Source organism: Atractosteus spatula, chromosome 3 (genome assembly GCF_055471065.1).
Source record: "Atractosteus spatula isolate fAtrSpa1 chromosome 3, fAtrSpa1.hap1, whole genome shotgun sequence".
NCBI lineage: Eukaryota > Metazoa > Chordata > Actinopteri > Semionotiformes > Lepisosteidae > Atractosteus > Atractosteus spatula.
In genome coordinates, this window is record NC_142708.1 from 44,149,643 (window position 1) to 44,221,731 (window position 72,089).

Sequence of the window (72,089 nt, forward strand, 5' to 3'; positions counted from 1 at the left end):
AAATTATTAGTTGTTTTTCAGGAAGTTAAAAAAAACACTTATTACTTATCCAGTCTCTCGAATTAAAGTTATTTTTCAAGCAATGCAATAAACGTCGGGCAATGTGTTTTTTTTTAATCCAACATTGACAGCCACATCTTAAATCTTGTCAGTCAGCTCTTTTTTTACTATTTGAATTGTGGTCTCAAAGTCACCGAGCTCACAGAGCTTCAACAACAGATGACAATTCCCTTAGTCCTTCCTTAGTCTTCCTGAAATTGTCGGATTATGAGTGAATAAAAGCATCTTATTAAAAACACGTTTGCATTTGTTTGGGAGCTATATTATGTATTTGTCATATGTAAGATATAATGATGTGTTCCCGCTTACACATCGCACGACTTTAAAAGCTAGAAAAACAGGTTTCGATTCACATTATCTGGCGAGCCTTGTTTTGTCAAAGGACAGCACAAAAAAAACAGACAATACACGGGGGGGGGGAGGGCAAGCGAGAGAGAGAGTTTTTTACCCTCTGTCAAAAAACCCAAATCACCCGGGGCAGAGACTCTGGGGGGATCATTGTGTGGTACAGAGCGGAGCTCAGTCAATCCAAACAAGTACTGTAGTAAAGAGAGAAAAGTCAACAATTAATTTCCCCCCCCTCTACATTCTCAGAGTAGAACAGACTAACCTTCTAATGAAAGACGGTCCACCCCCCACGGACAGGAAAAGTGCCCACAGGCACTTAAACTTAATATGGTCAGTAACAGTAAACAGTAACATGGTCAGAAGGAGCACGTACAAACGTTTCCGAAATAACCACATGTAAGACTCTGATACTTAAAATGTTTAGGAAGAAAGTGGAATACTGGTGTGTATTTTTTCTTTGAACTACCAATACCAGCCATATACAGTCTGTAACGTAGGGATTTCTATATGTGTTTATTTAGTGGTTACATTAGTGACAAAGGCTAAACTTTTAGCTTCAGTAACGCGTACATATCTCCCCTTTTTATAAAACGACATGGTTGAAAACTGTTCCAGAGCCACTGTTGTTTCATCAGTGAAAAGTACATCATGAAATGCCTCTCCCTGTTCAATCCACTGGAAAAAAGAAAAGGAGCATAAAGCGTCTGATGGTCATAAACAATATTCATTTAGGAACAGCATCAGAGATATGTTTTTAACTGCACTGCATCAGAGAGAATACCATAGTGTGTTTTTTTTTTACTCCCTGGCGGAAACTGTCTTCCATAAGAATCAGTATGGCTCAGAGATTAAATAAAACTTCACTCGCACCAAACAAATGTATATTTCTAAATATCACAACATGATCAAATTTAAGTCATTATAATAACAATGAATAGTCACCTAGGTGTTACAATATAAACATGTATATTGATTTAAATCGTGTTTTGATTTAAATCGCAAAAGCGGGTTTAAATGTATGTGTTTTTTGATTCACAATCAGACAAATGCAACATAAATTGATATCTTTGTCTTCTAAGTATCTTAATACACTTTCAGCATAGCTTTCTCCCCGTTTAGATTTATTTTTCTTGGGATCTTGGGATCAAATGTGGAAAGATTAGATTGTAGTCGTTTTTATTTTTTAAATACATTTTAGAAAAGTGTAATCTATACTAAAAAGCTGTACACCACCTGCTATAAAGATACATATTGTAATACTTTTGGGTTCGGATAGGACAGACACAAGAACTCAGACTTGCGTAGTTAAAGCAAGTTAAAGCCTTGATTTTATATATCACCTTTAAAAGTGGCATCTCAAAGCAAAGTAAATACCCAACACTGATTGTACCCATCTGTCATGCTAATAAAGCACCTTGAATTGAATTGAGAGAGAGAGAGAGAGATTTAAACTGCGACACTTATCATTCAACCAGAGCTCGAAATATCACAAGGATCTCAAGAGCACAGCAAAGACTGTATTAAAAGTATACTAGTGACAAACTAGTATACTTTAGATCTTTTTTTCTGAACCAGGGAAAATCTGATCATGTTTCTCTATAACAATAATAAAAAACATTATTTTACATATCACCTTTATGTGATATCACCTTAAGGACAGCACATACAAGGGTTAATTGCACAATGGACCGCGCAAAGAAATTTAAAATAGTCTTCTTTAGGTGTGAGGGCAGGAGTGGATCGCAGAAGGCATAATCAGCAAATTAGGAAAACAAAGAACAGGACAGGCGAGACGTTTATCCAGAGAGCGAGTGATCAGAAAAAGGAACAGCTGTTACGCCCAGGTTTTACGCTCTCTCTCTGCTGAATGAATAAAAGCATTTTATTAAAAACGCGTTTGCGTTTGTCTGGGTATTTACTTTGTAATCTGTGGTTTACATCTACTGTATTGCTTTGAGATGCCACTTTTAAAGGTGATATGTAAAATAAAGTTTTTTATTATTGTTATAGAGAAACATGATCAGATTTTCCCTGGTTCAGAAAAAAGACTATTAAAATCTGTAATCTTTCCACTTGTATGTCATCGGAAAATACAAGAAGTTTCTGCTTTGTGTAAGGATGGTATCAAAAAGTAATCTAAGTGGTGAGAAAGCTGTGCTCCTCAAAGCGCTTTACAGGATAAAAACAATAACAACAATAGTGTTAGGCTGGGCAAACGATTTTTTTATAGAAATACAAAATGAGATATAATGATGTGTTTCGGCTTAGACATTAACGAGTACAACCCCCCTCTCTGCGGGAGTGCTGGCTGTGACGAATTAAACCGGTTTCACAGGTATTTTCAAAGTAGAAGGGGGCGAGATTTCCAGCGAAAGACACCTCCCCCCTCCAAAACCAAGGAAGTACAGTACTTACTAGTTAAGAAAGCTAGGCTCCTCAATGAAATCGCTTTAACATGCTAATGCATTGGTGTAACAGTCCGGTAGAAATGTAACAGTCCGGTAGAAATTAAAATTCATTCTATACAGCAATCGCATATTTGGGTACCGTTTCATAAAACTTTCATGCTTAAAATGTTTAGGGAGAAATGAAAGACTGGTGTGTATTTTTTCTTTAAACTACCAAGACCAGCCATACACAGTACAGTTTACGTACATACAGTAATGTTTATGTTCCTAAATTAATATCGTTTATGACCTTCAGATGCGTTATGCTCCTCTTCTTTTTATGCTCAGCTACTAAAATTTCCTTTTAGTGGTAAAATTCCATATAAATATTCAAAACTAAGCGGATTAAAATGTGCACAGTAAAGACATTAAATGATTAAATCTTTTCACTACCAACCAATGCACCACGAGTGCCCCTGTCGGTCATTTTGGCCAGCCAATCACTTACCGCGGTGCCCTGCGGTGCCCCGTGGTGGCTTGTGGGTAGTTTACCGTACCGCGGGTTTGTACCGCGCATTTTGAATGGCTGCATCTGTACAGTATTTACAAACAAGACGTTTCAGAGGCCTAACTGGTAACCCAGAGAACCCCAGACTGCTACTATGCATTAAACACTTCTAACTAAATGCAATACAGCCTGCAGCTAAATCTCTCTCTCTCTGCATCCCAAATGCCACAAAATAAATGGGAGTTTATCTCCCTATTCTAGAAATGCACCTACAGTACAAACAGGAAAGATATTTCTAACTGAGGTATCCTTTACCCTGGGAACCCAAGTTCCCTAAGAACAGCAAGCTCTCTCTAACAAGGTTCAAATACTTAGCTACAGTCAGGTTTTGTTTGGATGATCATGAAGAAGTGGCTCTCGCCTGGAGCAAGATTCAAGTTCCCACTCCTTTCGACTCCTCTCTATTCCTCTCCTCTTCTTGTTGTCTCTCTTTGCTCTTAATGTGACCTTATATTGTGTGTTTCTGTACTGCTCATTGACAATCATTAACCCACAACTTATTTAGGTATACCAAGGTAAAATTTACAATTAGTTTTGCTGAAGGGAACCCCCAGGCCTCAGCAAACATCCCTTCTGCTTTGAAGTTAGAAGTGTTTACCCTTCTGAGTGTCACAAACTGTCTAAAATCTTTGAGACAATTCTCAATCACCTAAAGCTGTAATAGTATATACATATTATTTATAACATTTTATTATTAAAGAAAGAGTCTTTATTTATTAAAAGTATGCATTGGCTGGGAATCGAACCCAGGAACCTCTGAGTGGCAAGCAAAAATTCTACCATTCTATTTAGACAACCTAAATTAAAAACCATTATATTTTCCATGTTCTACAAAAGTTTCAATGTAACATTTTATTTTTCATTATAACAATAACAACAGTAAAATGTAGTTAAAATGAGCATGTTAAGACTTTTCCATCATAGCCAAAAGTGACTTAAAAGTGAATTAAAAAATTCCAAGCTGTTGTGAAGAAAGTGGAATACATTACCACTTCCACCTATATAAATTAATATTGTTAATGACATTGAGGAACATATTGTCAGCTACCCAAATTTCCCTTTTGTTAAATGATTTCATATTAATGTTACATATGAGTAGTAAAACAGATCAAATGAAGCTAATGTTTTAACTAACATCTAACTCACTGTAAGTGCCAGTTATCTTTGGTCAGTGAAGACACTTTCTGCGGTGTAATGAATCACACCATGGCACAGTAAAGTCACTTTACTGCAGCAATGAGTTTTGACATTCAGTCTGAGTAGCTACATCAGTAGATATTTGTCTATTGCGGCTGTGTTTTCACATTTCAGCTCATGGCTACAAAACTTGCATCTTTAGAAGGAGGAGAATTTAAAAAGTAAGCAACTCCAGTCTGCCCTAAAAGTCACTCATTTTTTTATTTTAAACTACAAATTCATTCTTTAACTCTGGGATCAGACTGATGACTCCTACAAAGAGAGAATGAAGAATCCATCATTCATCGTCTCACTTAATATTAACTGCATAGTGCCAGACAGGAGCCTAGCACTTATTAGAAGAGCAGTGTGTCTCTCACTGATGTTACTGCAAGCTTGCAGCCTCCTTTGAAGTCACAGGAGTCACTGTTTTGCCAAGACCATGGCTGACTAACCCCAATCCTACCCTCAGCTAATGTTGCAGCACCACCTGGGGAATCCCAGTCATAGCTGACTCAAGATATGGCTTGAACATATGAATTCAGAACCTGTGTGGTCTATTTTGATTTAACAGATAAAATATGCAGCTGCATGAATCTTTGTATATTAAGAGATACTTATTTGCATTTAGTGTAGAATTTGGACAACATTTTATATCATATATGAAAACAATATTTTTAAATTACATCTTGCAGTAAAGGTACATATCTGAATATAAAGTCAAAAACCCAAAAAGGGTGTGCTTCAGATGGTTTACAGGAGTTTATTGAAGAAAAATGATAATTTGTCAGTGCAGGCAATAAGAGCAAAATGAAAGAGATGGTGTCACGACCACCAGGCAGTCAAGACCAACTCTTAAGCGATCTAATCAGCACCAGCAGCGGGTGATTATTAACAAAAGCCGCCGCACGAGTTAAACCACCTGCACATTCTCCACCGTGCGGTGCGCAGTGCTATTTATACCATCTTTACCTGCTTCCCGCTGCTCGGTATTGAGTCTACTCCTTGAGAGCTCTACCTGGCGTTTTTCCTGTACCTCATTTATTCTGGATATTGGACTCCCCTTCTGCCTTTTCGACTTTGCACCTCGCCTCTCGCCTCGGACTGTTTGCTACCGGTGTTCTCCCTGGATTACGATTTACCTAACGCCTTTTGACCACGACCTTGCCTCTCGTTTTGGATTGTTCGCCTGCCTCATCTACTACCCGTGCCTGTGTCTGCACAGGATCCTTGTATCTTCCCACCAGGGATTCCTAACAGATGGTATTCAATAATGAACTGCTGAAAGAAGCCCTTAATCAGCACATTTCAAAAACTTATTTTTAAGAAAGTAAATGTATCAGAGGAGTCTAAACACATTTTCTGACTCAGGATGGAGGGAAATAGTGTGCAGAAAGGCATCTAGAGTGGCATCTTCTGTCCAGTAACATTGAAATATTGGGGTATTATTTGTATTTTAGTTTGAGGTGTTAAAATAATACTAGAAGATGGAAGATAGGAATTCCAACAAGTTTGTATAACTGAATGTCTGAACAATTTTCCAGCAATAAGGCATCATCCTATTTTAATGGGAAATACTATTTTATGGTCAACACCTGGTCTGATCTTTCGTTTCTCCTTTCTCATTTTTATACCTTTTTCATTGTTGTGGGGTCCTTTCTTTGGCCTGAGAAATGTTTTCTAAACTACATTTCCTTCCCATCTCCTATTCACCTCTTTACACTGTGTTGCAGGTGTAAGAACTTGACTAATTATTTCACGTAAAATTAATTGTTATTAAAGATTTTTGTGCCTTGACGAAGCAGCCTGGTACAGTACATCTCTTTATGTGCATAGGAATGTGGCTAAGAGGTTCTTCTAATAAGAGATGTAAAACTGTATCATGCTGTACTTTGTATGATATTTTGTGCAGATGGAATCCAGCAAGTCTCCAGGCTGGTTCTTTGCCAAAATCCGCTTTTCAAAAGTCACTATCCATCACCCAGTGGAAGATCCACCTATTGGAAATCTGTAGGGTGGGTACCAGAACCAAATCTAATGGCATTTCAACCAGTCACCAACTGGTGATGTCACCCTATATAAACTGGAACACAAGTTCTTTATCTCCAGTTAACCACTGACTCTCTCAATCTCTTTCTAAACTGGCAAACTGACTTTTACAACCACATGACTGCAAGCAGTCCAAGTCAAGATTGAACCTCTTCTCCAAGAAGCCAGGCTGAGAGAGTGAGTCAGTAAAGACCAAAGTCAGCAGGGCACAACTATGGCAGAGTTGTCTGAGGGCAACGCAAGCTGCTTACTAAAGCTATTCAAAAGCTGCTAGGGAAACCCAGTCAGCTTTTACCAATGCAAAGTTTGAACTCATCAAGGAAATTTGGACAATGGATTGTTGAGTATAACTTCATTAAACACATAATTCTCTAGAATTATCATTAAAAATGCATTTTTGATGTTTAGTTTATGAAAATAAATGCTTATTCACTTGTGTCTGAGAATATAAATGTGATTAAGTTATATGAGATAAGAAAACCTATGAGCTGGACTGTGAAACATTATAGTTGATGCATATTTGTATTCCCTGTGTGAATGATCAGCATTCCTGGTCATAGAGGATAATTTCATAGATATATATTCTTTTAAGTTGTTGCTTTTTTATTTGGTTATATATAATATAATATTATTTGGTTAAATATACAAAATATTGTATATTTAGAATCTGTGTGTGAGACTATAATTTATTATGTTTGGTTGGTTCTTGCAATTTACTGTTACAATTTCTGATTGTTATAACAATTTAAAACGTCCAACCTCCTATACAGCTATCTACCAAAACAGTGATGTTTGCTTTGCAACCTTTCCTAACTGTGTATCTCAGTCTGTGTTGGGTTTAGGTTCTTTGTTCACAATGCTCCTCAAGCCCAGTACCCTCACTGCAGTCCTTACTCCTTGCCTCTGACACCCCAGCCATTTCCACCTGCAACCAGAAAATTACAATACCTACCTAGAGAATCACAATATCATCATTTCCAGATCCTTAACTTTAGAAAATGTCTACAATTCCTTATCTGCATTTTTCTATCTGTTTCACTGCTTTTGGGGGGGACTCTATGTGGAGCTAAGTCCAACACTGCCATTTGTTGATTTGGAAATGTTTCTCTAGGCTTCCAAATATGTAGCTTCCACTGGGCTTTTCCTCCCCCTCTTATTTGTACCTACTACCTGTATCCTTATTAGTATATTCTGTTTGAATATGTAACTTGAGAATTCTGCATCAGCATTATGGGATTTCTCTTCAGCATCATCACAAGTTGTCATTCTCCTCATCCCAGTGAATTAAGAGTACAGCATGGTAGAAATCTAATTCTGGCCTGGGGTCAGTACTTCCAACCTAGCTTGAGTGAATTTTAAACAGACATTTGCTGTTGTATTTGACATTTCAGGAATAACTGTGCCATAAGTGGAAATATTTTCTATGATCACAATACTATTGATAATGGTTACTCATAAAAACCCATATACAAACAAGTACAATAAAACTTGCTGTAAGGCTGATGTTATTCAGGACACTGTGGGGGATCCACCTTGTGTGTGTCTTCTCCCAGTGTTCTCCAGAAATGTCAGGAGCTCCTTGTTACTTTTGAGAATCCTTAATGAATATTAGTGGACGTGAAACCTTCCCACAGGTTTTTGCCTGTTAAAAGATTCAGCAGGTTGTTCTCTTTGCTGATGTATTACTTTCACTGTCATAATGTTGAAACTCCACTGCATCACAGTCCTTCCTGGCCTTGAGTCTGTGTCATCCAAAATTTATTTTTTGCTGTGGAGCATAAAATGAAAATGGGACACCAGAAAAATAAAACATTTTAAAGGTGTTTCATACAGATTACAATTATTAGATTGTGTTGATTGGTATAGCAGTTAATGTGCTTTTAAGTATCTATCCTGTAGTTCCATTGAGCCTCTCCAATTCTGGAGTATCATTGTATCTTTTGTCTAACTTTGTGATTATTGTGATGCTACAGGCCATAACCATCATTTTAGAGCATGAAACAGGCGTGTCAGGCACTGTGGACATGTCTGCACTGTTGAGAAACTTTTCACTCTATTTCCACAACTTAAAGCACTCTCCTCTGAGAGTGGTGCTGTTATGCAGCTTCCTCTTCAGGGCAAGTAGGACACAAGGCATATACAGATGTAGCCATTACAACTGCGCAGTAAAACCTCATACAAGGGGTTTTGAGCTACAGACAGCCATGGTATGTGATTTGCTGGCCAAAAATGATCGACAGTAGTGGTAGCTCAAATATAAAGTACACAACAGTATTCCACTTTCTTCATAAACAATTTATGCATCAAAGTCTTTAACTCAGTCGCTTACTGTAGTTATTTTGGAAACGTTTTGACATGCTTGTTCTGACTATATTAAGCTTATATACTTTGTAAAAAGCTATAATATTTTAACCTTTTGCATGAATACTTGTCGTTATTCCAGTAAAAAAGGTGTACTTCTTAGAATCTGTTAAATGGGGAAAATAATATGGAATTGCATATTTAAAGAAATTAGTAACACTATTATTTTTAGGATATAAATAGAATGTATTTATATAGCTGGTAGTATTACCATAGACCACTTTCTTTGTAAACGTTTTATTTTTTCTTTAAATCATTCTCTCATGATTACTTTTCTAAACAAGCTGTTCATTTCAGCTGTGTTTTAATGTGGCCCATTGGTGCGGTGGGTTTGTTAATAGGGCTCTATCTAGAAGAGTTCAATACTCGCTGAGGGCACAAGTTTTTTTTTCTAACAAATACTTATTTGTTAATTGTTATATGTACACTATATTAACAATTATTTGTTGTTTTTTTTATATATATCACAACACATTCAGTGTTAAATTATATTAATAATGAAATAAAAACGTGAAGGAGCAAACATAGAACATAGAAGGCTTCACGGCCAAAACGTTGTGTTTTCTTTCTTCTTTTTTTCAACATGGAATAAACCTATTACTTGTTCCTTTGCAAACATTAATATTGTCAACAGTGGGAGTAAAAACCAGTTCAACCAGTGTAATTCAATTCAATTCAAAATTCTTTAATCAGTGGGCCACTGAAACTATAATAATGTATCTGATCATTATTAACAGTATTAAATTATTAATAATAAATAATCATTTTAAACCACTTGTATCTGTTTCTGAGTTATTTGTTTCTCATATTTTCTTTGCTTTCTTATTAAAATGCCTATTTATTAGACACAATGTTTCAGATGTCAATAATTTCAAACCACAGGCATTTTAAAGATCTCGATTTGTGAAAATTTTCACAGCTTTTATTTAAACAATAACTAGTACCTTGTTGCTTATTTTAAATAAAGTGGATCCCAGGTGTAAGGTAATTCATAACACGAGAATGCATTATGCTACATTTTTGTATGCCTCAGTCGAAGCATTCTGAAGTCTCTCTCTCAAAAACGTAATACAGTAAGTGTAATATAATATTGTATAGCACTATGGGCAACTGATTCTTTTAATTTTTAAATAAAATCAAAAATAAGAATTAATATCACGTCCCTGCCTAAATTAGACATTCCATTACTTTAAAAGCCATAAAAAATGGGTTTAGATAGTTAAAAAATACTTTTTATGCACGAAAAACAAATGTTTTTTCCTTGTGATGAGCTTAGAATCTTTGTTTAAGCTGTAAACCTTTTGTTTTATTTTTTATTAAACATTTAAAACACTAATTTTGTAAAGGCAACATACGTTTTGTCACAAAAAATCACATTCTCCCCTCTTCCTGTGGTGTGAAACAGATCAGCAGGTCTTTTAGTAATAACATGAATGAATGAACCTTCAGAACATCTCCAGGATACTCAGAAAGGAGGGACTGTTTCATGCCAGCCAACTAGCACATTATGACTTCACATCAATACACATTCCCAGTAGTCACAGATGCAGCTTTAGTCAAGTAATTCCTGGTTTAAATTCTTGGTTTAAAAAGAAGAATGTGATTTTTTGTGTATAAGTTTCGTGTTGTGTTGGCAAAATAATTTTAACTTACAGCATTCCCAAAATTCTAAGATGATCACGAGGATGAAAAATCTATTATTTTTGCTCTCTTGAATAGGATCGATCTCGTCTCTGTGGTTCGAGTATTCAGTGATGAGCACTGGGCATTTTCTTCTCACCTCTGGCCAACCTGTTTGGACTAGCTGTTTGAGCATGGTGAGTTGTGGGTCTTGTTCTGGTGCTGCTTTTATCTCAGAGAGTTTTTTGTCACTCACCGGTATGTTGCTCATGATAGTGTGTATCTGAGCCTCCATGCCTTCACTCAGTAATTCATCATTGTAGGCTATGGACTTTCTAGACAGTGTGTCACCTACTGGAATGTCTTTACCTGGGCAGTGCAGAATCACAAAATCGTATTTTTGTAGCTGTAAGGTCATTCTGTGCAAGTGCAGTGGGGCTGCTTCGAGGGGCTTTTTGAGTATAGACTCTAATGGTTTGTGGTCTGACTCTATGATGACTCTTCTGCCGTAATATGTATCTTATATGTATTTACTTTGTAATTTGTGGTCCTTATAACTGTTTTTACACCTACTGTATTGCTTTGAGATGCTACTCTTAAAGGTGTTATATAAAATAAAATTCATTATTATTGTTATAGAGAAACATGATCAGATTTTATCTGGTTTAGAAATAAAGATCTAAACTATACTGCTTTGTCACTCTTCTCACACCATCTTTGCTAAATGGCTTTGCATACTGATTTGATCAATCTAACTATTTTCTCTGCTTTCCCTTTCTTGTTAGATTTATAATTATTCTGAAAATGTCCCTCTTAAAAATGAATACCTGTTCATGGAATCTAAATGGTACCTAAATACCTGTGTTCACTGTTAACATCTTGTACCAACTCTGTGACAACATACACACTGAGCTCAAGCCTGATAGCTGAGTCCTAAATTCATCTTGCTACCAACATTGAATAAAAAATATTTAGATTTCTATAGTTATGTCTTTATTTGCTGGTTCAGTTAGTGACAAAGGCTAAATTACTTTCTTGGAAAAATGTATTTTTTGTGTTGCAAAAAAACCTGACTTGCTTTAACAAAATATGTTTACAAGTCCTTTCCCCTGGCAATCTACAGATACAGCCATTCAAAGTGCGCGGTACAAAGTTTTTGTTTTCGGAAAAGTTTTTACGTGCTCCTTCTGAGCATGTTACTGTTTACTGTTACTGACCATATTAAGTTTAAGTGCCTGCAGGCACTTTTCCTGTCCGTGGGGGAGGGTGGACTGTCTTTCATTAGAAGGTTAGCCTATTCTACTCTGAGAATGTAGAGGGGGTGGAAAGTGCCCACGGTCATTTAATTAGTATTACAATTCGCACTGATTCCCTTGCAAAGATATGGACATAAGAATATTTGTGCGTGGTAAAAAAATGGCATTTAGCACTTAAACTTAATATGGTCAGTAACAGTAAACGGTAACATGCTCAGAAGGAGCACGTAAAAACTTTTCCGAAATAACCACATGTAAGACTTTGATGCTTAAAATGTTAAGGGAGAAAGTGGAATACTGGTGTGTATTTTTTCTTTAAAATACCAATAGCTGCCATATACAGTTTGTAACGTAGGGATTTCTATATTTATGTCTTTATTTAGTGGTTACATTAGTGACAAAGGCTAAACTTTTAGCTTCAGTAACACGTACGCCATATGGCATACATGTTTGTTTTGGGATTTGCTTGTTCTCCCCTTTTTATAAAACTACATGGTTGAAAACTGTTCCAGAGCCACTGTTGTTTCATCAGTGAAAAGTACATCATGAAATGCCTCTCCCTGTTCAATCCATTGGAAAAAAGAAAAGGAGCATAAAGCGTCTGATGGTCATAAACAATATTAATTTAGGAACAGCATCAGAGATATGTTTTTAACTGCACTGCATCAGAGAGAATACCATAGTGTGTTTTTTTTTTTTACTCCCTGGCGGAAACGGGCTTCCATAAGAATCAGTATAGCTTCTGGGAAATAAATTTTTCCTGCATTTAAGTTTAACTTGTTCAGAGCGCCCTTTATTTCTTTTTTAAAAATTAAAAAAATCGTCTAAGCCTAAGCCTAAGAAGGGGGATCTGCTCTCATTGACAGCTGACACTCCTCCATACACTCAAGTGAAAAATTAATTATGCCAATGTAAACGTTGTATTTACAATTTGTTGATAATAAAAATGTTAAGTTCTCTAAAGCTTTCTCAGTTAAGTATGATAATTTACCTAGGGAGCTGTGTAAGCATGCGTAGACAGCAAAAGATCGGCTAAACTGGGAAGAAAACACTTTCAGAGAAAATGTTTCAGGTGTGAAGAACACAGATCCCCAGTGCAATTTCAACCAAACTTGTCCCCACACACCCTGCCCCCACTGCGATTAGAATATACACAAAGCACTGAAATCTATAGAGTAGATGATCAGGTGATGATCAGGTGTTTCGCAGACGTAGGCATAGTACGTAATTCAGGCTCACACCTGGGATTCGATTCATTAGGGTTATTAATTAGAGTTCATAAGGCCTGAATTACGTACTATGCCTACGTCTGTGAAACACCTTTGCTAGTTAATGCTACTTCACATTCTCGGGTATGATTGTTTTAGGCAAAAACCAGGCTAGCAGGCTTGTTTTGTGATCTTCCTAAGATTGTTAAGCGCAGTGTCAAAATGTTTCCATATGAAAGGATTCATATGAAAGGCAGTGACATCACCTTCCTGAGGCGAATGTGTGTGGCAGATCTGTGATGTGGTTGAGTGTGAATTGTGGCGAGCCTCTGATTGGGAAAAAAAAGACCTGCTGATCTGTTCTACATACCAGGAAGACAACAGTACATGATTTTTTCTATTCAAAACGTGTATTTTAAATGTTTAATTAAGAAGTTAAAACCTTACAGCGTACACAGATTTCTAAGCTGATCAGGAGGAAGAAAATCCCCGTGTTTCGCGCATAAAAAGTGGTTATTAACTATCGAAACCTGTTTTTAAAGCTTTTAAAGTCGTGCAATGTCTATGCAGGAACACATCATCATATCTTATATATGAAAAAGTGTGTGTGTCTCTCTGTACTCAACTGTCCTGAAAAATAAAGCAAAATTTTTCATTCAATGAGTGCCTGAGTCACTGTGTCCGTCCTATATAATAATGCCAATAATAATGTTCAAACTGATTTTTTTTTACACAGAAGACTGACACAGCTTTGAATTGTGAATCTGTTTTTCTAAGAAAACATGTCAGGTGGGGAGGTGGACTTGCCCTTATTCTACTTTGAAAATACCTGTGAAACCGATTTGTTTACAAACAATGTAGACAGAGAGAGAGAGAGAGAGATGCGATAACTGCGCAGCGCCAGGCAAATACACAACATTAATGTAGTGCTTTTGGGCTGTGTACATACAGTACGAACATGTTGCCCGCGGTCATTTAATTAGTATTACAATTTGCACTGATTCCCTTGCGAAGATATGGACATAAGAAAATTCGTGTGTGGTAAGAAAAATGGCATTAAGCACTTAAACTTATGTTACAAACTGTATATGGCAGGTAATGGTATTTTAAAGAAAAAATACACACCAGTATTCCACTTTCTCCCTAAACATTTTAAGCATCAAAGTCTTACATGTGGTTATTTCAGAAAAGTTTTTACATGCTCCTTCTGAGCATGTTACTGTCTACTGTTACTGACCATATTAAGTTTAAGTGCTTAATGCCATTTTTTTACCATGCACGAATATTCTTATGTCCATATCTTCGCAAGGGAATCAGTGCGAATTGTAATACTAATTAAATGACCGTGGGCACTTTCCACCCCCTCTGCATTCTCAGAGTAGAATAGGCTAACCTTCTAACGAAAGACAGTCCACCCTCCCCCACGGACAGGAAAAGTGCCCGCAGGCACTTAAACTTAATATGGTCAGTAACAGTAAACAGTAACATGCTCAGAAGGAGCACGTAAAAACTTTTCCGAAACAACCACATGTAAGACTTTGATGCTTAAAATGTTTAGGGAGAAATTGGATACTGGTGTGTATTTTTTCTTTAAACTACCAAGACCAGCAATATACAGTACAGTTTACATTATATGTTTATGTTCCTAAATTAATATAGTTTATGAGCATGTGAAAGGCATGGTGAATCGGAGATTCTCAAGACTTACTTTGTATGATGAAAAAATAAAGTCTTTTCGTTTACCAAGACAATTACAAAGAATGTGGACCAGGGTAATACTTTGAGTTTACAGCTTGTCCAAGGTCATTCATTATTAACACTATTAGTGATATCTTCGGTAAAGACTGACAGCAGGAACATTCCTATTCTTTACTCAGCAGCTTTCTTTATATATGTGATTCCATACTATATTCCCTATTATAAAACGGATAATTCCGGTCCTGAAATCTAATTGGCTGACACACATTCGAAGAAGTGCTATATTCTCTAATATACACACCCCCCTGAATTTTGATTTTACAAAAAACAAGTCATTTATTCCTTTATCATATTGGCTAGCTAATGTCCTCTCTTTGCTAATTACTTGTTGCTGTGTTTCTGCGTTGCGTAGCAACTAGGGACTATATTTTCATGCAGAGGAACGTAAACAGCTTAATTTTCGTGTTAAATACATTTTAAAAATTAAAATTCATTCTATACAGCTGTAGCAGCGAGGCTTATTAAAATACAGGAATTAAGTTTTCTGCTCCCTTGCCAGTGAGGCCACATCTCTCTCTTCATCTCTGTGGTGCAGCCACAGAGAAGCTATTCATGCAGGCTGATTTAAGGTTTTCTTTTGATAAGGGACAGCTCCCAAATGGAGAAGCATTTAGCTAAGCCTGGCTATCATGATCAATGGTCATCCATTGGCGTCTATCTGTCTAGGGAGTGCCAGATGGACATCTGGACTGCATTCCTAAGTCTCAGGGGTAAGTGACTCACACGGATGCAACCATTCAAAATGCATGGTACAAACCCGTACCGCGGGAAACTACCCACAAGCCACCGCAGTCTACCGCGGTAAGTGATTGGCTGGCCAAAATGACCGACAGGGGCACCCGTAGTGCATTGGTTGGTAGTGAAAAGATTTAATCATTTAATCTCTTTACTGTGCACGTTTTAATTGAATATTTATATGGAATTTTACCACTAAAGGGAAATTTTAGTAGCTGAGCATAAAAAGAAGAGGAGCATAACGCATCTGAAGGTCATAAACGATATTAATTTAGGAACATAAACATATTACTGTATGTAAACTGTACTGTATATGGCTGGTCTTGGTAGTTTAAAGAAAAAATACACACCAGTCTTCCATTTCTCCCTAAACATTTTAAGCATCAAAGTTCTATGAAACTGTCCCCAAATATGCTATTGCTGTATAGAATGAATTTTAATTAAAAAAAAATTATTTAACATGAAAATTAAGTTGTTTACGTTCCTCCGCCTGAGAATATAGTCACTCGTTGCTACGTAATGCAGAAACACAGCCACAGGTAACTAGCAAAGAGAGGACATTAGCTAGCCAATATGATAAAGGAATAAATGATTTTTTTTATTTCTTTTGCACATTTATTTGAACATTTCCATCGATTGTAAAAGCACTTGGAAACTGTTCAATCCCTAGTTCGTCTGAATTTCTTTTATGCTCTGGGCATTCTCCCGGTCTGGCGCCGTTCTGTGTCTTCTAGCATATAATGCCGGCGATTTGTGTTAAAATTGGGTTTCCAATAACGCCGCAGCAAACTCTTGTTTTTATGTCAACTATAACGGACAATCTCCCTTGCTTTTAACCGAGCGTTTCATAATTTCCTAAAATGAAAATGCGACAAAATCCTGGGATGTCCCTATACCAGAGATTACGGTAGGCTTCAGAATGGTGATTGGCTGACACCATCTGACAAAAAAACTTGCTGATCTGTTCTACATAGCAGGAAGAGAACAGCATGTGCCGCTTCTATTCGAAACGCGTATTTTAAAAGTTTAATTAGGAAGTAAAAACCTTACAGCGTACACAGATTTCTAAACTGATCAGGAGGAAGAAAAATCACCCGTGTTTCGTGCATAAAAAGTGGTAATTAACTATCGAAATCTGTTTTATTTATTTTATTTTTATTTAGGTTAAGAGTTCCCGTCACACCCATTTCCATTTGAATCGCAAACCAATGTTTAATTAAATATTTTTATTGCTTCACAATCTGGCAATGCAACGTAAATCATTATCTTTATCTTCTGCATAATAATGTTTACCTCTCTGTCAAGCAAATTAATAATAAACTTTATTTTTGTCTTCTCCGCTTTAAAGGTACCCCCGTCGCGGAAGAATTTGACCTCGGAACTTTTACCTAGCGTAATATTGTATTTCATTGCACTTTGACAGATTGTCTTTAAATCAATTGTTGTCAGAATATCCCCACCTCCAAACAAGAACAAAATTGCAACGATTTTATTAACTGGCTGTTTCAGTAACTTAAAGTATATATTTAAAGTAATAATTTAACAATATATGTACATTTTGTAAGATATGTTTATGTTGTGAATGTCTGTAGATTGTATCTTATTTTTAGTTTTTGTTTTGTTTCACATTAATTTTATAAGGGAGAGTATCATAGAGACGACTCCTTTACCCCCCATCTTGATTAAAATACTTTTATTTTTTCACAATCTGGCAATGCCAGACAGAATTCACATTTGCTGCAGCCAAATGGCCTTGCAGATCAGAAAATCAAGGAACAAAACAATTATCGCGCCCGGCTCCTCAATGGAATTGCTTTAACATGCTAATGCATTGGTGTAACACTCTGTGTCTACAGTACATTGTGAACAAACTGGTTTCACAGGTATTTTCAACCCCCAGCCACTGTTGTTTCATCGGTTGTTATGCTGTAAAGCGCTTTGAGGAGCCACCTTTAAAGGCGCTATATAAAATAAAGTTTATTATTATTATTAATATTGCTGATATTCTTCCTCCCAGGACTTGTAAAATTGTTGTTGTTATTGTTGTTATCCTGTAAACCACTTTGAGAAGCATACTGTCCAGCTTGTCAGGTGCATTCTCTTGTAAAATAATAAGTAGAGCTCCGGAAAGCCAGAAGGAGCACTTCACCCCACCTACTGTGGGAAGAGTTGGCCACAGCCGGGGCTTATTCCTTCCCTGCCTCACTGAGGGCAGACCCTGCCAGGCTCCTCAAGAGCCTGACAATTGTGTTAAAAAGTATTTTTAATTCACCAATGCATTTATGTTATGGTTTTTACAAATTCAAGACTGAAGTGAATTTATCCAAATAAACAGGATACAATTTAAAATTAAAAAGCTATTGTGAGCAGTTGTTTAAATGGGCTCTAGTACAGTATTTCTTACAGCCAGTATCTGACGGTCTTGTTCAACTAAATCAGCCAGCTTGTTCAACAGTCGCCCTCTTTCTGAAGCATCCATTCAGCTCCATGGCAACCCCAGCTGAAATGCCTCTTTAGCAGCTTTCACGGCCCTGTCAATGTCTTCCTGGGAACAAAGCAGGATCCACCAGTTTAAACGAGCCAGTGGGACATACAGCAAATGAAATAAGCTGCACCAATCTATCGTTCAAGTATACCCAAATTATTAGTAACTGCACTCAAATGAAGACATTAATATTATGCTTTATTAGATGAGATATTTCCATGTTAATGCGCTAAAGAGAGTATCCCATTTAAATTTAAAGTGTGAAAAGGCAGTTTTTAAAACATAGATTTGTTTAACAGTTTTATCCTTTCCATGTTGTTTTTAGAAACAACCACACATATTTCCTTAAGTATGTATAGTTACATACACAAATATACATACAGTACATACAATAAGCCCTCCTGTTTTACAAACTTTGCTTTAACTGATTTCGGATTTAACAGACAAAATCTGCTACAGGGGAATGTGTAAAATCAGAGATACTGGACTTCCACCATGTTAATGGACACAGTAAAGTGCAAAAATAATAAAACAATAAAAAAATTAAACATTTTTTGTACAAAATACCTTTAATAAGTCTAAAAAGCGTGAATAACAAAGATGCTCTATAGTGAAGGCCAATAGGTAAAGGGTTATGATGGGTGTTGTTTGTGTTTTGTATGCTTTAGAGCTCTTTAAACACAATCATTATAAAAAATACACTAAAATGCTAACAATATGTAAAAACATAACTCTGTAAAATGCATAAATAATAAAACAGGGTAAAAATAAATATTACATAGGATTAAAATTCAACAATATCAATAATGCCAAATAGGGGTAGGTCCTCTGGAGGCGTTTTGGCAAGAGAGGGGAGGCGCCGGGACTGCTGCGGGCAAGGTTGGCCCAACGCTGCTGCGTAGCGGGAGAGCCACTGGGTCCGGTCTACTTAGCCCGCCAGGGTTACCCTCCTGAGGTGCAGTGCCACGTGATGCTGGCCGCGCCGGTCCTCTTGGAGCAGGCCCTGGCTCTGGCTGAGCAGGCTGATGCCGTATTTGAGGAGACCGGTGGGCACTAATGGAAGTGCGCACGGGGAATCAGATGGGGAGGAGGAGACGGCTGGTCATATGCCACCACTGTGGGGAGAGGGGGCACATTGCATGGGAGTGCCGGGTGCTGGAGCCCAGGGGACTCCGGAGGCTGTTAGGAAACGGGAGCGGGGGCGGCCTAAAGGGGGGAAGGTCGCCCTTGAGCGACGCTACCCCAGTTCCGGAAAGCCAGAAAGAGCTCTTCACCCCATCTGCTGTGGGAAGAGTTGGCCACAGCCGGGGCTTATTTCTTCCCTGCCTCATCGAGGGCAGGCCTTGCCAGGCCCTCGTCGACACCGGTTCGACCATCACCCTGCTGCGGCATGGTGTTCTGCCGGGCACCGAGTCAGCCAGACCCCCAGGGCGCTCGCTGTGTACTTTGGGGCTGCGAGGGTGAAACACCCCTTCTACCTTGCCCCAGTCCGTGAGGACTGTATCCTGGGTTGGACTGGTTGCAACAAGTGGGTATTGCCTTGACTTGGTCCGGCGAGAGTTGGTGGGGCAGGGGGAACGAACCGTCTCGTGGTGAGCGGGGCGGGGCGGGGCAGGAGGTGTCCGGGGTGTGTGGGTTGACCGGAGTGGGAAGTGGAGGTGGCAGCGGCGGGTATCGCCTGGGCCTCTCAGAGCCGCGGGTGTTGAAGCGAGCATGCCAGAGCTGACTCCCAGGACGGTGAGATAAGCTTGCCTCTACCCAAAATCTGTAAGGCACTCTGTGCACTGTGGGAGGCCTTGGAGGTGAGGGATGGGGTGCTGCGCCGGGGATGGCAAGTGCCCTCCAGCGGCAAGGTCACTGCTTGGCGGCCTCCAGCTGGCCGTGCACCGCTTGGAGAACTGCCCCACAGAGCGACCGCGACACCACAAACTGCCACCTGACCTCGCCGCTGAAGGGCACCCGCCACCCCTGGCGCAGCACCCCGTCCCTCACGCCCAAGTCAAGGCAACCACCCACTTGCTGCAACCAGTCCAACCCCAGGATACAGTCCTCACGGACTGGGGCAAGGTAGAAGGGGTGTTTCACCCTCGCAGCCCCAAAGTGCACTGTGAGCGCCCTGGGGGTCCGGCTGACTCGGTGCCCGGCAGGACACCAGGCCGCAACAGGGTGATGGTCGAACCGGTGTCGACGAGGGCCTGGCAGGGTCTGCCCTCGGTGAGGCAGGGAAGGAATAAGACCCGACTATGGTCAACTCTTCCCACAGCAGGCGGGGTGAAGCGCTCCTTCTGGCTTTCCGGAGCGGGGGTACCTTTCCGACGGCCTCCGGAGTCCCCGGGGCTGGGGGAACCAGCAGTTCTCTGAGTCCGACATCATTGGCCGTTCACTGTCCATCCTCCCGCTTCTGACACCAATGTAATGAATTTGGGTTCGTTGAGGACGAACACAGAAACTCAAACTTGTGGAGTTAAAAACCGTGCTTTATTTCTTCTCCGTCACCACCCGCCAGCAGCACTCCCGCGCCCAGACGAGAGAAAGACACAAGACAAGCCCGCCAAGAGCGCGGGCCCGAGAGAGAGAGAGAGACAGAGAGAGACATAGAGAGAGAGAGAGACACCAAGGGGTGCGGACCCAGGGAACTATTTACATGGAAAACGGGCGATATCCTCTATATCCTCTTGCGGGGAATATCCTCTTGGGGGATATTCTAACAACAAGTGATTATAAGACGATCTGTCAAAGTGCAATGAAATACAATATGCTGGACAGTATGCTTCTCAAAGTGCGTTACGGGATAACAACAATAACAACAACAATTTTACAAGTCCTGGGAGGAAGAATATCATCAATTTTAATAAACTTCATTTTATATAGCGCCTTTAAAGGTGGCTTTTTTAAAAAAAAAACTTTTTTAAATGCATTTGCACGCAGAGCAGTGTTTTCTTGAACATGGAGATGCCATACTGAATAATTCCTGCACACAACCATTGCAGCGGAATTTGCATCGTTTGGCAGGGCTATGATTCATACAAGTGGTGGTGGCTTTGGAGAAAAAATGTATTTACATTGGGTTGCTGTAAGTGGAGCACTAATAACCCCAAAACTCTACTTATTATTTTACAAGAGAATGCACCTGACAAGCTGGACAGTATGCTTCTCAAAGCGCTTTACAGGATAACAACAACAATAACAACAACAACAATTTACAAGTTCTGGGAGGAAAAATATGATCAATATTAATAATAATAATAATAATAAACTTTATTTTATATAGCGCCTTAAAAGGTGGCTCCTCAAAGCGCTTTACAGGATAACAACCGATGAAACAACAGTGGCTGGGGGTTGAAAATACCTGTGAAACCAGTTTGATCACAAACAATGTACTTTAGACACAGAGACTCAGTAGCAATAGCAATAAGTAATATCAAAACAGCAATATTATGGACACACAATTGAATTAAAAAAAAAACGTTTTTTGACAGCTGGTTTTTGTTTACAGCTTGACACAAGTTTATCAGTGAAAAGACCACGGGCATTCTTCCTTCCCCCTACATTCTCAGAGTAGAATAGAATTTACTATTTATTACAGTGCTAAATTTAATATTATTGATAACTAATAGTTTATGCTAACACCTAGCTTTCTTAACGCGAGAAGTACTACCATAAATAAGTACTGTAAAGTAAGTACTTACTGTACTTACTGTACTGTACTTAAGTACTACTACTGTAAGCAAAATAACGGGGTTTTTGGGGTTGGGGAGGTGTCTTTCGCTGGAAGACTCGCCCCCTTCTACTTTGAAAATACCTGTGAAACCGGTTTAATTCGTCACAGCCAGCACTCCCGCAGAGAGTGATGAAAACCGCACAGCGCCAGGCGAATGCACATTAATATGTTGGGCTTTTGGGCTCAGGTGGATTTGCGCCCTACAGTTCAACCTGCGGTACTGTTGTGTACAATACATACAGTACGAACGTGTTATTTTGAAATATAAAAAATGTCAATATTCTGTAGGAGAAATTCAGTATTGGTGTGCATTTTTTCTTTAAAATACCATTAACAGCAACATACATAATATGTTTATGTTCCTAAATTAATATCGTTTATGACCTTTATGACCTTTGTTATGCTCCTCTGCATTTTATGCTTAGCTACTAAAATTTCCCTTTAGTGGTAAAATTCCATATAAATATTCAATACTAAGCAGATTAAAATGTGAACAGTAAAGAGATTAAATGATTAAATCTTTTCACTAACGACCAATATACCACATTATCTTCGCATTAAGATTGGAGTGTCTCCTCTATAACTCTTCAGTTTACAGAGAAATTCCACCAGAGCCTCACAACAAAAAACAGAATCCACCTGCGATTCGGGTGTTAACAAAACGTGTTTACAAAGAAAGTGAAATACAGCAATACTACCAGCTACCAGATCCTTAAATTAATATCATTATTAATTTCTTTAGGTACGTGATTACATATTCTCGATTATAAAACAGATAATTCTGGTCCTGGAATCCGACTGGCTGACACCCTTCTGAAGCCGTACCATAATCTCTGGTATACGGACGCCCCAGAAATTTGACTTTTTACTGTGTGATAAATTTTAAAGACTACTCTTAGCATAGATAAAAAAGCTTGGATTCTCATGTATCTGATATAAGTCTCTTTTAATACAGTCTTTGTTGTGCTCTTGAGGATCCTTGTGATATTTTGAGCTCTGGTTGAATGATATGTGTCGCAGTTTAAATAATTTTTGTTGTTAAAAAATATGAAACACTCTGTTAAAAGCAAGGGAGTTTTTATGTCTGTTATACTAAAAGAAAATGCCCGACGAACTAGGGATTGGACAGTTTTTCAGTGCTTGTACAATCGATGGAAATGTTCAAATAAATGTGCTTAAGAAATAAACCAAAAAAGTAATTTATTCCTTTATCATATTGGCTAGCTAATGTCCCGTCCTTGTTAGATCAACGAAATGCTGTGGTGTTACTTTTTGTCGATGAAAAAATTAAGTCTTTTCATTTAAAATGATGGCTACAAATAATGTGGACCAGCGTAATACTTTGAGTTTACAGCTTGTGCAAGGTCATTCATTATTAATACTATTAGTAATATCTTCGGTAAAGGCTTTTATGCATAAAATATTTCTGCATAATTAAAATATTTATGATAAAGGTAGGTTGTGTACTTTTGCCCAACTGAGCAATCTTGCTTTCATAAAATATACCAACTTTTTAATGACTGATGATTAACATGCTGTAATACACATTTTAAATTTAAAAGTTCAAATGCTGTACATGAGAGGTTAAGTTTTATTGGCTCCTCCTGGTGGTTTTACAAGGTGATTCTGGATACTTTCCGATATGACGTCATATGATGCGTGATACTGCGTCCAACCGCGTTAGGATGCGATACGCCCACCGCATGGTACCGTGGTGTACCTCACTCGTTTTGAATGGCTGCATCTGTATCTCACCTTGATAAACCAATCAGGGACTGGTAGGCCCAAGTAACCCACGTGAGTCTCTGATGCCCATGAAACTTTCAGCCAATGAACGACCTGAAGTTCCTCCAGGTAAAAACAGGCAAGACTATTCCAAAAAGGAATGATTCCGGGGCAGGATGGCCCACAGGGAAGTGCAGGACATTCTCGCAGCGCGCCTCCTGACCATCCTGAGACTCAGTCCGGACCACCACGTAATGGCCAGTGTGTCCGAGTGCCAGAACTTTCTTTGTTCTAAGAGTCGAGAGCGGAGGTTGCCAATGCGTGACCAAAGGATCCACCCGAGGATAGCACAGCAGCAAGCCTCGTGAACAGGTCAGAACTGTGGACAGCTGAATCACTATTCAGAACTAGCGCTTCATCAGGAACGAACTGGTCCTCTTCCTGACCTGCTGGGACCCACAGTCAGTTTTCTCCTGTGCACAAACTTTGCTAGTAAGCCAGAACTAACTAGCCGGTCTTCAGAGAGCCCACTGTTAGAGCATCTCAGTAGAAATCTCTCTCACCATGTCGCAAGCAGCACCACTGCCTGGCACTGAGCCAGAGAGCGCAGATTGGACAGCAACAAGCCTGCAACTGTTTCTTTGCTTGTGTCTGCAGGAGATCTGAATCCCCTGAGATTGGGTGAGTATTCAACTTCACTGCATTACAGCTCGAGAATTCAATTGTTATCCCAACCAGTTGATATCAATTTAATTCCTAAGAGTTATGTACTTGTTTTGAGTATCTAATGTAGAAGTTTTAACCAAGTTCATTTACGAAACGGTGTAAATGAATGATATATTGAATGTATACCTGTATATACATGTATATATGTATATATTGTATATATATATAATGTATATATTGACACCTGAAGAAGGCTCCATGGCCGAAACGTTGTGTTCTCTTTCTTCTTTTTTTCAGCATGGAATAAACCTATTACTTGTTCGTATTGAATGTATGTCCTCTTGGTATGTGTAACTCTTCGTAACTGAATGAATATATACCTTTTGTATTCTGCTAACCCTCACGATAAGATCTGTTAGGTTTACATGCACATTTTATGTATTAATAAATGTATTCTTGTGTATTAGTACCTATGTGTGTGCGTTGTTTGAGTTATACCGCATGGTTGGACTCTAATGCCATTAAAAGAATCATTTTGTGATTTACTGCCACAATTAATAATTGTCCCAGTAAATGCCCAAACCCCTACATTACTGGTGCCTCATGAGAACACACTACACAGCAATTTTCTTTAAATTACCAAGACCAGCCATATACAGTACAGTTTACATACAGTAATATGTTTATGTTCTTAAATTAATATCTTTTATGAGCATGTGAAAGGCATGGTGAATAGAAGATTCTCAAGACTTACTTTATATGATTGGACATGAATGTGTGATCGGATCAACGAAATGCTGTGGTGTTACTTTTTGTCAATGACAAAATAAAGTATTTTCGTTTACAAAGACGGTTACAAAGAATGTGGACCAGGGTAATACTTTGAGTTTACAGCTTGTCCAAGGTCATTCATTATTAATACTATCAGTAAAATCTTCGGTACAGACTTTGATGCATAAAATATTTCTGCATAATTAAAATATTTATGATAAAGGTGGTAGGTTGTGTACTTTTGTCCAACTGAGCAATCTTGCCTTCATAAAATATACCAACTTTTTAATGTATAATGATTAACATGCTGTAATACACAGTTTAAATTTAAAAGTCTAAAGCGTATACAACTTAAATTCTTAATTGAATAAAGATTGTCCCTCAGCAGTGATCGGGATTCGAAACCAAATGTTTTCTGGTGACAGCTCAAATGCTGTACAGGAGAGGTTAAGCTTTATTAGCTCCACCTGCCGGTTTTACAAAGTGATTCCGGATACTATTAACATAATCTAATTTGCATACAGTATGATGCGGTATACTGCGACAAGCCCACTGTGTTATACCGCAGCATACCCCACTTGTTTTCAATGGCTGCATCTGTACCGGAATGCTCAACTATTTGAAAATTCTTCCATGAAACCATGTTTGCTTTTAAATTCATATAAGGCTTTATGACAGAATTGCTCTGTTTCTCATGTGTGTTAATTTTCTGACTACATACCATCAATCCTTCATACCCTCCCTGCCAGAAATACATCTGTTTATTCAAGCCCCTTAACTCTCTGCCAAATCTGCTTCAGGTTCACATTTGTAACACCCATCTTTCTGTGATTTTTTTGTATATCTAAGTGTTTGCAAGTGTGCCTGCATCTCTTCTGCACTATGTCTGGTCATGGCTTTTTTGTTTGCTCATTTCAAAGTAACACCTGCTCCATTTAAAAAAATACATCTGGCGCATTTTTGTATTTTTATATTTACTGTATTTACGTCTCTAACAGATCAACATCCTTAATTTTCATTTGCCTTAATTTTTTAGACTGAAGTTTGGCTTCAGCATTAAAAAGCTTAGTTTTCTCTATCTTTTGTTACTTGTCTTACAGAGCTCTTAAATTGTGAAGTTTCTAGCATTTTTACATTAATCTATGTACATTTTTAAACTGTTATTACTGATCACTGACCTGGTTTCATTCACCCTTTTCTGAACTTCTTCGGCAAGCACAGCTAGTCCTGTCTCTGGCATGACCTTTTGCAGCTGAAATTTCACTGTTTAAACAAATAAGATATTAAAATTGCTCAAATTTCTGATTACTGATTGTATGTAAACACAAAGTAGTTGCTCTCTGAAAATGTTCTTTTTCTTGTTTGTTCTTGATCAAAACTAATTTGAGATTTTCTTCTTTTTTTCAGCATGGAATAAACCTATTACTTGTTCCTTTGCAGCCTATGCATGCTGACGCAGCCACCCACCTGAACTACTACAGCCTACACCTGCTGTGACCCACTATGCCTTCCTCCAAATCTTTTTCTAGATCTCTTCGTCATACCTTTTCTTCCTCCCTGGGCCACTTGCCCACTTCTCTCACTAAACCAGCATTCCGTCTCTTTACAGCTATCTGTTCCAAGACCAGGCTTTCTAACCACCTTCTATTCCTTTACACATGTCATCGACATAATATCATCCCTAAAGGATTTCGCCAGAAATTTAATACCTTTTCTTTTGACTCTGATACCCAGAGTAACACTCAGAGACTTCTAAAACAATTTTCTAGGAAACTTAAGTTTTCTACCATTTTCTCCCTTAAAAAACAGATTATCCTTTCTGATAACAACATCAAAGAGGCTAAGGAATTTTTACGGCAGACAGCTCCACATCATCTTCCCTTTATAACTAACCTCATTAGATCTCTCAACTCTAAACTCTACCAGTTTCTCACTACAGAGAAGGACAAAAAACTCATTCATCTTATACAGAAGAAAACCATCAACACCCCAAACACCGTCATCAATCCTAACCTTGTTGTCACTATACCTTCTGACCTTTCCCTTTCACAGGATGAGCGATCCCTCCTCAGCAAAGGGCTCAGTTTTGTACCAGTTCCCAGGAAGCTGGACATCCCCCAGACCAATGTCGACCTTTACCGCTTTTACCGCAGGATCTGTCTCAGAGCACATTTTGCTGACGATTCCTCTTCAGAGGCAGCTGACAACAATCCAGTTATTGATGTCATTAACAACATTAATCCCAAACAGAACTGTTGGACTCCCCCCCTCTGGCCGTTTTCCACCAGTCGATTATTTCATTAACCAATCCACCAATTAAGCTCCAAGACACTCTCCATACCCAGTAAACACAGGTCCAAACTCACCAAAGGAAAAATTCAGGCGCTCCAGTCTCTCTACAACAGAGATGATATTGTCATCAAACCAGCGGACACAGGAGGCGCTGTTGTGGTGCGGTGTAAGGACCTATATATCATTGAAGCCTCTAGACAACTAACTGACACTTCTGCCTACCTCCCTCTCCAACAGGACCCTACCACTGACTACCAAAAGGAAGTGGTATCCACCATCTCCCTTCTTATCAGTAGTAAGGAGCTCCCCCAGGAGGCAAACTGGCTCATCATTGAACATCCCCAGGTATCTCAATTTTACCTCCTCCCCAATATCCACAAACCGGACACCCCTGGACGCCCCATTGTATCAGCATGCAACTGTCCAACTACTTACATCTTGGCCTGTCTCGACAGCCTCATGAGACTGCTGGTTGAAGGTCTTCCCTCATACATCAAGGACACCAACCATGCACTCCAACTTTTTAATGATTTCCAATTTCAGGGCCCCAAAAGCTACATTTTTACCATGGACATCACATCTCTTTACACCGTCATTCCCCATAATGACGGCCTTACAGCCCTCAAGCACACGCTGGACAAACGCACAGTGTTTGATCCACCCACCCACACCCTGGTCCGCCTTGCAGAATTGGTCCTCACACTGAATGCATTCTCATTTAATAACATTTTATACCAACAGATGAGTGGAGTTGCCATGGGCACCAGAATGGGACCCAGCTATGCCAATATTTTTGTCAGCTGGGTAGAAGAATGCTTCTTCGCTTCCTACACTGGCTATGTCCCTGACCTCTACAAGCGATATGTTGATGACTGCGTCGGTGCCGCCAAATGCTCCAACGACCAGCTTGAGTGCTTTCTGCATCATTTCACCAACCTCCACCCGTCCCTCAAATATATGGTTAACATATCTTCCAGTACTCTTCCGTTTCTAGACATCAACTTCTCCATCAACTACCCCCAACTCTCCAGTTTGGTTTATTACAAACCCACAGATTCACACAGCTATCTCCTGTATAGCTCATTTCACCCCAAACACACTAAAAACTCTCTCACTAAAAACGTTCCTTCAGCTACGACGTTTATGCAGCAATGACATCGACTTCCAGAACCAAGCCCTCAAAATGTACTCCTTTTTCATCAACAGAGGATACCCCAACAGTGTTATCCAAAAACATCCCTTGGACCATCAACTCAATCAGGAACTCCCACCGTTTTTTTTAGGTCCGCATTCCGTTGGTGCTTCCCTACCACCCCAACACACTTCCTATCTCCAGGACTATTAACGACAACTTTTCCATCGTAAAGGATGATGCCTCCATTGGGTCCTCTTTTCTGACCGCCTCATCGTCTCATATCACCGACCACCTAATCTGTGCAACCTTCTTGTTCACAGCTCCCTTGACCGCCCTAAGCAACCATCCACACCAGGCACTTTCCCTTGTAACAGAGCTTGCTGTATCACCTGCAAGTACACATCTAACACCACACTCATTCAAGGCCCCTCAGGACAATTCCGGATCACCCAGATGGCATCTTGAACCTCCAGCAACTTTATTTACTGTATCTCTTGCAGTAAGTGCCCAGCCATCTACATTGGAGAAATAGGAAGGAGACTCAGAGACCACTTCAGAGAACATGTTAGGGCTGTGAAGATTAAAGATCTCTCCAAGCCCATTGTTTCTCATTTCACCTCTGACATCCATGACCACTCTAATCTCTCCGTCTGTGTTCTCAAAGACAGTTTTCCGAACTCACATATCAGAAAGACTAAATAAACCAAAATTATCCTGCAGCTAGGATCACACATTCCCCTTCTCTTAATGACATACAGATGCAGCCATTCAAAGTGTGCGGTACAGACACGTACCGGAGGTAATTGGCTACGGCGTCGCGCATTGTGACGCACGATGACGCGCGGTACCGCGGTACGTGATTGGTTGACCGACAGGGGCACTCGTGGTCTGTTGGTCTGTCGTAGAAAGATTTACAGTAAACGTCTTTACTGTGCCCGTTATAGTATTGAATATTTATATGAAATTTTACCACTGAAGGGAAATCTTAGTAGCTGAGCATAAAAAGAATAGGAGCATACTGTAACGCGTGTGAAGGCCATAAACAATATTAATTTTGGAACATAAACATACAGTATATGGCTGGTCTTGGTACCTTAAAGAAAAAATACACACCAGTATTCCATTTCTCCCTAAACATTTTAAGCATCGAAGTCTTTAACTAATGTCATACCGGAGTCAACAAGCATACTTTTAGAATTTGATTAAAAGGGAATATAATATGGAATCGCGTATCTAAAGAAATTAATAACGATATAATTATATTCATGTACCGCAACACAAGAATAGTACACGCTGTACATTGTCTGTTGATAATATTTCTGTAGTGCTTTTTCAGCACTCTGCATGTGACCTTGCCGGTGGCGCTGTGGGTTAGGTTCCTGACTCCCACGTCACACGCTCTGTGATTGAATCCCACTGGAACCATGACTTTTTTCTTTAACAAACATTTCTTTGAAAAAATGAAATGTTTCCCTTGGTCAGAGATTAAATAAAACCTCACTCGCACCAAACAAATTTATATTTCTAAATATCACAACATGATCGAATTTAAGTTTTTTTAATAACAATGAATAGTCACCTATGCGTTACAAAATAAACATTTATATTGATTTGAATCGTGTTTTGATTTAAATCGTAAACGCGCGTTTAAATATATGTGTTTAAAGGCGATATACTGTATAAAAGCGCTGATTCTTATGGAATGTGTTCCGCCGGGGATTCAAAACATTTATTTTTTTTAATCGCGTATCTAAGGAAAATTGCAGTATAACTTTGTTCATGCACAAACAGTGGCATGTTACATTATTAATTTGGGTGTCTCCTCTTGCCAGAAAGCTCTAAATTGCATTTTGAGTGCGGTTTTTGACTTTTTCTAAATTGCAACCCATAAATAAAGCTGATACAGTTTAGACTTACTGTATTCTAAACTGTATTACAGCAGCACATTGGACAATGCAACGTAAATTGCAAAAATGCACTTGGAATCTGTCCAAGCCCTACTACGAAAATTATTTAAACTGCGACACTTATCATTCATCTTTAAATAAACTTTATTTTATATAGTGTTTTTAGCGAATAGATAATTAGATTGCTCATAAACCTAATCGCTTTTTCTACATAAACACAGCGTGATTGCTCTCTGAAAATGCCTTTTCTTTATATTTAGGCTCAGATTTCAACTATAGATCGTATTATTATAAACTTTCTTGGAATAATGTCTTTTATGTAAACCACGTTTGCTATTAATTCATTTAGGGCTAGAATACGTTCATTGTCTTCCAATCGAGTTGAGTTGACATTGGAAGCTTGCCATGCCCGGACTGTTACACCAATGCATTAGCATGTTAAAGCGATTTCATTGAGGAGCCTAGCTTTCTTAACTAGTAAGTACTGTACTTCCTACTTTGAAAATACCTGTGAAACCGGTTTAATTCGTCACAGCCAGCACTCCGGCAGAGAGGGGGTTGTACTCGTTAATGTCCGATGACATACAAGTGGAAAGATTACAGATTTTAATCATCTTTTTTCTGAACCAGGGAAAATCTGATCAGGTTCAGAAAAGGTTGTTTTGAGTGTCTGAACATTGTCTCTTTGCACCTGTAGTTATTTGCAGCTGGGAAAGCTAATGATTATGATCTGGGAATGTAACTGAGATTTTTTTCTCCATAATAAGCAGCTTTGCAGCAGGTTATTTGTTTTCACTGCTTGAGAGGTATTGGAATGCTGCAAGCAAACATGCAGCTGTAAAGTTGAGCAGTTTTTAATGTCATGCTCTTAAGAAATAAAGCCTTTAGACAATTAGGAGGTACTGGTATTCACAAGGTAGAAGGTGGTGTTTTCAGAGGCCTAAAGGGAAACTGTTATACCTAATGATTAAATACTTGATGAGACATTTTTTTACTGCGTTGTTTATGTATGATCTGTGTATCTCAGCTGAAAAGCTGAGATAAAATAAGATGTATGCATCTAAATAACTGGACCTCAAATAGCAGACCTTATGAGCAATACTGTGTGTATTTTATTTAAATAAATACTGTGTATTTATTTAAAATATTTATAGCTCCTCTGGAAAGTTGTTGCGGGAAAAAAACTGATGTGCTGAAACAGTACAATTAAACATGCTCTGCAGAAAAGGGGATGGTTGTTAGGACAGCTTCAGTTTTACACGTACAGTACACATTTGATTTCATTAAAATTATGAGGTACCCTGTATCTGCAGGACTCAAGAGGCTCTCAGTCATGTCACTTTGCAGTTGATGTCTCCTAAAGGTTCCTAGATTCTTATTGTAAATAAAAGGAACAGCATACAGTGGGACTTTTTCAAAAACGTGGAACAAATTTCAACATCTGACTGCACCGAGCACACAAATATTGGTTCTAGGCTCCTGAATCACCTTTGGTCCCTGGATCATTGCTTTTAACCATTTACACAAGGTTTTTACTGTAAAGCACTTTCACAGCTCAACATAAATGGACCTTCTGGGGCACAGGCTTTAAAGGAGCTTTTTAAAAAAAACAGACTTTGCATTTCCTGTTATAAGCTATCCTTTTAGCATATGACAAGCATGCCCTTATTATGGCGATATCCTCCTAAACATTGGAGAAATAACTCTAGAAGTTCAATTAAAACAGAAATGCTTCAAATCACTTGGGATACAACAAAAAAGTGGCGTATTATAAAGTGTGTTAAAAATGTAGCTAGTTTGTTTTCATACCTTAGATTATAATAAAACCTCACCATTTAACACCAACAGGTGTTTTCTTGAAGTCTGCTAGCTTCATAGTTTATGGTTTGGCTTTTGTGTATAATGATAGTGAACTGCATTGGAAATGTAGGAAAGTAAGCATTAATAAGCAGGAAAATTAAACCAAGAAACACCTAAAGTACTGGACTATATTGCAGATAAACTACCGATCTACCTTTTAAGCCTGTACAACCTGCAGAACTCCAGCTTTAATTGATTGGACTCAACAGCCTAAGTTTTAAGGTTATCCTTACAAGTGTGGAAAAGCATGGGCGTAATGTTGCAGCCTTCACTGTTGTTTTAGAAGTTGTTTTTTCCAGCTGTACATAAACATTTCTGTCTTGAGTCTTTCTTAACAATATGGTGTAAACAGTGTCTGGTTTCTACTGTGATTATTATTTCATTACTGAAGTAGCCTTTTGATATTTGCACAGTAATTTTTGTTGTTATGGCTGTTTTCATATTCGTAGTTTTGTTCTGTTAAAACTTAAAATCTCTCGCATTAAATTGGCTACAAATGCAAGAATTCAACCAGATATTCTTACTTGTACAATGTATACTGTTGCATTGCAGTTAGTTAATGTAGTTAGTCCATAGTCAGCAATCTAAACTTTATTGTTAAGCTTTAATGATTGATGTTGTACCAGTAACCTTTAGAAATACTATAGTACTTCACAAATGCTTTGTGTGTTTGGAAATCTTTTGAGTAAAAGCCTTATAAAAATAGGTTTAGTTTTTACAGGACATCACAAAGAAATAAGATGGTATAATTCTTATAATTGCTTAGTGATTGTATTTGGAAGATTATGGACTAAACAGACTTCAGGGATGCCAGTGGATCATTGTGCTATTTGGAATTATTCCAAAAATCAAGTGACCTCTTTGCTGTAGTATTTTTAGTATTATTTATTTAGTATTAATAAAGAATAGATTTATTAAAGTCGTGCGATGTGTAAGCGGGATATGTAAAATAATGTAAAATATTTTTTTTTATTATTGTTATAGAGAAATATGATCAGATTTTCCCTGGTTCAGAAAAAAGACGATTAAAATCTGTAATCTTTCCACTTGTATGTCATCAGACATTAACGAGTACAACCCCCCTCTCTGCGGGAGTGCTGGCTGTGACGAATTAAACCGGTTTCACAGGTATTTTCAAAGTAGGAAGTACAGTACTTACTAGTTAAAAAGCTAGGCTCCTCAATGAAATCGCTTTAACATGCTAATGCGTTGGTGTAACAGTCCGGGCGTGGAAAGCTTCCAATGTCAACTCGACTCGATTGGAAGACAATGAACGTATTCTAGCCCTAAATGAATTAATAGCAAACATGGTTTACATAAAAGACATTATTCCAAGAAAGTTTGTAATAATATGATCTATAGTTGAAATCTGAGCCTAAATATAAAGAAAAAGCATTTTCAGAGAGCAATCACGCTGTGTTTATGTAGAAAAAGCGATTAGGTTTATGAGCAATCTAATTACCTATTCGCTTAAAACGCTATATAAAATAAAGTTTATTTAAAGATGAATGATAAGTGTCGCAGTTTAAATAATTTTCGTAGTAGGGCTTGGACAGATTCCAAGTGCATTTTTGCAATTTACGTTGCATTGTCCAATGTGCTGCTGTAATACAGTTTAGTAAGTCTAAACTGTATCAGCTTTATTTATGGGTTGCAATTTAGAAAAAGTCAAAAACCGCACTCAAAATGCAATTTAGAGCTTTCTGGCAAGAGGAGACACCCAAATTAATAATGTAACATGCCACTGTTTGTGCATGAACAAAGTTATACTGCAATTTTCCTTAGATACGCGATAAAAAAAAATAAATGTTTTGAATCCCCGGCGGAACACATTCCATAAGAATCAGCGCTTTTATACAGTATATCGCCTTTAAACACATATATTTAAACGCGCGTTTACAATTTAAATCAAAACGAGATTCAAATCAATATAAATGTTTATTTTGTAACGCATAGGTGACTATTCATTGTTATTAAAAAGACTTAAATTCGATCATGTTGTGATATTTAGAAATATAAATTTGTTTGGTGCGAGTGAGGTTTTATTTAATCTCTGACCAAGGGAAACATTTCATTTTTTCAAAGAAATGTTTGTTAAAAAATAAAGTCATATTTCCATGGGATTCGATCACAGACCATGTGACATGGGAGTCAGGAACCTAACCCACAGCGCCACCGGTGCGGTCACATGCTGAGTGCTGAAAAAGCACTACAGAAACATTATCGACAGACAATGTACAGATTTGATAAAGCTATAAAATAATGTAATTAGGCACAGAACAAGTTTACAGCACAGTACAATAATAAATACTGACCATGACTTTAGAAGCATAAATTACCTTACACTCAATTTAAACACAAGCTGTCTTTAGCCCTCTAAGCTGGTTCATACAGAAATGTAGAGAACCAGGCTCAGAACACACAGCTTCATTAGCGAATACATATGCAGGACAACTGGAGAAGACGTTTTACAGTGGATGGATTTTTAGAAACATCCCATCAGTGACATCACTGAAGTCAACTCCTAGGTAACCGTTGTGTGGATAGTTTCACAAGAATCAGACAAAGGTTTAAGCATCGCTTGTTCTAGATAAAACTGCAAAAAAAAACAACAACCCATAATGTACTTCTTTGCAGCTCTGTTTGCCAAAATCATATATTCACAACGTGAAATTAGAAAATAATATTACGTAACCAAAATCCGCAATATGGAAACAGAACCTGTGTAATTGTTGACAGATGGTGTACTCGTAACATTTTTACAAGACGAACTACAACATTTAAAAAATGACTTGTATGTACTTGATATCTCTAATCAATCCGATATAGCGATATAGTTAAAGCAGAGTCCCCGCACAAAACGAAACTAAAACGCCCTGGGCATACCGTTTCGCGCTTCTTATCAGTTGCTCAAAAGTAATTTGACCGTATGAAATGCATAATATAAACCTAGAAACATATACGTGAGCAGTATTTACGTAGTATCGGTGTCAAGACATACCTCTCAAATACTGTAAATCAAGTTAAAAATATCTCAAGACCGATTCTGGTCATAATGAAACCATGTTTCGTGTATGTTTTCTTTAAAGTACCGAGACCAGCCATATACTGTATGTTTATGTTCCAAAATTAATATCGTTTATGGCCTTCACACACTTTGCAGTATGCTCCTATTCTTTTTATGCTCAGCTACTAAGATTTCCCTTCAGTGGTAAAATTCCATATGAATATTCAATACTACAACGGGCACAGTAAAGACGTTTACAGTAAATCTTTCCAAGACAGACCAACGGACCACGAGTGCCCCTGTCGGTCAACCAATCACGTACCGCAGTACCCCGCGTCATCTTACGTCAAAATGCGCGACGCCGTAGCCAATTACCTCCGGTACGTGTCTGTACCGCGCACTTTGAATGGTTGCATCTGTAAGTATCTTAATAAACTTTCAGCATAACTTTCTCCCCGTTTAGATTTATTTTTCTTGGGATCTTGGGATCAAACGTGGAAAGATTAGATTGTAATCGTTTTTATTTTTTAAATACATTTTATAAAAGTGTAATCTATGCTAAAAAGTTGTACACCACCTGCTATAAAGATACATATTGTAATACTTTCAGGTTCGGATAGGACAGACACGAGAACTCAGACTTGCGGAGTTAAAGCAAGTTAAAGCCTTGAATTTATATATCACCTTTAAAAGTGGAATCTCAAAACAAAGTAAATACCCAGCACTGATTGTACCCATCTGTCATGCTAATAAAGCACCTTGAATTGAATTGAATTGAGGGAGAGAGGGGGGGAGGGCGAGCGAGAGAGCCAGGACAGACAGGCAAATAAGATACACTCCACAGACATTCACAACAGCGACATATCATAAAACGTTTGCACATATAGCTGAGTTATTACTTGGTTTTCAAAGTGCAATGAAATACAATATTGTTGTTGTTGCTGTTATTGTTGTTTCTATCCTGTAAAACGTTTTGAGAAGCCACCTTTAAAGGCGATATATAAAAGCGCTGATTCTTATGGAATGTGTTCCGCTGGGGATTCAACATTTTTTTTATTTTTTTTTAATTGCGTATCCAATTAAATAGCAGTATAACCTTTATGTGATATCACCAGAAGGACAGCACATACAAGGGTTAATTGCACAATGAACCGCGCCAAGAAATTTAAAATAGTCTTCTTTAGGTGTGAGGGTAGGAGTGGATCACAGCAGGCATAATCAGCAAAAAAGGAAAACAAAGAACAGGACAGGTGAGACGTGTATCCAGAGAGCGAGTGATCAGAAAAAGGGACAGCTGTTACGCCCAGGTTTTCGACGCAATTGTTTTAACTTGCTAATGCATCAGACACATTTCCTGGTGTCCTGGTATTAGCTCATCGGTATGGTGTAAGTTTTATCTGTACCATACCATACAGTATATAGGTACAGAATTCAAGCTGCACCACTGTATCGCTTTGGTAAGGAGACGGACAATGGCCAAAATCACGAAGACTCTCTCACACCAAATAATGAAGATGAAAAGAAACGGGAAGTCAACACGGGACATTGTACAGCATTTGGCTTCGATGGACATCTTCGTTTCTGAAAGCACAGTGAGACGACATTATAAAGGGGAGAGGAGGCAAAGAAAATCTAAACCGAGGATGATTCAAAGGTAAATAACTTTCTAAAAATACTTTTCTTGCATGTAAATACAACTACGCACATTATTTTTAAAACTAACTGTTGATCTCTTTTTTTTCAAGTCCTATTGTGCGAGCTATCGACAAACTGACTGATGAAAATGATGAGCTACCGGCGATGCAAGTCCAAAGATGGCTATGGGCTGACCTCGGTGCGACCGTTAGTCCGACATTGATAAGAAGAGTGCGCAGGAGGCTTGGATGGAGATACAAAAAAACCAACACATACCCCATGATAAGGCTAAAAAACAAAGAGGAAAGACTCAAACAAGCGCTCCAATGGATTGAACAGGGGGAGGCATTTCAGGATGTACTTTTCACTGACGAAACAACAGTGGCTCTGGAACAGTTTTCAACAATTTAATTTTGCAAAAAGGGGAGATATGTGGACAAGCCAAAGCCCAAACATCCACTGAAGGTTCACGTCTGGGGGGGTATATCTAGAAGAGGCCCGGGACCACTTCTTATTTTCGAAGGAATTATGGAACGTGAATTCTTCGAGGAAGTCGTGGTCACACAGCATGCCGCCCCATATATCAGGGAGCACTTTGGATCAAGGCACCGTCTCTTTCAAGACAACGATCTGAAACACACAGCAGCAAGGGCGAGGCTTGTAGCAGAAGGAGTGAAATGGGTGAAAACTCCAGCCGAATCCCCAGATCTAAATCCGATAGAGATGGTTTGGCATTCACTGAAAGACTACTTTCGGAAAACTGTTAAGCCCGTCACAAAGCAGGAACTGATCGATGCGATCTATAAATTCTGGGAGGAAGAACTGACCGAACAAAATTGTAACAATTTTATTAACAGGCTGTTTCGTGTTCTTCCTAGGATTGTTGACCGGGGTGGGGGACATTCGGGAATGTGAGTCTGAGAAAGAGAGTCTCACGTTTGTGGACAGTCTGTCCACAAACAAAACATTCCTGTTAGACAAGAGGAATGTAAAAAAACCAATTACTTTTTGTCAATGAAAACCTGTGTGTGTGTCTCTCTCTGCTGGATGTCTCTCTCTCTCTCTGCTGAATGAATAAAAGCATTTTATTAAAATGCGTTTGTGTTTGTCTGGGTATTTACTTTGTAATATGTGGTTTACATCTACTGTATTGCTTTGAGATACCACTTTTAAAGGTGATATGTAAAATAAAGTTTTTTATTATTGTTATAGAGAAACATGATCAGATTTTCCCTGGTTCAGAAAAAAAGATCTAAAGTGCTACACCTTACTTTCTTAATTCGATGTATTTAAAGCAGTGAACTACTGTAGGTGTAACATAACATTCAGAAATACAATCGAGAATAGTTTTGTGGTGTTTGTATAGATGAAACGTTCCTAAAACGTATAACGTAACAAAATTAAAGACGATTAAAATCTGTAATCTTTCCACTTGTACTGTATGTCATCGGAAAATACAAGAAGTTTCTGCTTTGTGTAAGGATGGTATCAAAAAGTAATCTAAGTGGTGAGAAAGCTGTGCTCAATGTATTTAAGGGACTTAAAAGTAAAAGGAGATGCTTCATATTGCTTGACTAATTTTAAAAACTAAGTTATAAATGCAGACGCTCCCTCGGTGCCGCGCTGGGTGTAAATATCTAAATATACATTTGTCCCGGGCAGAGGCCGAAGAGCGCCCGGCTGGGGTGCGCGGGGAAGAGCAGGACGGGAGTGAAAGTGGTCAGGTCGGGGTTTAGGAAGGCCGCTGACCAGTGGGGCTGTCCCACAGTGAAACGGGCGTACAGTCTGGGCAGGTATAGATTACACTTTTCTAAAACGTATTTGAAAAATAAAAACGATTACAATCTAATCCTTCCACGTTTGATCCCAAAATCCCAAGAAAAATAAATCTAAACGGGGAGAAAGCTATGCTGAAAGTTTATTAAGATACTTAGAAGACAAAGATACTGTATCGATTTATGTTGCATTTATCTGATTATGATTTAAAAAAACACATATAATTAAACACGCGTTTGCGATTTAAATCAAAACGCGATTTAAATCAATATAAATGTTTATATTGTAACGCATACTGTCCAGCCTCCATTTCTCTATAAAAATGTACTCTATTACAAATGTACAATTTGTTGATAATAGAAATGTTAGGTTCTCTAAAGCTTTGTGATAGTTGACCCACCCAGGCAGCAAAAGATCAGCTGCACTGGTAAGATGCGACACCGAAGATATGATTAATAACCTTTTAAATCTGAAGGGAGATCTGAAGGGATCCCCCCCCACAAACACACACACAATAGAAGCAGGAAGCAGAAGCAGGGACCGTTGTCAGAAGGGAAGAAGGTGACTATTCATTGTTATCAAAAATGACTTAGATTCGATCATGTTGTGATATTTTGAAATATAAAAGTCAATTGATTGTCCATAATATTGCTATTCTATTTTTTCGAAGAAATGTTTGTTAACAGAAAAGACACAGGGCCAGCTAGATTTGAACACACAACCTGTGAGTTGGTAATCAGGCACGTAGACCAGTGGGCTACAAGGGAAGTCGCATGAAGAGAGAGGCGAAACAGCCCTACACAGCCCTGTCGCAGTACACGAATATAATTATATCTTATTAATTTCTTTAGATACGCGATTCTTTTAATACAGTCTTTGCTGTGCTCTTGGGGATCCTTGTGATATTTCGAGCTCTGGTTGAATGATAAGTGTCACAGTTTAAATAATTTTCGTAGTTAGAAATTATGGAACGCTCTGTTAAAAGCAAGGGAGTTTTTATGTCCGTTGCACTTTTTTTGCAACATGAATATAATTATATCGTTATTAATTTCTTTAGATACGTGATTCCATATTATATTCCCTTTTAATCAAATTCTAAAAGTATGCTTGTTGACTCCGGTATGACATTAGTTAAAGACTTCGATGCTTAAAATGTTTAGGGAGAAATGGAATACTATGTGTATGTTTTCTTTAATGTACCGAGACCAGCCATATACTGTATGATTAAGTTCCAAAATTAATATCATTTATGGCCTTCACACGTGTTACAGTATGCTCCTATTCTTTTTATGCTCAGGTACTAAGATTTCCCTTCAGTGGTAAAATTCCATATAAATATTCAATACTTAAACGGGCACAGTTAAGACATTAAATATACATATACATACTGTATACAGTACAGTTTGCATACGGTGATATGTTTATGTTCCTAAATCAATCTCTTTTATGAGCATGTGAAAGGCATGGTGAATCGATTCTCAAAAATTACTGTACTTTGCATGATTGGAAACAAATGCGTGATTGCGAAATGCTGTGGTGTTACTTTTACAAAGACGGTCAATGAAAAAAAGAATGTGGACCAGGGCAATACTTTGAGTTTACAGCTTGTCCAAGGTCATTCATTAATACTATTAGTTATATCTTCGTTAAAGACTTTGATGGCGACAGCTCAAACATGAGAGGTTGAGCTTTATTAGCTCCACCTTGTGGAAATTCCGGATACTATTATTTTGCTTGCGGTATTATAGGAGAATTTACGGTAACTAGCGGTATTTACCGGTAACTCGCGGTAGACTGCGTAAAGCGCACCGCAAAATAATGCGGTATCGCCCGCGCATTTTGAATGGCTGCATCTGTACTACTTTTCTTCTAAATTTTCTCCATTCATTGAAGGTTTCATTTCACACCTCTCTACACCTATTCTGACTTCACACCTCTTGATTGGCCTCTCTTTCTGTCCCCTGCTCCAGCCTCTCACTCCTCCTCTCTCCCAGCCTTTGTTCTTCCGCTACATTACCTTTGCTTACTGCCTTGTCTTTCTTACACTTGAAGAAGGCTCAAAGGCCGAAGCATTGTGTTTTCTTTCTTCTTTTTTTTAGCGCAGAATGGCTTAAGTTGTCAACAAGTCAGGCACCCAGGAAGGGGGGGGGGGGGTCATCTTTATAATTAAAAAGTTAAACAAAAGTGGCTTGAGTGACATACAGAGTCATGTAACTGACAGTTTGAGATAGCCAACCATGTAAATTTCTCTTGCTGATAGGTTAAGCTTCTGAAAATCAGCCCCAAAGTTATGTGAATGATATTTCGCTCTGTTTCTTTGGTTTATGTCAATGACCACAAGCACCGCCATGTTAAGTGGTATGTGTAGTTTTTAATTCAGTTTGAATTTTAACTGTACGTACTGTCTTTGTATTTGGACAGGACTTTAAAGAGAGAGAGTACCAAATATTTTTGGTGCCGTCGTCTCCGCTTTAAAGGTACCCTTCTCGTGGAAGAATTTTCACTTTGAATGTTTTCCCAGCATAATAAGAATAAACTTTATTTTATATAGCACCTTTAAAGGTGGCTTCTCAAAGCATTTTACAGAACAACAACAATAATAATAAAAAAATACACAAGATATGCACAATGAAAATACACAATGAGAGGAGATAGTAGATGGAGACACTGAATACGGTAAGACAGATGGTTAAATAACAGTTAAGTAAAGGCCCTTCTAAAGAAGAAGGTTTAGATTCTAGATTTGAAGGAGCTTAGGGAAGGTGACTCAAGGATAGGAGTAATGTGATTACTCACACTAGAGTTTAGGTGATTAATTAATTTTGAGTCATCCATGTTTTTATGTCAGAGATTAAATTAGAGAGAATAGAGACAGCCACATCACTGTCAGGTTTGTTATGGATGTAGATTTGCGTATCATTTGAGTATCATCAGCATAGAAGTGATCATTGGTAATTAGACCATTTGCACTTGAAACAATCATACAATCATAAAAAAGAAACAACCATAGCATTCACATGCATACTATATTTATGTACAGTATGATTTCCTAGATCAAGAGAAAAGATTCAGCCATCTTGTGCAAATGTGAGTATTTTTTCTCTTTGCTCTTATGATAAACAATTCACATCAATCTGTATCAGCTGCTAGAAAAACCTGCCTGCATACATAAAAACTGCTGTCTTATGATTTTAAGGTGAAATGCAAAGTTAGAAGCAATAATACTGCTCACCCTTCAAGGCATACAATATAAACCTGCAAAGGTCCTCATAATAGATATTGCACTGAAAGCTATCACAGAGTGGAGATAAAATAAAGATGAAAAAATACTGTGTTGTTCAGATATCACTCTGGTAGAAAGCAAAAGTATGGGTAAGTAAGAAACTTAATACCTCATTCACAAAACTATAATCAAACTACATAACATATGGATCTCAAAATGGCCAAAGAGTTCGAACATCAGCCATTACTTCAGTCTGAAAAAAAATAATTTTAATAGAAGAATCAAGTTCACAAGTTCAAATGGCAAATGATATGAAGAACTGGTATGTCAATTGATTGTAAATGGACAATCAACGACATATCCAAAAACGTTATTAATAAGTAGCCATAACACTTGTCAAAAGGTACAGTTGTGAGAAAACGTTTGTGAACCCTTATGAATACCAAAGCTATTTGGTCCATGTACATCCTTTCCAAAAGTTTCCATTTCTAAGATTGTCTCTAACATGTTCATGAATACACAACTGTTAAATGATTTGTTCAAGATATTATACATTTAAAATAATGTGGTGCAAATGTATTTCACTAATTAAGCAAAAATGTTGAAAAGATAATTGGGTAGGGGTGACCCTTCAAAAAAAGAATTCTTCTTTTCTCGTGTATGACTATGCCACCTTGCCACAGGTTCCTTTCATTTCCCAGAATCACAGTGTATCCACAGACTACACAAGAAAGTTATCATATACTGTACCTAACCATGTTTTGATTAGAGCCCTGAACCTGGCCTCCAATGTCTGTACTGTGGAATGTTTAAGGGGACAGCATTCCAGGTGGAAATTGACACTGGATGTGTGTGACAGATGGGAGTACTAATTAATTTGACTACCAAATACCAAACAAGCTAAATAGGACAAATGGCCTCCTATTCTTAAGAACTTCCTTATATTCTGTATTAGAATGATGTAGTTCAGGTGGGTAGCTGCTTCAGCATGCATAGTCTGCAAAGGAACAAGTAATAGGTTTATTCCATGCTGAAAAGAGAAGAGAGAAAACACAACGTTTCGGACGTGGAGCTTTCTTCAGGTATGAGAAAGACAGGGCAGTAAGCAAAGTTAATGTAGCAGCATGTTGTGTTTTCTCTCTTCTCTTTTCAGCATGGAATAAACCTATTACTTGTTCTGTATTAGAATGATGGTGAGTATATTCAGGGAAACTCTTTCATGTCCCACATAATTCAAAATCTGCCACACTATATTGACCTACTTGATGAGTACAAGCCACACCTACTGTAAGTAAACATATTCTCACCAAACACCCTGCTGATTATACAGTACAGTCCTGTTCTCAATAGGAGTCTATTTGCTTGGGTGTGTTCAGGACTCTTACAACCTCTAAAATGCAGGTTGGTTATTCCTTTCTCCTTTGCCTGTTGATTATCTGGCATCCCATTCACAGGTAGAGCAGTTGAGAACTTGTGCTTGTGCAAGGTTCTGCGATAAGAACCACTCTGGATGGTATTTAATTTTATGATTAACTATCATTACTATAAAAACAATTTATTTAGCAACTTTAACGTGTATTTATCTGAATCAATCCAGTCCTTATACTTTTAATTCTTTTATAGTGTGAATAACCTTTGCAATTATCTCTTGAGGATTTCACTTACAATTGTTTTCCCTGGACTTTCCAAATAAGCAATTTTCCTAAAATGTACTCTTAAAACTACATATTATTTCCTGAAAGAATATGTAAGATAACAGTTCTTCTTAGCTTAGTATACCCTTGGCTTATGGTAGAATGTGGCTCTATTATATTAAGCTTCACCCTCACTAATTTTAAACTTCACATCTAGTCATTCTAGTTAATCCTTCATTATTGTTTACATCAATATAGAACAAGACAGTTAAAATCAAAATTATTTTGATCAACAAACTTATTTGTGTTTTTAACTTCTCGATATGCATTCAGATTTTTTTTAATTTATGCAACTCATAACACTTACACAATCAGTTACATACTATACTGTACCTTAAAGGCAGGAAACAGAGTCCTTTAATCAATATAGTGTGGCCAGATGGTACCCAGTAAACATGGGGTTCTTCTATACAAAGACAGCATTCAGCTTTAAAAGATTCTGGGTTATAATTGATGGAGTCATCTAGCAGAATCTGCATGTTACTCTGTACCTATATAGTGGTAGGAGATGTGAACTCCTGCTGAATTCACATGCTAAGCTCTAACTTTCACGCTTGCTTTACCACAGATGCTTCTCTCTCTACTAAACTCCCATCTTCTGTAGCAAACTCCCTGATAAGGAAGGAATGTTTTAATTGCTTTCTGAGTCCTTGTTTTTCTTGAGAAAGTATCTCAAAAACAGAAAAGGGGGGTGTAAAGAAAAGTGTATACTGTTTAAGCTGTGGAGAGCCATATCCCCTTTGAACAACTACAACAATAATACTCATTGTATTGTTCCTTGTATGCATACAATAAAGCTTGGCTTGGCGAACGGACACCTCAGGCTCGAATCTCTTGGTTTCTACATAATGTAGATTTGAACCACTCTACCATTCATTATCATTGCAATGTTTTCGTAAATTTGAATCCACATATTTGTTGTAAAGTGCATATAATAATTCATAAAGTAATGCCTTCATTCTGTAATAGAACAGCTTTTTAATTTTTTGTATATTTTTAAAATATATAACAATGTGTAAAAAGACAATATTCAAACTGTTCGTTCAGTCAAGCAAATCATTTATTTATTGGTTTGTTTTGCCATTATTACAATTTGTCCAGACTACTGAATTGAAGACATGTACCAAACAAAATCCAATATCAAAAATGTTGCTTGGAAATTGATAAGCTCAAATAATAGAAAAGGTCTATGCAGACCTTTACCTGACTGAAAGTGATGGTATTGGGTCACTTGATCTTGCTTCCAAGTTGGATTTTCCATGAATTTTTATACATTAAATTTTCAACGTTAAATAGAGCAACATAGTTATGTTCATAATCCTCTCATATCCACAACTGATTCCATTTAAGGAAATAAATGCTTGTACAAATTATGTGATGGGCATGTTGGTTTTCTATACAATACTATAAAAAATGTTTTTGATAAAAAGAATAAAATGCACATGTTTGAACTTCCTGGAACACATTTTTTTCACTAACAAATAGGGAACAAATAAGGTTCAATATTTATTTCGCATTTTATTTTTTTCCTAATCTCTCAGGAAAGTACATGAAGAACCAGTAAAGTCAAAATGTTTCTTAACTTGCTCACACGTCCATATTTAACAAAGCATTCAAGAATTATCAGTGGTGTCTCCAGTAAAAGAATATGTATATATGATGAATTTCATTATAATATACAGTATGATATTTTTATCATATACAGATGCAGCCATTCAAAGTGCGCGGCACAGACACGTACTGGAGATAATTGGCTACGGCCTCGCGCATCGTGAAGCGCGTTGACGCAAAATACCACGGTATGTGATTGGTTGACCGACAGGGGCACTTGTGGTCCGTTGGTCGGTTGTAGAAGGATTTAAATGTCTTTACTGTGCCCGTTTTAGTATTGAATATTTATATGGAATTTTACCACTGAAGGGAAATCTTAGTAGCTGAGCATAAAAAGAATAGGAGCATACTGTAACGCATGTGAAGGCATAAACGATATTAATTTTGGAACATAAACATACAGTATATGGCTGGTCTCGGTACTTTAAAGAAAAAATACACACCAGTATTCCATTTCTCCCTAAACATTTTAAGCATCAAAGTCTTTAACTAATGTGATACCAGAGTCAACAAGCATACTTTTAGAATTTGATTAAAAGGGAATATGGAATCGCGTATCTAAAGAAATTAATAACGATATAATTATATTCATGCACCGCAACACAAAAATAGTACACGCTGTACATTGTCTGTTGATAATGTTTCTGTAGGGCTTTTTCAACATTCCTCACGTGACCTTGCCAGTGGCACTGTGGGTTAGGTTCCTGACTCCCATGTCACACGGTGGGTGTTCGAATCCAGCTGAAGCCATTACTTTTTTTTTTAACAAACATTTCTTTGAAAAAATAAAACTTTTCCCTGGGTCAGAGATTAAATAAAACTTCACTCGCACCAAACAAATTTATATTTCTAAATATCATAACATGATCGAATTTAAGTCATTTTAATAACAATGAATAGTCACCTATGTGTTACGATATAAACATTTATATTGATTTAAATCGCGTTTTGATTTAAATCGCAAACACGTGTTTAAATATATGTGTTTTTTGATTCACAATCAGACAAATGCAACATAAATTGATATCTTTGTCTTCTAAGTATCTTAATAAACTTTCAGGATAGCTTTCTCCCCGTTTAGATTTATTTTTCTTGGGATCTTGGGATCAAACGTGGAAAGATTAGATTGCAATCGTTTTTATTTTTTAAATACATTTTAGAAAAGTGTAATCTATACTAAAAAGCTGTACACCACCTGCTATAAAGATACATATTGTAATACTTTCAGGTTCGGATAGGACAGACACAAGAACTCAGACTTGCGTAGTTAAAGCAAGTTAAAGCCTTGATTTTACAGTATATATCACCTTTAAAAGTGGCATCTCAAAGCAATACAGTAGATGCAAAAACAGTTAAAAGGACCTCAGATTACAAAGTAAATACCCAACACTGATTGTACCCATCTGTCATGCTAATAAAGCACCTTGAATTGAATTGAATTGAGAGAGAGAGGTGGGGGAGGGCAAGCGAGAGAGCACAGCCAGTACAGACAGGGAAATAAGATACACTCCACAGACATTCACAACAGCGACATATCATAAAACATTTGCACATATTGTTAAATTATTACTTGTTTTTCAGGAAGTTAAAAAAACACTTGAATTACTTATCCAGTCTCTCGAAATAAAATTATTTTTCAAGCAATGCAACTAACGTCGGGCAACGTGTTTTTTTTTAATCCAACATTGACAGCCACATCTTAAATCTTGTCAGTCAGCTCTTTTTTCTCTATTTGAATTGTGGCGATTCAAACAACTTAGGATAACAAGTGGTCTCAAAGTCACCGAGCTCACAGAACTTCAACAACAGATGACAATTCCCTTAGTCCTTCCTTAGTCTTCCTGAAATTGTCAGATTATGAGTGAATAAAAGCATTTTATTAAAAACACGTTTGCGTTTGTTTGGGAGCTATATCATGTATTTTTTATATGTAAGATATAATGATGTGTTCCTGCTTACACATCGCACGACTTTAAAAGCTAGAAAAACAGGTTTCAATTCACATTATCTGGCGAGTCTTGTTTTGTCAAAGGACAGCACAAAAAAAAACAGACAATACACAGGGGGGAGGGCAAGCGAGAGAGAGAGAGAGAGAGCCAGCGGGGAGCCAGCCAGCGGGGAGAAATAGAGACAGAGGTGCACTTCCTACTGCACTGTGACAGATACTCTGGGGTTAGAGAAACATTCTTCCCGAAATTCAGAAATCTAATCCCAGAGTTCCCACACCTGCCAGAATCACAACGGGTCCTAATCCTACTGGGAGAGGGAGGAGGGAACTCAGTTGAACTGGCAGCCCAGTATGTGATCTCCTGTCACAGCCTGAGGAACAGTGAGTCTGTCTCCCAATAATGCTCCAGCCGCCTACAGTATATGTCAATATTTTATAATATGTCTTTGTTGTAAATGTCTGTAATATGTCTGTAGATTTTATTTTACTTTTATTTTTTGTTTTGTTTAATGTAAATATCATTACTTTCATTTGCTTTGGCAACACTGATTGTACCCATCGGTCATGCTAATAAAGCACCTTGAATTGAAAAATTGAACTGAGGGGGGGGGGGAGGGGTGGGCTAGCGAGCGAGAGAGAGAGAGTTTTTTGCCCTCTGTCAAAAAAACCCAAATCACTCGGGGCAGAGACTCTGGGGGGATCATTGTGTGGTACAGAGCAGAGCTCAGTCACTCCAAACAAGTAGTGAAGAGAGAAGAGTCAACAATTGATTTAAGGACGATCTGTCAAAGTGCAATGAAATACAGTATTGTTGTTGTTGTTATTGTTGTTTTTATCCTGTAAAGCGTTTTGAGAAGCCACCTTTAAAGGCGCTATATAAAACCGCTGATTCTTATGGAATGTGTTTTCTTTCTTCTTTTTTTCAGCATGAAATAAACCTATTACTTGATTCTTATGGATGCCCGGTTCTGCCGGGAATTCAAAAAAAATTTTTTTTTTTAATCGTGTATCTAAGGAAATAGCAGTATAACCTTGTTCATGCACAAACAGTGGCATGTTACATTATCAATTTGGGTGTCTCCTCTTGCCAGAAAGCTCTAAATTGCATTTTGAGTGCGGTTTTTGACTTTTTTTAAATTGCAACCCATAAATAAAGCTGATACTGTTTAGACTTTTAATTATTTAAAACTGTATTACAGCAGTACAATGCACAATGCAACGTAAATAGCAAAAATGCTCTTGGAATCTGTCCAAGCCCTACTTTGTCAGGCATTTTCTTTTACTGTAACGGACATAAAAACTCCCTTGCTTTTAACAGAGCGTTTCATAATTTCTAACTACGAAAATTATTTAAACTGCGACATTTATCATTCAACCAGAGCTCAAAATATCACAAGGATCCTCAAGAGCACATCAAAGACTGTATTAAAAGATACTTGTATCAGATACATGAGAATCCAGGCTTTTTTATCAACGCTTTCTTTTCCGTATACCAGATATTATGGAACCACTTCAGAAGGGTGTCAGAAAGTCAGATTCCAGGAATCAGTACTTTAAAGAAAAAATACACACCGGTATTCCATTTCTCCCTAAACATTTTAAGCATCGAAGTCTTTAACTAACATGTGAAAAAGCGTGTAAAAAAATTGGTAGTTTGAAGCTTTTCTGCTAATATAATATGGAATCGCGTATCTAAAGAAATTAATAACGATATGATTATATTCGTGTACTGCGACAGGGCTGTGTAGGGCTGTATAGGCCATGTATCTGATACAAGTATCTTTTAATACAGTCTTTGATGTGCTCTTGAGGATCCTTGTGATATTTTGAGCTCTGGTCGCAGTTTAAATAATTTTCGTAGTTAGAAATTATGAAACGCTCTGTTAAAAGCACGGGAGTTTTTATGTCCGTTACAGTAAAAGAAAATGCCTGACAAAGTAGGGCTTGGACAGATTCCAAGTGCTTGTACAAATGTGCTAAAGAAATTAGCAAAAAAAGTAATTCCTTTATCGTATTGGCTAGCTAATGTCCTGTCCTCATTAGTTAGATCTACGACATGCTGTGGTGTTTGTCAAAGAAAAAACTAAAAGTATTTTCATTTAAATTGACGGTTAGAAAGAATGTGGACCAGCGTAATACTTTGAGTTTACAGCTTGTCCAAAGTCATTCATTATTAATACTATTAGTAATATCTTCGGTAAAGGCTTTGATGCATAAAATATATCTGCATAATTTAAATATTTATGATAAAGGTAGGCTGTGTACTTTTGCCCAACTGAGCAATCTTGCTTTCATAAAATATATCAACTTTTTAATGACTGATGATTAACATGCTGTAATACACAGTTTAAATTTAAAAGCTCAAATGCTGTACATGAGAGGTTAAGCTTTATTGGCTCCTGCTGGCGGTTTTACAAGGTGATTCTGGATACTTTCCGGCATGACGTCATATGACGCGATGCACCGCGTGATACTGCGTTTTTATGCGACACGCCCACCGGGGTATACCGCGAAATACCCCACCCATTTTGAATGGCTGCATCTGTATATGTTAATATTATATACTATATATATACTATATTATAAAACAAAACATATCTAAAAACAAATGGTCTTCAGGATGCAATTCACTGAAAATGCTTGGCCCTTAACATGTATAAAAAATTACATATCCAACATTATGGTTTAGTTCACCAGAGATGGGATCCTTTGATGAGGAGAAATTTACATTGATTGTGTCACACAGTTTGAGAGCCATTTTTGTTTTTTTTTCTGAGCTGGATCCGGATTTCTTCTCTTGTCCTTGAAATGTGTTGAATGTCTAATCTTATTTCTGACTTTTACATTTTTCATCATACATTTTTGTATGATTATCTGTAGTCTGTTTGATTGCAGACTAAAAATATCTACAGTTGTTTTTAGAACATTTTTATAAAGTGTTTAAGAATCCCATTTTTCCTGCAAGGAGTAGAAAAAATCAGAATTCACTAAATCTTTTGTTTTTTGGAGAAAGTATGTAGAACATGTCTTTTTCAGAAGCAGTGTATTTTCTGTATGAATTCAGACCATTGTACCTACAGTAATCATCAAACATGCAAACCTGGTATAAAATAATGTATTGGATAGAACCTTTCATGAATAAGCATTATTGCTGAACAGGCATAGCATTATTTATTTGTACTAATTCTATTTTATTAGGACCATAACAATATGGCATTTCTTTTTAATGACTGTAAACAGTTTTTCTTAATGTGGTACTCTATTCATTTTCAGTTATTGATACTTGTAAGTACAACTTGGAAAACAGTTGTAGTGATGTGAGGGTTTTTAAGTTACTAAAACAATTAGAAATTTAAACAGCAAATTGAAAGAATGCTTTGCTGCCTGTTAGGAATCAAACACAGTAATTTATAGACTCACACGTGGATTCTAAAAATACATAATACAATTAAAAAAATACAACATCAAAACATGAACAGCAAACCAACAAGAATAATAGAATATAATTGTGAACTGATGTGCTATGATACTACTGGTTGATTGTTCAGAGTAAATAATATTTAGACTATAATGTGTTATTGTTAATGACATTCATATTCTCAAGGACTATCATGAATTTATTCTTTATTAACTTTATTAAATGTGTTAGAAATAACTATTTAACTCTCGAGAATTATAAGAAGAATATAGAAGTTTTATATCCAAACATTTGTTGCCCAAATGTTTCTTAATGAATTGGCTGGGCTGTCTGTGGTCTAATTTCTTCAGTTGCTTGCTCTGTGCTGGATATGTCCCAGTGCTATGGAGAGAGAGGCCATAGCTTTGCCAATCACTGTTCAGACAATTTCTCCAAGGAGATCTCATTTTCTCATTTTCTAACGTCTTACACCCAATGAGGGTTGTGGTGGTAACAGGTAACAGGGCTGGCCAAACTTCCCTTTTCCCTAGCAACAGGCTCCCAGTCTTCTTTGGGGACTCCCAGGTGCTCCTAGGCCAGCTGAGAGAAATAGTATGTAAGACCTTGATTTAGAAGACAAACAACTCTACTCCAAGATAAGGCTTGTTAGCCCTATGGAAAAACTTCATTTCCTCTGCTTGTACCTTTGTTCTCATTCTTTTGGTCACTACTCAGAGCTTGTGATCATAGGCCAGGCAAAAATATTTTTTTTTCTCACAAAACACAAGACTTTATCTATTGCAGAGAGAATATCTTAAGAATGTCTTTGACAGAATTCTGTTTTTTACTGAGTTACTCTCTTGGTCTGGTGCTTTGAGTTCTGACTCAGAGACAGCTTGCAATCATCTGGTCTGGAAAGTCAGATTTCCAGGGAGGAGATGGAGACAGAAGAGGAGCAAGCCAACAAGCCAGCTATCCAACCTAAGAAATAGGTTCTGCACTACCAATTAATTCAGGAAATCACAGATGTGGATTGGTTAGGATGTCATCAGGTATAATCTGGATGTTCACCCTGCAGGTTTGTCTTTTTTTGGTCATCTTTTGGATGAATGACAGTGACTTCTAACCATTGTCTTGGGTTCCAGACTGAGAAGAACCATGCTGCAACGTATATCATTAGGGAGTTTCAGAATGAGCTTTACATTTGTGTTACAAACTGTTTTTTAGAGCAATCCCTTTTAGTAGCATTCCTAGTGTTTTACACAGAAGCTCAAGATGCTTTGTCAAGGCAGCAGAAAAATCACAGATCATCAGAAAGTGGTTAATATCACTTAATTCTTAGTGTAATAACATACCTTAAAACTCTAAATAAAAAGTAAAATGAAAAAATACAAAAATCAAAATGTAAACGCATATTAAAAAAGTGAAAATAAGATTTTATGAGGTACAGTGTAATGGGGAGATTATAAAATTACTCTCAAGATAGGTAAATTCTCAATTTGTTTTTGGTCTGTTATTTATGCTTTTTAGACAACCATCTTAGCACTCACTATTCCTCCTTGATTAAACTTTATTTTTTCCTGTGGGGAGACCTCAGAGTTTCTTCTCTTTTCCTATTTGTTATGCCCTACAGGTACATTTTGAATTGTTTAATTTATCTTTTTTATTAATTCATTTGACTTGGTGAACTCTGAAAGCTTTGTTGCAACTGCTGGTGAGGTTTACTGAAGCATATGAGTATGGATGATGAAATAAGTGGTCATTGCTCAGTAGTCTTCTATTAAAGGTTAAATGAATTTAAAGCCTTTTTAAACTACTGAGAAAAAGAAGAAATATTCAGAAATATATGATAAAAAAGAATTGATTTAAAAAATGACAGAACAGTCTAGGCAATGTGAGAAAAACACAAAAAGCTAAAGACATAGATGAATACATATAATTATGTACAGTACCTGAACAGAGGAATTGAAATAACAGAATGAATCAATTCTTTGAAAATATTTAATTAGCCTTGTATATTCATTTCATGATTCCTACTAAATGTCTACTCTATTTCTATCTGAAAATTACATTTTGTATAATCTCTGCTTTAGAATTTTTGGGTCTCTGCAGGTATCCCGTCTTGCATTCCAATACATCACAGACTAATAATCTTGATGAATACATAAATGATGACATGATGGATGGCTATGATTTGAGAAGTGTTTTTTGTAGCAGACTGTGTCCATTTTAGACCAAATAAAAAGAAAAGATTCATTGTCTTATTTTGTTTGCTTTTGTTGTAGATCTTTGCTAAATAGTCCAGACACCATCGATTTTTTTCTACAATTTGAAAATAGAAGCTGCAGATTTTAAAAAAACATTGCTTCTCAATGCTACAAGCACAAGATGTATGAAACAATGTATAATTTAAAGAATTACTCTGACAGTTTTGGAAGTCTTCTGGGAAATTTTCTTGTACCCAATCCTAGATGCCGACTATAGAGCCCATTAAAGACATTTTGAATTATTGATACACTTATTGTGCTTTCAGAACTCTAAATGCTATATCACTTACTGGAGCTGAAACTATGCAGGGAAACAGCACATTCTTTTCCATCCACACATTTCTCTGTGTTCTTGTTTATATTATGCAACAGCTACACTTCACAAAGACTTATGTCTCATGGAAATAAATGGTTCGCTGCAATTTAGTCTTTTAAAGAGTTATTTTTCATTCAGGTAAAAGGCAAATCTGGTGATGTCAGAAAGTTAATTTAACAGTTAGCATACACTGTGAAAGAATAGATTTGTTGTGTAATATGTATTCTAATTATACAGTAATGAATTCTTATTAGTGTGTTACTGAAGAATCCCAGAATCATAATTAAAGTAGCATGGGAATAATTTATGTAACCTTTTTTAATTAACCACATTGTATTCGCTTCCAAACTCATTATGCCAGGACATAGGTCCGGAAAGTATTATATTGCACTAAATGGATTTTTTTCTCGTGTTACAAGACTTTTCTATAGTACATACAGTATGATAGTAAAATGGTCCTTTTTAATCTATAAAAATACATTTCATTTTGGGGACCAATAAATATCCAATTTGGAAATGTATTTAAATGAATATTGTAACGCATACGGCCACCACTGAGTGTGTAAGAGCCGGCTTACCAGAGCGGTGATGTCACCGCCCTTCCCTGTGATAGCAGGGGCTGCAGCCGGTGTACTGCAGGGAGATCTCTCTTTAGCTCAACAGGCTGGGTCCCTGTTGAGTGACGCTGGAGGCCCGGGTTCGAGTCCCTGACGGCAGGGGGGGGCGACCTGATGCGGCAGCGGCAAGGGTGTCCACGGAACCCTGGAGTGTTACATTGGTGTCAGGCGGGGTAGGATAGCCCTTTGCTGAGGACGGTGACTTAAGCGGGGGAGAGTGTAACGCATATGGCCACCAGGGAGTGTGTAAGAGCCGGCTTACCAGAGTGGTGACGTTACCGCCCTTCCCTGTGATAGCTGGGCTGCAGGGAGGTCTCTCTTTAGCTCAACAGGCTGGGTCCCTGTTAAGTGACGCAGGAAGCCTGGGTTCGAGTCCCCGATGGTGCGGTGCCGACCTGATGCGGCAGCATGCGAGGGCGCCCACATGAACCCCAAAGCATTACAATATTAAATATTATACCCAATAGCTATTTAATAGATATTGCTAGCCTCCAAAACTATAACATTGATTGTTGAAGTAGAAGCAGGTACTGTATTCTCATTCATCTTGTTATAAAGGATTTGAACAAATGCAAAACATACACAAGGGTACTTTTACTTGACGTTTTTGTTAGCTTTTGAACAAACCAATTGGGTATATTATTATAAAACACAATCTATTTCTGATATTTTGTTATAATTTATTCCTTACAAGAAACCTAGAATCAAAAACCTTGATTTTAAGTATTACAAAAGGTAAGAAATTGTCTTTGGTATTCATCTTTCCCCAGTTATTATTCATAAGTTCATTTAGCAAGTTACATCCTATGAATATCTAGGAATATACATGGATACAATAAAGTGCAACACTTAATTTAATTTCTTAACTTTAAGTTTAATTTGGATTGTTTTTTGTTACTGGCTTATTGTGCTAGTAATCTGATTTTTTCCAGTACAGTATAGTATAACTGTCTAGTTACTAGTATGATGTAACAGATTTTTGTGGAAAGATGTCCTATCTCTTGAGGACACTTTCTAAGATAGTGGGACAGCCACTTGAATAGACTGCTCAAATTGTTTATGTTAAGGATATGTTGAAATTAGCTGTTAGTATCTCCTCTGATGCCACTTATGTTCTGCATGATAAATATCAGCTCATGCCTTCAAATACACATTTTAGAGTCCCTGAATGACTTAATAGGAATTCAGAGGAATTCTTTTATCCTCTTCTCAATTAATAAATTAGTTCATAATAAAGGTGTAATAGTTATTGGAAAGTGCACTCAATGATTATGTGCAAAAGTGAAGGGGTAATGTGTAATTGCGTATCATGTAGATATCTTATGTAATGTTTAATTGTACTTGTTTGTATGTTTTGTAAGTTGCTGTCATTGTAAAACGTAAAAAAGCTGCTTTGATGTAAGACATTTTTTTGAGAAATCAGACAATAATGGGGTAATAAAATATTATCTTATCATATCAAAGGATAAATTAGTAAAATGTTTATTTACTGTATTCACATTGAGCTCAATTCAGGCATCACTTAATAAGATTTCTGATACTATACAAGTTAGCTGATCAACAATTAGTTGTACAATTGATTTGAAATTGTCATGATCAGTACTCAACACCACTGATAATAGATCATCTAACTTTCTTTTAGAAAGAGTGTTTATCTTTAATTGTCTTCAAAAACTAACATATGATACATTGTTTATTTAGTAAATTTCCTTTCAATCCAAAATAAAACCATTAATACAAATAATACTGAAAATTTTAAAATATTAAGCCTTGACAATCTGTATTGTATTTTCTCATTGTAAAGCATAAAACACAAACCTTATGTGCAGAGTACAGTGATGCCTGGGGCTTAGTAAAAAAGCAAACAGATTTGTGATGATAGGACCCCTGATAAATCATATCAGTTGCTAGAAAATGCCCCTGTACTCTGTAAAAGTTTAGGAATTAGAATAGCTACAGTGTCAACAAGAAACAACGAAGCATTGCATTGCTTGAGGGGCACAAAATAGGCTAGATGGACACCAAAAAAACTCCTGTAGAGAGTGACCAGATGGTTTTAGGAAGTTGGAGATTGGAGACATTGCCATTAGAACATAACACTAGGGAAAATACTATGGTTTATAATATTTCTAATAAGACCTGGTGTTGGCATTTTATTTGTCTTAAGGGTAATTTTAAATTAAATGTTGTTAGGACATGATTGAATAAGGCTTGGATTTACAATTACTTGGCTAAGAAATTGTAGAGGAGTGATTTTATTTTTTTTTATTTATGTCATGTCATTTGCCAAACCACTTTATACCATACATTGTCATAGGATGCCAGAGCCTACCCAGCAAGCATCAAGTGCAAGGCAGGGTACACCCTGGTTGGGGTGCCAGTCCATTGCAGGGCAAGTGCAAGCCAGTCATACATGGGGACAATTTGGAGGCCAGGTAAAGGCCAAGGGGGGAAATCTGGCCTGGACACTGGGATAACTCCCTACTCTTATCAAGAAATGCCCAGGGATCTTTAATGACCACCGAGAGTCAGGACCTTGGTGTAAAGTCTCCTCCGAAAGACGGCGCCCACTACAGTATAGTGTCCCCACCACTATACCAGGGCGTTAGGACCCACACAGACTGCAGGGTGGGCACTACTACCCTCTAACACTACTTCCAGAAGCAACCATAGTTTCTCAGGAGGTCTCCCATCCAGGTACTGACCAGGCTCAACCCTGCTTAACTTAAGTGGGTAGCCAGTTGAGAGCTGCAAGGTGAAATGGCTGCTGGCTTTTGTGATTTATGCAAAATAAAAATTTGTTTTAAGGTTAAATGATAAGGGATAAGAATAAAAGGAAAATACTTGGTTTAGGTTTTCTGTCTCTTTGATCAGTCAGTAAGATTGTAGAAAGGCGATAAAGTGGTCCATTTTAAACCTACTGTAACTTGTATCAACCTAGTATCTCATAGGAAAATAGATGTTTATAATATACAGTAGGAAATATAGACAACTTGTTGGATTCTGGACCTTGGAGACTGGATTTGTGAAACTCTATGTTAGCATATTACTATCATTAGGATTACCAAGGACTAAATTATTATTTACAAGACTAGTGATTATTTGGATTTGAAGTTAGGTTTGGAGATGAAGATGAAGTTTCCTTAACTTCAAATTGTATCAGATTTCCTCAGATTGTATCAACACAAATTAAAGCATTAATATGTACATTTAAATCTTAGTTGGATATCATCTTATTTGAACAAATACAAACAAATATAGACCGGCTATGCAAGACTTGACTTACATACATTTAACTTTACATATAAATCCCTCGCGTTCTATAATAAAATTCAGGAAAAAAATAATTTGTCATGTTTCAAAACACAAATCGAAAATATATATTTTTTTCCAGCTCACAATTCCTGGTTCCACAGTTTTCTCCTGGCCTTCAGTGCTTTCAGTTCACTCATAATCCACACTTCCTCAGATGGGCATTTATTTTCCATCCTCAAGTTCGGGTGTGCTTTGTCTGTCCAAGTCTGTTTTGCTTTCCTTTTCTTTTCTCATTCCACCAGATATCTTCCAAACAGCTCAATAACTTCTCCCAGTATATGCTTCAGTCTATGTGTTTTTTTTTTACATATCTTCCTCAAGCATTATACTTTTAAACAAAAGTTATGTCACTTATAAAATAGTGCATCAATCACTGTTTGGCAGCTTCCACATCAATTTACAGTGCTTCCAATTTAGGGTGGATCTTGGTAACTGACTTATATTGTCTGGAACAGGGTGCCCTCCTGTGCCCTATGCTGGGTATTACTGTATGTCACACCACCATTTTGCCAGTTTCTTTCCGTGGCCATGTTGGTACAGTCAAAAGCATTTAAAAAATCCATGATGTGCATAGGAAAATACCACCCATCTGCTACACAATCCATAGTGTCATTTCTAAACAAACTTTTTAAAACATTTTTCAAAATTTATCATGATTACCACATTAATTGTAACAAATTTTTACATTCTTATGTACAGAATGTAAATTCTTATTACATTTTTACTGCTTAATTACAAAGTAGCTACAGATGCAGCCATTCAAAATGCGTGGGGTATTCTGCAGCATTGGGCACTTAGGGTGCAGCGGTGGGCGTGTCGCATCAAAATGCAGTATCACGCAGTATCACGCAGTGTAACACGTCATTTGACGTCATACCGAAAAGTATCCAGAATCCCCTTGTAAAACCGCCAGGAGGAGCCAATAAAGCTTAACCTCTCATGTACAGCATTTGAGCTTTTAAATTTAAACTGTGTATTACAGCATATTAATCATCAGTCATTAAAAACTTGATATATTTTATGAAAGCAAGATTGCTCAGTTGGGCAAAAGTACACAACCTACCTTTATCATAAATATTTTAATTATGCAGATATATTTTATGCATCAAAGCCTTTACCGAAGATATTACTAATAGTATTAATAATGAATGACTTTGGACAAGCTGTAAACTCAAAGTATTACGCTGGTCCACGTTCTTTCTAACCGTCATTTTAAACGAAAATACTTTTTTTTTTTTACATTTTTTTCATTGACAAACACCACAGCATTTCGTTGATCTAATAACGAGGACAGGACATTAGTAAGCCAATATGATAAAGGAATAAATGACTTTTTTTGTTAATTTCTTTAGCACATTTGTACAAGCATTTGGAAACTGTCCAAACCCTACTTTGTCAGGCATTTTTTTTTACTATAACGGACATAAAAATTCCCTTGCTTTTAACAGCGTTTCATAATTTCTAACAACGCAAATTATTTAAACTGCGACACTTATCATTCAACCAGAGCTCAAAATATCACAAGGATCCTCAAGAGCACAACAAAGACTGTATTAAAAGATACTTGTATCAGATACATGATAATCCAAGCTTTTTTATCTACGCTTTCTTATCTATGCTAAGAAGTAGTCTTTAAAATTCATCACACAGTAAAAAGTCAAATTTCTGGGGTTATGAGATTATGGTACCGCTTCAGAAGGTTGTCAGCCAGTCAGATTCCAGGACCGGAATTATCTGTTTTATAATCGAGAATATAATATGTAATCACGTATCTAAAGAAATTAATAATGATATTAATTTAAGGATCTAAATATCTAAATCTATGTATCTATATAGCTGGTAGTATTACTGTACTTCACTTTCTTTGTAAACATGTTTTGTTAACACCCGAATCGCAGGTGGATTCTGTTTTTAGGTCTGTTATGGTCTGTAGCTCAAATTCTGCTTAACTAAAAATTAGACACAAGAAGAGTATTATTGGACAATGTTGTGAGGCTCTGGCGGAATTTCTCTGTAAACTGAAGAGTTATAGAGGAGACAGGTTGTGTATCGCTTCTTGTAAAAAAAACATTCCAATGTTAATGCGACACGGAAGATAATGTGGTGTAGTGGTCGTTAGTGAAAAGATTTAATCATTTAATCTCTTTACTGTGCACATTTTAATCCGCTTAGTATTGAATATTTATATGGAATTTTACCACTAAATGGAAATTTTAGTAGCTAAGCATAAAACACAGAGGAGCATAACGAAGGTCATAAAGGTCATAAATGATATTAATTTAGGAACATAAACATATTATGTAAACTGTATGTTGCTGTTATTGGTATTTTAAAGAAAAAATACACACCGATGCTCAATTTCTCCCTAAACATTTTAAGCACCAAAGTCTTACATGTGGTTGATCTTCCGACCATATTACTGTAATATCTGTATTGCTGTTACAGTGTGTGTCACATGACTTGTCTCGGTGGTGTCACGGCTTAAGCGTCCTGTTGAGAGTACTGTATAAGCGTGAGGTCGGGTGTTCAAATCCAGCAATCGCTATGAGTTTTCTTTTAACAGAAATACTTCTTTGAAAAAATAAAATAGCAAATATTATGGACACTACAATATATTGACATTTGTTATATTTCAAAATAACATGTTTGTACTGTATGTACAGTACACAGCAGTACCGCAGGTTGAACTGTAGGGCGCAAATCCACCCGAGCCCAAAAGCCCAACATATTAATGTGCATTCGCCTGGCGCTGCGCGGTTTTCATCACTCTCTGTGGGAGTGCTGGCTGTGACGAATTAAACCGGTTTCACAAGTATTTTCAAAGTAGAAGGGGGCGAGTCTTCCAGCGAAAGACACCTCCCCCCCTCCAAAACCCCCTTTTTTTGCTTACAGTAGTAGTACTTAAGTACAGTACAGTAAGTACAGTACTTACTTACAGTAGTACTTCTCGCGTAAAGAAAGCTAGGTGTTAGCATAAACTATTAGTAATCAATAATATTAAATTTAGCACTGTAATAAATTGTGCTAATAATAAATTCTATTCTACTCTGAGAATGTAGGGGGGAGGAAGAATGCCCGTGGTCTTTTCACTGATAAACTTGTGTCAAGCTGTCAACAAAAACCAGCTGTCAAAAAAAGTTTTTTTTTAAAAATTCAATTGTGTGTCCATAATATTGCTGTTTTGATATTACTTGTTGCTATTGCTACTGAGTCTCTGTGTCTACAGTACATTGTTTGTGAACAAACCGGTTTCACAGGTATTTTCAACCCCCAGCCACTGTTGTTTCATCGGTTGTTATCCTGTAAAGCGCTTTGAGGAGCCACCTTTTAAGGTGCTATATAAAATAACGTTTATTATTATTATTATTATTATTATTAATATTGATCATATTTTTCCTCCCAGAACTTGGAAATTGTTGTTGTTATTGTTGTTGTTATCCTGTAAAGCGCTTTGAGAAGCATACTGTCCAGCTTGTCAGGTGCATTCTCTTGTAAGATAATAAGTAGAGCTTTGGGGTTATTAGTGCTCCACTTACAGCAACCCAATGTAAATACATTTTGTCTCCAAAGCCACCACCACTTGTATGAATCATAGCCCTGCCAAACGATGCAAATTCCGCTGCAATGGTTGTGTGCAGGAATTATTCAGTATGGCATCTCCATGTTCAAGTAAACACTGCTCTGTGTGGAAATACAAATGCATTTAAAAAAAGTTTTTTTTAAATAAAAGCCACCTTTAAAAGCGCTATATAAAATAAACTTTATTATTATTGTTATTAATATTGATGACATTCTTCCTTCCAGGACTTGTAAAATTGTTGTTGTTATTGTTGTTATCCCGTAAAGCACTTTGAGAAGCATACTGTCCAGCATATTGTATTTCATTGCACTTTGACAGATCGTCTTATAATCACTAGTTGTTAAAATATCCCCCAAGAGGATATTCCCCCCCAAGAGGATATAAAGGATATCCCCTAAGAGGTATCCAGGTAACAGTGAAACGGGCGTACAGTCTGGGGAGATCGCCCGTTTTCCATGTAAATAGTTCCCTGGTTCCGCACCCCTTGGTGTCTCTCTCTCTGTCTCTCTCTCTCTCTGTCTCTCTCTCTCTGTGTGTCTGTCTGAGTCTCTGTGTTCGTCCTCAATGAATTACATTACGAATTACATTGGTGTCAGAAGCAGGAGGATGGACAGTGAACGGCCGATGATGTCGGACTCAGAGAAGTGCCGGTTCCCCCAGCAGCAAAGTGACCCTCTAAAGCGCCTTATGGGGGCAAGCAGCAGCTGCCAGGGGCCGGGACGACCCCTCAGCACCTCCAGTGGCCACACCCCTTATCAGGGCTACCCAATGGTGACCTACTCAGCGGAAGGGGAGCCCTTTCCCGGGTCGCCTCAGGCCGTGTGGCAGGAAGGAGACACCAGACCAGTGGGGTCCAGCCCCCCACCCATGCTCCAGCCTGCACCGGTGAGACCGAGCCATTCCAAAGTTCAAAGAGGACATTGAGTGTTTCCTGGATTTCGCTGGTTATTAAAGATTTATTAATTACATCACCACCACTGGTCGTGGGGCCGTGGGGTGAGACAGGGCTGCAGCCTGAGCCCAACACAGTTTAATATCTATATCAACGAATTAGCAGGAATGTTGGAACAGTCTGCGGCTCCTGAACTCACACTACACGACACAGAAATCAAGTTCTCAGCCAGGACAGGAGGCTCTACTGTACACAGAGAGGGGTGGGAGGGGGGAACAAGCTGTCCAGCCGTGTGGAATGCTACAGAACCCTAAACATATAAAACATATAAAACATTTGCACATATTGTTAAATTATTACTTAGTTAAAAAACACTTGAATTACTTATCCAGTCTCTCGAAATAAAATTATTTTTCAAGCAATGCAACTAACGTCGGGCAATGTGTTTTTTTTTAATCTAACATTGACAACCACATCTTAAATCTTGTCAGTCAGCTCTTTTTTCTCTATGTGGTATTTCAAGTAACTTGGGATAACAAGTGGTCTCAAAGTCACCGAGCTCACAGAGCTTCAACAACAGATGACAACTTCCTTAGTCTTCCTTATATTGTTAGATGGGGTGGGGGGCACTCAGGAATGCAAGTTATGCAAGTTAGATTATGAATGAATAATTTTTTTTTATTAAAAACACGTTTGCGTTTGTCTGGGAGCTATATTATGTATTTTTCATATATAAGATATAATGATGTTTTCCTGCTTACACATAGCATGACTTTAAAAGCTATAAAAACAGGTTTCGATTCGTGTCTTTTTGACATTATCTGGCGAGCCTTGTTTTGTCAAAGAACCAGAGATCATCTCGCTTTCAAAGGACAGCACAGACTTTGAAAAGGCCGCAAATGTATTAGCAAGGGTTAATTGCACTATGGACTGCACAAAGAAATGTAAAATAGTCTTCTTTAGGTGTGAGGGCAGGAGTGGTTAGCAGCAGGCATACACAACAAATAACAAGAAAACAAAGAACAGGGCAGGTGAGACGAGTATCCAAAGTGAGTGATCAGAAAAAGGAAACAATTGTTATGCCCGGCTTTTTGATGCAATTTTTTTTAACTTGCTAATGGTAATGTAATGGGAATTAATTTAATCACAGAGTGCTCATGATAGTGTAACAATGATAGTGTAACGATGACGGACACAAAAACTCAGACTTGCGGAGTTAAAAGCTGCCTTTATTTTCATCTCCGTCACCGCCTGCCAGCCGGCTCTCCCGCGCCCCAACTAGAGAGATCTCTGTGATTAAATTAATTCCCTTTACATTACCATTCCCACTGTGCATAACAAGGAAGATTAATAAACATAAGGTTGTTTAATGACAATCTATTGTATATCTCATGGCTAATTAGTCAAGTCTACCCAAAAGAGAAAACATCGACTTTATTTAAACCCAAGTGAAAGTATTAATGGTTTTTAACTACCATACTTTTATGGTACATGACTTTGCTAGACCCTTCTACTTTGAAAATACCTGTGAAACCGGTTTAATTCGTCACAGCTAGCACTCTCGCAGAGAGTGATGAAAACCGCGCTGCACCACTCCTATTTGGCATTTTAGTTATGGAGGCGGAAAGACGCATCCCCCACCTCTGGGTGCCTGTTCGAGTCGCAGTAGGTAGAGACACATACGAAAAACAGCTCATTCCAGCTACAATACACATATATTTCTGTGGTAAGAGGGAGCAAAACATCAGTATTTACTGCGAGTAATTAGTGTACGATTTATAGTTGAAATCCTGAGCCTAGATATTAAGTTAAAATCTCGACAAACGAAGCAATGTAGGAAATGCGCACACAGAAATACACAGAAAATAAATCTGTTCTGACATCTCAAATCAGTTTCGATGAAGGTCTCCAAAACGAACAAGAAAAGAGCATTTTCAGAGAGCAATTACACTGTGTTTATGTAGAATAAGTGATTAGATTTATGAGCAATCTAATTTCTTATTTCTGAACATTATTACGCAGAAGACAAAGGTAGCGATTTACGTTGCATTGTGCATTCTGCTGCTGTAATACAATTTAAAATAATTAAAAGTCTAAACAGTATCAGCTTTATTTATGGGTTGTAATTATAAAAAGTCAAAAACCGCACTCAAAATGCAATTTAGAGCTTTCTGGCAAGAGGAGACACCCAAACTAATAATGTAACATGCTACTGTATGTGGATGAACATAGTTATACAGTTATTTCTTTAGATACACAATTGCATGTTTTTTTTTTTTTATCCCTGGCGGGACCGGGCGTCCATAAGATTCAAATTATAGGTTTCATTGCTCTTTGACAGAAACCAAATTTCCCAAATTTAATATGTGCTTTTCTATATTTATTGTCAATTAACTGTCCATAATATTGCTATTCTATTTTTTCAAAGAAATGTTTGTTAAAATAAAAGTCACGGCACCAGCTGGATTTGAACACCCAACCTGTGGTTTAGTAGTTGGGCACCTAGACCACAGGACTACCCGCAAGGTCGCATGAGGAGTGGTGAAACAGCCCTACACAAACAGTATTAACAGAGATTGTACAGCGTATACTGTTCTTGTGTTGCAGTACATGAATATAATTATATCGTTATTAATTTCTTTAGATACGCGATTCCATATTATATTCCCTATTAATCAAATTCTAAAAGTATGCTTGTTGACTCTGGTATCGAGCATATTCTCAGAAAAGCTTAAAACTACCACTTTTTATACACGTTATTTCACATGTTAGTTAAAGACTTTGATGCTTAAAATGTTTAGGGAGAAATGGAATACTGGTGTGTATTTTTTCTTTAAAGTACCGAGACCAGCCATATACAGTTTACATACTGTAATACTGTATGTTTATGTTCCAAAATTAATATTGTTTATGGCCTTCACAAGCGTTATGCTCCTATTCTTGTTATGGTCAGCTACTAAAATTTCCCTTCAGCGGTAAAATTCCATATAAATATTCAATACTAAAACGGGCACAGTAAAAACATTTAAATCTTTCTACGACCGACCAACGCACCACAAGTGCCCCTGTCGGTCAACCAATTACGTACAGCGGTATGACGAGCGATGACGTAGCCAATTACCCATGGTACGTGTCTGTGCTGTGCACTTTGAATGGCTGCATCTCTATATATGTAGATAGAAATTGACATAAACTGGAACAAACATAGCAATAACAAATGAAATCGGTTTATTCCCTTCCTTGCTTTTGTAGGGGGGTTGAGTAATGTCACACCTCCTAAAAAAGAAGGCTCTTCATCTCAGTAATGAAAGCAGCACAAACGTTACTTTCAACGGCAAAACCAGTACAAACGGAGAATTAATGAATGAGGTGGGTTTCATTATTTGTGCTGTTTGTAGAGAGGCTAACTTCATGGACCACTTCCACAACAAGAAATTCAACCCTTGTGTAACCCAAGATGTTGGTGTACTGAAATATAGTTATTTATGGACAGTTGACAAAGCTCTTTAAAAAGGCACTCAAACTTGCTCCCATTCAAAGTGTGTCGTCAAGGCTTATTAAAAATACAGGAATTAAATTTTCTGCTCCCTTGCCAGTCACTCTCCCTCATCTTAGTGGTGCTGGACACAGAGAGGCCATTCCATTTGGTTCAGATTTAAGGTGTTTTTCTATCTGATAGAGTTTCCTGATAAGGAATGACGCCCAAGACTTGGAGAATCTCAGCCTTCTGAGCCTAATAAATGGTCATCTCTGGCGCCTTACTGTCTGGGAGATTCCAAGGGAGAGTCTCATCCCAAGGTTTACAACCCTGAGGTCAGAGAGCATTGTTACTTATCCTTCACCTCGATCAGCTGATCAGGAACGTAGGGCAGGGTAATTCCACGTGGGTCTCGAATGTCCGTAAAAATTTCAACCAATGAACGACCGTAGTTCCTCCAGATAAAAGAGGCAGCACAGGGCCTAGAAGGTGCCCCTCCAGGACATTCTCAGCCTCATCTCGGACAATCACGTGACGGTCAGTGTGTCCGAGTGCCAGGACTTTACTTTATTCTAAGAGTTGAAACCGGAGGTCACCCGCGTTTAAACAAAGGATCCGCCTGAGGTTACCCCAGCAGCAAGCCTTGTGAACCGCCATTACCCCACCGTGAACGCCCGCCTGATCAACAAGTGAACTACGGTCGTAAACTATCAACAGCTGAATCTCAGTATTCAGGACTAGCGCTTCATCGGGAACAAACCAGTCTTCTTCCTGTTTAAAGAGTATGACTTACATGGACCCGCAGTCACTTTTCCATATGCACAAACTCTGCTAGTTCAGCCAGGACTAACTAGCCGGTCTTCAGAGGGTCACTACCAGCGCACCGCAGCAGGAATCTCTCCCTCCTTCTCCCACACCTCCAGCCGCAGCAGGACAGCCTGTTCCTTTGTGTCTGCGGGATATCTGAATCCACATAGATTGGATGAGTATTCAACATTGTGCATTACAGCTAGAGAATTCAACTGTTACCTCAACCCCAGTTGATATCAATTTAATTCCTATGAGTGACGTACTTGCTTTAGAGTATCTAGTGTAGAAGTTGTAGTCAAAGCTCATTAACAAAACGGTATAAATGAAAGTATTTCTTAAAGTTCGGTTTTCTAATAGCCATCAAAGAATCATTTTGTGACTTACTGATAAAATTAATAATTGTCCCAGTAAATGCACAAAACCCCTACAAAAGAAAAAGGGAATATTACTAAGCCAGTTAATTACATAGCTGTAAGTCAACAAATTTAGTTATTCTCGAGGGTTAGATTGTAAGAGTATTTCAGGTTAAAGGTGTTACAGTGCCAGCATCCTGCCAGAGGGCACCTAAACTGTTGGTGCCTACCTCATCTACTCAGGGGAGGCATAGATCAACCAGACTTCTTAAGTACCCAGCCTACTTAAACCCTGCTCTCTATTCCAACTTTGCTTAGTATTGGGTTTTAACTTATCAGCTATACAGTACCTTTCCCTACACGATATTCTCCCTGGACTCCTTCTTGGTTTTTGGATTGGTTTTAGCTTGACTTTTTGATCTCGATTTCTGGATTTTGTCTTGGGTATCTTATGCTTTGTCTCTCTTTTGGCTTTTTGACCTTTGCTCGTCTTTAGACCTCGGCCTTGGATTGCACTGTTTATACTGTTAAAGGGTCACTCATGATCACCATCTCTTTTCAACTAGCTAGTCACCAGCTTAACAAAAGGTTTTTTAAAAAGCTGAATCTTATTAGATTTAAACAAACAGCTGTAACAGTTACAAATAAAACATACAATGCCATGTAGTTGGATTTTTCTAAAAGCATGCACATTAAAGATTAATCCTTCTGTTGAAGGCAGTATCTATGCAAAGCATTGCATGTATTTGTATTGAACACTGGTTAATGAACAGAAAACAGTAGAGTGGAAAGCTGTTTCAGTATGGGAGATGTAACAGAACTCATATAATTCAATTCCAAGAAAAGGAAAAAGAAAACAAATAAAACAGTCTGAACAGATGACAAGTGATTGCTCATCTGTGCAGTCATGGTGAGTTAATTTGTGAAATACCACAGAGACTGGGTTTAGGGCTATTTTAAAAATTTATTTAACCGTTTTACTTTTATACAGTTATTTTATTATAATATTTTAAAAATCTTAAATTAAATTCAAATAACAACTTGCATTGACAACTTAACTATTCACATGGAGAGAAAGAAAATGCAGAAGGGTTCTTTTGTCCAATCTAACTATTGTGCCATTTATCTTTTTAACATACTAAAAGCTCTGTGGAGATTTACAGCAGAGTCCATGCCGAGTAAAGGACAAACTGATGGTTTCCAGTAATTTGCAGGTATGACTTTTTTTCCCAAGGATGGAGAGAGTCTACTAACCCTACTCCTGGTAGCATTCATAATTGCACACTATTATTTGGTTAATCATAGTCACAGGTAGATAGTGACATAACCCAGGATCCATTTTATGACATCTCAGCAATAGCAAAAGTTTGAATCCTACATGAGGATGAAGTAAGACACAAGATGTAAAAAGGGTTCACTTAAGTCAGTTCTGCCTGAAAATTTGACTTCTAAGCAACAGGGGTTTATGGCAGGAAAGGGGGTTAACTGATAAGGATTCCAGATGCGAGCTAGGAACCCCCTGGGGGCGTAATCTTAAACTGACCATTTGGCCAGGGTCTCTTAACTGGCCAAATACCATGACCCCCCCCTTACCATAACACCGAATGACGCCCGAAGCAGCAAGGAAGGACTATATAACCTAAAAGTTTGTACCGGCACATCGAACAATACTCCAGTTTTGTTGTTTCTTGCGGGAAACAAGACTGAAGCTGAGTGGTGCATTAAATGCACGTATAATCCAGGATTGGTGTGGGCCTTAATTGCGCCCGGGGTCCTGAGATTAGCTACGCCTTGATCGTGCACGGATTGGCGTGGCGTGGTTTTTTGTTTCAAAGGGAACAGGAGAGAAGTAGAAGATATAAATGTATGTTTTTGGTGTTTTCCTTGTTTGTGAATACATAAACACACCTCATAATAAAAGAGCAAAGCACTAAGTAGCAGGATCTAAAGGACGCTGAGATCCGAGAATCGCCCTGATTGAGCTCAGTCTACCCTGGGGCAAAAGCAGTGAGGCTGGCGTTCTGGGGATGGTGAATTACTGATCAAGGAAGGGGGTTCTTGAGATCTCGTTCCTTGCCTGTGAACAGTGCAGTGTAAGTCCTCTCTAAAAGGCTCTGAGAGGCATTTAGATCTGGAGGTAACAGACGCCCTTAGCTGAATGAGTGCAGGAATGCACAGGTTTTTCAAGTGAAAGCATCCCCCTACTGTATGAGCTGTTACCTCACACACGACAAAAGTAAACTCTTAAATAGACCGAACATGTGTGCTAACTGATGGTTTGAGAAAGTGGTGGAAGGGTCCGTTTATATATCAGAAAAGTGTAAGTTGACGGAAAAGAAGGAGAAAAATATGGGAAAAGCTGAGTTTGTCAGAGGGAGTTTGGGGCAAAGACGCCTGTAAAGAAAGCATATGAGTATTGATTGGCAAAAGCACAAGCATGTAGCTCCCACCCTGGTGCACGGCCGGCACCAGTGGTGGCAGATACATGAGAAAAAAAAGAAATTGGGATGTGACTTCTTAAAAGTGTGTTTACGGGAAAAACAAAAACCCGAAAGAAAAGATACTTTACTCGCTACGAAAGAGTATGAACAAAAGCGAAAAGAGGCAGTGCAGGAGAATCAGAAACTAAAGGAAGAATTAGTTCCTGGTCGCACTGCACTAGATAATGTGTTACAACCGTCAACTAAATTATATCCTGCTCTCCCATAGGGGAACAGACAGGCAGGAAATGAAAATAATTGGGATCAATTCCCACAGTGACCATATGGAGACGGGGGGTCTGAGTGGGATGACACCTGGTACGAGTGTGATAGAGATGGAACAGGGACTCCCTTCTTAAAGGGAGGGCGCCCGCAGATCTGTACTCACACCCGAAGTAAGAAAGGACTTGATGTAGCGGGGGCTGGCGCTGTTGATGACAGCGTCACTCTAATTGTCTCGCACCCCGTCGAGGGGGTCCGCACTCGCACCTACCTTCCCTGATTCCCCCATACGATCAAATCCAAAACTGGAAGATATTGACCGGTGGGCTAAAGTACCGCATCAGAAATTAGGAATACAGAGAACCTGGAGTGCGCTTCAGGAATTAAAAGTATTCATGTAGAAGTGAAACAAGAATACAGCACATTGTAGTACGAAGAGAAAAATATATTCTCGATGTGTATGTGTGTTTTATGAATTTGTGTGCCGGCATGTATGTGTGTAACTGTGAGTTTTGGTATACTAAATGACGGTGCGAGTGTGTTTAGCCAGCGGGACTGGCTAGAGACATAACTAAAGAGACTTGACGAAAATCAACTTAAGGAGATTGGAAAATATAAGAGCGTCTGAAACGTATAAGTACAGTACAGGTGGACGTAAAAGGAGTTAGATAAACAGTTTTTGTATGTATATACTATTAGTTGTAAAAGTGGAAACAAGTTGGATTTATGCAAATGTCTCGAAACCAGACATTCTGAAACGCTGTAGGTTTAGAATTGAGACTGAGGAGAATAAACAGTCTTGTGAGAAGATCTGTTTACCTAACGATTAGATCCTGTAAATCCCTTGTAGCCTCCCTAAGTCTGTCCCAGTCCAGTGCATAAAAAGGAGTTAAACCTAAAATGTACTGTTAATGGGGTGTTGGTTTCTCTGTTAGGGGATACTGGAGCACTACTGTCATGCTTGTTTCGCTCCTCTGTTCAACAGTGTGCTATAGAGTAATGTATATGGGGAGATGGCAGGAGGCCACAGGAGTATTGGGGCAGCAAGTTTTACTTGCTGAGTACCAGATTTTAACATTCATGTGCACTTATCACGCGAATGTGGGTGGTTTTATCCCAGATCTATTGGGTTGGAATATTATGCATTACAAAGAATGACTATCCAGAACAGGGTATCACGTGGCTTCAACTGACTGTGATCACTCAGTATGTTGATGGTATTCTGAGTGCTTCCCCTGACGAGGAAACCCACAAGTCTGAGTTGCTTCAGGTTTAGAGTGTCTAATAGTAAGCAGTTATGATAAGGCCCTTTTGTGTCTAGCATTGTGTAATTTTAACAGGGCCTGGGTGCAATGTTTTTACGGGGTGAGCACAACTTTTAACAGATCTGCTTAAGGGGGGAGTGCAGTACAAGGACAAGATTGCCTTGGTTCCAGCAGCAAAAGCCGCCTGTAATAATTCGAAATAAGCTCTCTTACAGGTGCTGAGACTGGGGTTTCCTCAGATGGATCAACCATTCCTTTGTATGTAAGTGTGGAAAAAGGGTTCTGGGCAGCTGTGCTGACGCAGGAGCATGGAGGTAGGCACTATTATACCATTAGATGCTGTAGCTTCGGTGGGGGATCGTGAAAATTTAAGAAAATGTAATACTGTTTACTGATGGGTCCTCTCTGATGCATGAGGGAGAACAGAGAACAGGCTGAGTTGTTACAACAGAATTCAAGGTGCTAACAATCAGAAAAATGCCCCTCCACTGCCTCAGCGCAGCAAGCCAGTTAAGAGCACTGATGGAAGATTGTAAAAAGAAAGATTTTAAAGGGTTACTGTATATGTATATAATGTATGTATTTGTTGCATGTAGGCCACAATTCTGGATGGCTATGGAGAAATAGGATTCTCTCACAACAGCAGGGACTCCAGTTAAGAATACTGGGCTTGTCTCTGAACTGATTTGTAGTTTTACAGCTGCCGACGGAAGCAGCTGGAGTAAGGTATAAATAACACAATAAATAAAGAATTCCAGAAACTCAAGGTAACAACCATGCAGATGCAGATACCAGACGAGCGGCACTGGGAGAGCGGGAGTCTGAGATCCCTATGAATCCTCTATTGGGGAAAAGGGAGAATTCAGGTTGAGGCCTTTAAATAGATGTTTAATAGTGGTTAGAAAAAATGTGTAAAGAATGTGGGGTTGTATGATGATGGGATGTGGGCTGGAGCATACCCAAGTGTATGACAATGATAATCCCGTGGTACGGACTGCTCTGCCCCTTGGATACTGATCTAGGGGCATACTACACTGGGAAGGTGTGCCAGGCTGTAATCGCCTCACTAGGGGTAAGTTGGAAGTCACATTGCCCCCATCACCCACAGTCTGAAAGACCAACCAAGGAAATATCAACTGAAGGAACACCGTGGGTAGATGCTCTACCTGCGGTCCTGTGCAGTTTGCGGGCTGGAGCAAATGGAATTGTGAGACTGAGCCCATTTGAGATCATCACGGGCAGCCAAAGAAACCCCCTGGAGGCCAAGTTTGGCTAACGGACTGTTGAATTTACTAACTCTCTATTACAGTATTGTAGGTTTGTTAACTGAAGCAGTGCACAGGGCTCATGAACAGGTGCTGGACGCTTGGGGACCTCCAGTAGAGGGGAGACACGACTGGATACCTGGCGAGTGGGTGTAGGTGAAGAAGAGATACCCTGCCAGACGTTGCAATCCTGCTGGGAGGGACCATATCAAGTGCCACTAACTACTGACTGTGCCATCTGAGTGACAGGATGAGATCGCTGGATCCGCGCATCGCACTTTCACCGACCCATGGCACCAGAGACTGAGTGAACAGAAAGAAGGATGTTGTTACCACCGGGTGTTGGCATATCAGCCAAAAAATGATAATCGGAGTTGGGTCAATATTGCTATTCCAAGATCCTGATGATAGATCTCCACATGGCTGAGGTCTGCGTTTGGGTCCTGGGGTAGGACTTTATGTATTTGTAGGATTAGGATTGTTTTATATGTATAATTGTAACTATCACTCGTACAAAAACATCAATCACATCTTGTTGTAACCGTGGAATGCACAATGTCATGGTAATGCATGCCTGTACATCTAAAAAGGAAAGATCTGCCCTGACATTGTATATGTAAAAATAGGCAGTCCTGACGTATGTCATATTTTATAAGGGGGGAATGAAGTAAGACACAAGATGTAAAAAGGGTTAACTTAAGTCAGTTCTGCCTGAAAATTTGACTTCTAAGCAACAGGGGTTTATGGCAGGAAAGGGGGTTAACTGATAAGGATTCCAGATGCGAGCTAGGAACCCCCTGGGGGCGTAATCTTAAACTGACCATTTGGCCAGGGTCTCTTAACTGGCCAA

At 38.1% G+C, this 72,089-nt stretch overlaps 1 pseudogene; it reads left to right on the forward strand.

The window, feature by feature from the left end:
* Positions 1–26,397: 26,397 nt before the first annotated feature.
* LOC148837822 (uncharacterized) lies at positions 26,398–54,007 on the forward strand (annotated as a pseudogene).
* The last annotated feature ends 18,082 nt before the right edge of the window (positions 54,008–72,089 follow it).